This window comes from Adiantum capillus-veneris, chromosome 5, assembly GCF_014529385.1.
Source record: "Adiantum capillus-veneris isolate H3 chromosome 5, ASM1452938v2, whole genome shotgun sequence".
Taxonomy (NCBI): Eukaryota; Viridiplantae; Streptophyta; class Polypodiopsida; order Polypodiales; family Pteridaceae; genus Adiantum; species Adiantum capillus-veneris.
In genome coordinates, this window is record NC_140935.1 from 87,994,896 (window position 1) to 88,066,984 (window position 72,089).

A 72,089-nucleotide genomic window follows, 5' to 3' on the forward strand; every position below is an offset into this window, starting at 1 on the left:
ATGTGGAAGTAACATAACGAAGGGGTGCACGAGTGCTGTATTAGGACCTCAATGTGACAACCAACCTTTGGTTCATAGTGTCTAGTACGCATGCATGGGTTTATCCAAGGTCACAAGTTGAGAATCTTTGGTCCAAATAAGTTGGTGCACATGCATGAGTTTATCCAAGGTCGCAGGGTGAGAATCTTGGAAGTTGATGATTCTTCACACAATCTCATTATTTAACATTTTTTATATTGTACTTATTGTACCTATCCACATTGAAGGATTTCCCTTTAGGAGCCATCTCTGAAGCATGAGTGGTTGTAGTTTCTCACAATCTATGGTGAGAACATTAGAGAAGCTTCAATTCATTGCCCTTGATTGCAGTCAGCTCCACAGGAGAGCCATAATCATCAAAAACCTATCCCATTCCATGCCATGGACCATAACCCCCGGTGCAAGTTCTTTACATATGGTAGCATTTAACTCGTAGTGCTTCATCATCAAACGCGTTGGTTGGCTCCCTAGTTGTTGTCTTTGACAAGCTCAATCTAGTTACCCTTTCTCCCTGCACCAACTGGGAGATCAACCACCTTGCTCGTCTGTAGCCACATCTACCCGCACTCATTTTGTGGTGTGTCATTGCACGTGCACTGTGAAGCTCATTTTGTTGGAGTTATTGTATTTTATTATTTGAGGTTTGGATTCAAGGCACAAGCCCCTGTTTCCACGAGTAGAACCTACCTTGAAGATCCAAGCCACATAAAGCATGCTCCCACAGCCAACAAGCAGCAAAAGTCCAACAAGAGATCTCAAAGATTTCAAAGATATAAATCCCCAACCATTAAGCAAGGAATATGATTCATATTTATTGTGAAAAGGAGTTTCATCGATGGTAGATTAGAGCTTCGCATAAAGGAATATTTATCTCTCTCTCTCTCTCTCTCTCTCTCTCTCTCTCTCTCTCTCTCTCTCTCTCTCTCTCTCTCTCTCTCTCTCTCTCTCTCTCTCTCTCTCATATTAAAACTCCAAATTTTTTTCATCCAAGCACAATACTCGCAATGAACATCATAATATTTAGTTATGATTTCATAATTGTGCTTGTGTAAAGAGGCAGACAGTTACCTTGGAGAATCTCCAAGCGTTAAGACCCCTCTATTGGCACAATGAGTGAGAAAGGTGTAGAGAAATTTAATGGATAAGTTTAGGGGCTACTTGATGAAGAACAAATTATAAAGGGGTGGTTAAAGCTCCACTAGATGATCAAGAGGGAGTGCATACTAGGCTATAGAAAAGGACAAACAAGCATTTGGGATCATTATCGCTGCATTTCATGACAGTTATGTTCATTTCATTAATGAATTTATACGTGCACATAAAGCATGGGTTTTTCTTGTAGAAAACTTTGGGGCTAGAGCTAAAAGAAGTAAAGTAAGTCTTAAAGACAACTTTACAAAACCACAATGTATGAAAGAGAGGACATAGCTAGCATTGTGAATAGACTTAAAAGCATCATAAATCAGCTTACTTACATACAGTGTGATGTACCAAACAATGACAAAGTGGCCATGCTTTTAAGTGAACTTCCACCCTCTTATGACCACTTAGTCACCATCCTCGAAGAGAAAGAACCGGGTCCAGCATTGCAAGACTTCATCAATTCACTTCAAGCAAAAAAGAAGAATCAAAAGGGCTCATCAACATCATTAGGAGAAGCTTTTGTTGCATCATCATCATCAAATGTAAAGAGATTTTATGATTGTGGGATAATGAGGCATGTGGCAAAGGATTGCTACACCAACATATCCTGCAATAAATGTGGTAAGAAGGGCTATCCCTATTCTCCATGCTACTGAAGTGGAGGCAAAAACAGTGGATAAAGCTGCAACAATGGAAGCTACAAAGGCAAGAAGCCTATAAGAGGATTAACTCATGTGATGGAGGACGAAGAAAAAGGAAAGAACAACCTTGTCAACTATGATGAAATACTCTAAAGATTGTAGCCTATCTACTTCAAGGGGAGGACTTTTTCTTTTTTCATCCTTTGTGGATTTGTCATCCTTAGTGGAAAAAGAATCTTCAATGTATTTTCCTAGTCCAAACCTTAAGAGGAGGATTGTAAGGTATGTACTTTGTCCTAGAGTCACTAGAGTATGAGTGAATGAGAGAGGAGATGGAATTATCCCACATGTAATGGTGCAAGACCATAGAGCTACTTAAATCTCCTTTCATGAATAAACAAATACATTCCAAGTTTGCATTACATGTCTCTTCTCTTGTTGAGCTTGTGATGGGTTAGCAAACTATTAAAGAATGAAATGGACTAAAGAGCAAATATGCTTGCGGCAGCTAAGTCTCTCAAGCACCAAATGGATTAGTCATCCATCTTGGAATGATGTTGTAGGATAAAAAGGAATCCTCTACCCAACATCGACTAATGACTAAGGCTTTATCTCTTCTACCTCATAGTCAAGGACAACTATTATTTTAAGAGAGAGGTAATGTAATAAAATATAATATATAACCAACCCAAATGATTTTCACTACAAGAGGTTGTGTGCACTTGTGACGCTGTTAGCGACGGAAATACATTGGGTTTTCCAATAGTTACAAAAAGATGTATAAACGTCATCTCATGATACATATGCTATGAAAAAGGGAAACTAATGCTATCTAGCTATGGCTAGACTGACGTCGTCTAATCAGACGTCTTATCGCATCCAAGCAGCGTATAAACATATAATTTATAAAACAATACAACAAATAGAAAAGAGTAAACCCTAATAATAACCATGCCACCGCGAGAACTCAAAATGTCCATCAAGGCGTTTAAGCCCTTCCTGTCTACGTACTTGCGCTTGTACGGTGTGGGGTCACGTCCTGTCATCGACCATTGTCAAAACATACAAAGAATCCATTATGTTAGAATTTTATAACCCCTAAACCCTAAATTGTCAAACCTAAAGAGAAATGCGAAAACGCTTACAAAATCGGTCTCAAATGATGTCTACCCGTCTCTCCCAAAGTGGTGCGAGCTCCCTGCCTCTACTCGCGCTTTGACTGCCTCCTTTTGTTGCTTCCACTTGTCGGAATTCTCACCTGCTGTTTTCTTCGCATTCTTCCAATCTTCTTTGGCCAACCAATCTGGTCTGTTCGACCCATTCTTAATTGATTTTTGCACTTCGGAACGCTTCTGCTTGCAGTATTTGCACATTCGAACCTTCATCAGGTCTTCATTGAAGCGGTCATCCCGTGTTGAAATGGGAAACTCGTAATGCAGCATGCTGATGACTGTTTCTTTTAAATCACTTGGTACTTCGCTCCAGGTGTTTAGTATGTAGTGTCTAAACACCTAAGAGCAAAGACCGTGCATGTGCAAGATCACCTTCTTGCCTTCACCATCCAAGATGATACCGCCGCTGAAGTCGATGCGTGAATCTGGGTGTCCCGGCAGGGGTCTCTAGCGGCATGTCGATGGGGGTACGAACGTCAAGTGTCTCCACTGGAGTCTGGGCCTCGAAGCGAGGAGTGTCGACTGGAGTGACTCCAGGAGGAGTAGGTGTGTAGCTGCTAGGAACGACCGTCAGCCGCATAAAACCTGGTGTAGATGGCGATGACGTGGATGGTGTGGGGGCGGGCAAAGAAGGGGAGGGTAAAGAGCCTCATCGAATACGAGGTGATGTCGAGGCATCGGTGGTGGAATCCCCACAACAACTGCTGCCGCCACCACTAGAGCGTCGGTGCCTAGACGAGTGTGAAGATGGTCTTGTCGACACCGAAGCTTCGGAGTGCACTGAATGCTCCGAAAGAGAGGGAGACACTAAAGGAGTAGAAACATGTGATGGTGCTCCAGAGCGATGACGCTCCACGTACCACTGTCTCTGCTGGGGTGACAAAGAAGAAAGAAACTCATCATCATCCATACCTGCATTAAAGACACGAACATTTAATCTTAATATTGAATGAATGGAGAAGAAAACATGGACAAGTAGAGAGAGAGAGAGAGAGAGAGAGAGAGAGAGAGAGAGAGAGAGAGAGAGAGAGATAGAAAGAGAGAGAGAGAGAGAGGACTCATAAAGGGGGAGGGATTCCTGTGTAGAGACTCATTTCGTTGAATTTCTGTGAATTTGTAAAAGCACTGCGCTCCGGGTGCGATGGAAACTGAAGCTACATCACGAAGGTCTACTCATAGAAGTTGCTTGTCTCACCACTAAATATAATTGATCGGGTGAAAGAGACGCTGAGAAGCAGTAGTAGTGCTTCTTAGTCTCTTTCACACTATCAGCTAGATCTAGCGGTGGGACGAGCAACATCTATATTGAACAGACCTTCACGATTGCAGCTTCAGTTTTCATTGCACCCGGAGTGCAGCACTCTTTGTCCCTGCTTGTGAGAACATACCGAAAGCATACATACGTGGAGTGGACGCAAAGACCATTAAATACAATAACGCAATGACGCATATAGACAAAAATGGACAAAAAGCAACGTGAATACAATATATATTATAAAACAGAGCAAAATTATTCAAATACGTACAATATTTATGGCTTTAAGAGGTCTCTCTCTCATCCTCGGAAAGCTCAGCATAACTTCCTATATCTATATAGAGCTCTCCGTTTAAGCAGATGTCCTCCGTTTCATTTTGTAGATCCTCTGCATGCATTGGATCTAGCAAGTGAGTGATCATGAGTCAGGGCCAATATGATAACTCGTACCATAGAGAGAGTCTCTTCATCTATGGGGGAAAACCATCATCACACATCTCCTTCTTATCTAACCATGCTTGTGCAGACATCCTCGGTGGCTCTCTTCCCAAAAATCCATCGCGTAACACATTATTCTCTAGAAGATACACTTGATGACCTTCATAGATTTTCTTCTTCAATGAGGACACCCTATGTGCATTCAGTCTAGGTCCACATGTGACACATTCTCTATATCCGCTTGTTTGAAGCCCTGCATGTATAGACATGACAATAGATAAGCTTGAGAAAAACCAAGATTTACAGTGTTTGAGTTTAAGCGTAAATTACCTGAGCGTTCTGTTAGTTTCTATTAGTCCGGGATAGTCATGCATGGTCCACATTAGAATGCCTCTGATCAAAGCATTCTTTCAACTCGTGTGTCGGCTCATATCCACCACTTCTATCCCAATCCACGTTTGTTGTAGCTCTTCCAAGTGGACAAAGATACACATCCATATTCTTCACTTTATACCACCCCGACACAATCAAGCTTAGCCATAGGTGCCCCTTCTTCGTAGTCAACCACGGGGGAATGTTGTAGCTCTCGATGACAACGGGCCATATACTATAAGATGTTGATCTTTGACCAAATGGATTTACGCCATCCATATCCAGGTCTAGGTGCAAATTTCAAGCTTCCCTAGCAAAATCCGACCATGTTTCATCTATATGTTTTCAGGCTTCACAATCTGAAGGAATCCGTAGCACACCATCCAAAGATTTATTCTCCTCATGCCATGATGCTAGGGCGGCCATGGAATTACATTTGAAGAAATGCTTGATGCGAGGAAGTAGAGGAAAATGTCGCAAAACATTTTGTGGAATTTTTGTTCCGTGGAGATCTACTTGATATCTCTCGGAATGACATTTTGGACACTTCTCCATGTCTATGTATTCCCCTTTGAAAACAATGCAGTCGTTAGGACAAGCGTGGATCGAATTGTAATCCATCCCCAAGTTTTGCAAGATCTTTCTTGATTCCTCTCTAGAATCTGGCATCACATTATGAGCTGGCAATATGTGCTCTTTGAGCAATCTACACAACAAAAAAAATACGGTATAATTGTGTAAAAATCTATCAGATCATTATACATCTAGAGTTTTTTATTAAAGTAAACACATTGTACTAGATCACCTGAAAAGCGTTAACATGCTAGTGTCACTCCATCCTAACTTTGTCTGCATGTTGAGAAGAACCAAGAGTGCCTTCAATCTAGACACACGTGCTCCATCATACAATGGCGTATCGGCTTCACTTTTCATGTGATCATAGATAAGCCTTTCTGAATCTATGATCGTCTTGATCATTTCATTGATCTCGGGCTTAAACATTGCCTCGTTGGGAATGTGTTCTGCATGATCATCCCTCGAGCTGCCAGAGGCTACATCTTGTGGCCTCACATATGCTACTTGACCAAAGCGCCTGCGAACACGTCTATTGGGTTGCAAGATTGCTGCATGTTGGCTAGCGTCAGAGTCCGACGAGTTATAATTGGCAACAACTCGATCTATAATAGATGGATCGAACTCGCCAAATTTGTGGACGTGGTGCAAAGAAATGTGTCTTGTCTGTCGCATAACATGCTTGCATTGATTGCAAGGACATAAGATCCTTGTTGAGAGATAGGTGTCACTACTCATAATGAGGGTAAAAACATTATAACCTGGACAAAAAATTTAATCTTCTATTGGCATTCTCCGTCTTTTATCTCTCTCTCTCTCTCCCCCCCTCTCTCTCTCTCTCTCTCTCTCTCTCTCTCTCTCTTTGCTCACACTGTAAACTACCTCACATTCTCTCTCTCTCTCTCTCTCTCTCTCTCTCTCTCTCTCTCTCTCTCTCTCTCTCTCTCTCTCTTTGCTCACACTGTAAACTACCTCACATTCTCTAGTCATGTCCAATCCCCGCACACCTCGGTCTAGAGGTGTACGGAGATCAGAACCACTGGGTTATAATCTCGTCTTTATTGGTCAATGCCTATATTTGTGGGTACAAGAAATCTACACACCCACGTCTACATGATAGTGCATGTAGTGGACAAAACCCCTTTGCCTCTTCTCTAGCTGTAGCATTTCACAGCATCTTAATATCTTTTAATAGTAGATCTTTGTTCGAGGGATTACTTAACACATTACATGTTGGCCTCCAATCTGAGTGTCATGCCGTTGAAGGCTTTTCAGCTTAAGGTCGCATCCGTAGAGAGGAAAAGAGGGATCACCGTTCGTCTAACTCTAGTTTTTTACCCATAATCTCGAAGGTAGACTCTAATATAAAAACTCAATCCAAAATCTAATCTTAAATCTAACCTAATTGAACATGTGGTGATTCGCTCCATTGAAGGGTAAAAGACATACCAATGGGGCTACTAGCTGCGTAGATGTGAATGGGCCTCACTTCATAACACGATTTTAAATTTCAAATTCGTCATTTTCTCTCGCGCGTGCTCTTTCTCTCTCTCTAAATTTAATCTTCTATTGGCATCCTCCATCTTATCTCTCTCTCTCTCTCTCTCTCTCTCTCTCTCCTCTCTCTCTCTCTCTCTCTCTCTCTCTCTCTCTCTCTCTCTCTCTCTCTCTCTCTCTCTCTCTCTCTTTGCTCACACTGTAAACTACCTCACATTCTCTAGTCATGTCCAATCCCCGCACACCTCGGTCTAGAGGTGTACGGAGACCAGAACCACTGGATTATAATCTCGTCTTTATTGGTCAATGCCTATATTTGTGGGTACAAGAAATCTACACACCCACGTCTACATGATAGTGCATGTAGTGGACAAAACCCCTTTGCCTCTTCTCTAGCTGTAGCATTTCACAGCATCCTAACATCTTTTCACAGTAGATCTTTGCCTGTAGCATGCAGGTACGCCATTCTTGAAATGTAGCTGATGCCTGCTCAAAGCACTTAATTCTTACTCTAGATTTGACGGGCTGTGTAGTGTGTGTGTGTGTGTGACCCTTGGAATCATCATCTTGCATCACTAATTTTTGTGTAGGTTCAATTTGCTCTTCCATTGGCTGATCATGACGCTTATTGTATGGCAGCAGCAGTCAAACATGCAGGTGGAATTGCTGGTCCGCATGGACTGTCGAGGCTGTGAGTGCAAGAAATTTTATCATGTAGGAAAACCGAGTCTTTTTCAGTTTTTTTCATATGAGCAAGTGTTTTTCATACAATGCTTAACATCATGAGCGCACCTTCATTGACATGCACTAAAATCTAACCTAAATCTAAAAAAAGCTAGTCCATCGAACATAAATTTAGATCTAATTTAATCTTAAACTCAAAATAAACCTAAATCTAATCTAATTTAACGTAAATAAACCTATATCTAATCTAACGTAAATCTAACTCAAAATAAGCATAAATCTAATCTAACGTAAATCTAAATCTACCCTAATCTTAAACTCAACATAAACATAAATCTAAATGTAATCTAACCTAATCTAATTTAAATTTTAACATAATCTCTTTCTCTCTTTGTTTTCTCCCCCTACCTCTCTCTTTCGTCTTCTCCCCCTCTCTCTCTCTCTTTGGTTTTTTATTCTCTCTCTCTTTCTCTTTGTTCAACAAGTCTTGAGTTCAAACTCCTCGTTGGCTAGATCTTTAAGGTCTCTTGGGATAGTTTCCTACGACGTTAAAACTCTCTTCTTCTCGGGTGTGTGTGTGTGTGTGTGTGTGTGTGCCAATAAAAAGAGGAAGATGGTATAACCTTTCTATCACCCAAGTGTGGTAGATTGGATCTGCCATTTTCCTCTTGAATAACAGGTCTTGAGTCCAACTCCTCGTTGGCTAGATCTTTAGGGTCTCTTGGGATAGTTTCCTACGACATTAAAACTCTGTTCTTCTCGAGTGTGTGTGTGTGTGTGTCCCAAGAAAAAGAGAAAAATGGTATAACCTTTCTATCACCCAAGTGTGGTAGATTGGTTATGCCATTTCCCTCTTGAAGAAGGATCGAGTAAGAAGACTATTCAAAGAACTGAAGCATAGAACAAGAGGTTAAAGAATCAAAAGATGCTACTCAGGTGCGGGAGGTAAGCCAAGAAAATTGTGTTACAAATGTGAGTACATCTTTAGCCTTGGATGAAATAGGCACCAAAGCGATCAATCGACAGCATTGGGCAGTAAGAATAAGAAGGTGTAAAGTGTTGATTAGGCCTCGTCAGAGTAAGAGGAATGCAAAAGTCATGAAAGATACAAGAGAAGAGGAAAACCAGCCTGTTAGCAAGGCTTTGTAGAAGATGGAAAACATATCAAGCAAAGGGGAGGGCTTTGAAAACGGAAGCCTGTGCCCCACCATGGACCCAGGACAGTGTAGCAAGCTAAAGGAATCTTGCATCAAGGAAGTTTCACTTGAGGACTATAATGAAGAGGTAAGTATGACTGAAGGTTTGGAGTTGGATATTTCTCTAGAGGCTTGGCAGCCGAGCAAGACTTTATTGCGTAGTGTTATAGACTTGGAGATGGGTAATGCCTCTAGTCTACTGAAAGATGTTATAAACTTGGAGATGGGTAATGCCTCTAGTTTATGTGAGGGTGTTCAGAGTAAGTGTGATGATCAATATGTTGCCAACCTTTTAAGGATGTTCCAAACTCCTCCACAACACAGCATTGTGTTTGCATGGGATGCATCAGACCTATGGCTATGGCTAGCTGCTATAACATATAGAGAGAAGACCAGCATGGAGATAAGAGCAAAGGAGCCATGGATAGACAAAAGCCTAATAGAATGCAAGAATGAAGACCTCATTCGCAATTTGGTACAATTTTTTACAAATAGTGTATCCTCTCTTTGGAGAAAGGTAAGCGAATTACGCTTGTATTTAAGCCGCAAGGTAGGTGGCTTGCTATTAACATCAGTAAAGGAAGCTGACATGTTTGAGCACACCCAAAAGAAGCATGATATGCTTGCAGTTTTTTCTAGTCATGGCAGTAAGCAGGATTCTAAAGAAAACTTGAGCTCACCACACCAACAAGGCGGCCATATATGGTGGATTCTTGGTACACTCTTGGGAATCATAATTTTCAGTTCTGTCTTTGCAGGAGCGAAGATGATCATTTCCCCTCTCGCTATTGGTGGTTACAAATTTGGTACAATTTGGCATGCAAATTTTATTGTTCGGACACTGCAGACAATGATTCGATTTTTCACTTGGGATTCAGGAGGACACTGGCACAAAGTTCTGGAAGCCATGGGCTTCCCCTTTAATCAACCGACACTATTCCAAGGAACAAGCTATCACCCGGACCTATTACAAATTCATGAATATCCCAGAAATCTCACCAATGGCCAAATGGAATGGCTAGTTCACAACGCAACTCGATATCGGATCCTACAGCTAAGCGAGATAAGATTCAGAGCTAGAAGCATGAATGCCTCTAGACAAAAGGGGAGGGCTAATGATGGGGGCTTTTCACAAGCCAAGCTCCCATACCCCTCTTCTCTCTTCCCCACCCCATGAAAACCCCCTCTTAGGGAGGGAGTGATAAAAGGCATTGGAAAAAGTAAGAAAAAAATAAAATATGATTATGTAAATATATGAGAAAGGTAAAATAGGCCACCTCATGCGTGCGGGGCAACCCATCCCCACCTTGCCTCCTTTGTCGTCACAAATGCCCCGCCGTGTGTCCCTTTTCCTCTCCTCCACTCAAAAGGTCAACCCCCTCTCTCTTCCCCTTGTCCTTTCTCCTTTCTCTCTGCCCTCAAGCTACCCCACCTCTCACCAATAATGCATTCTAACTCACCAATCATGCACCCTAACTCACATGCAACTTATGCTATCTTCCAAAATAGTATACCCCACCCCCCCCTTTCTGTCTCCTATCATATCCCATGACCCAAATACCCCCCTCTCTCTCTAAAGGGTGCCATGTCTCTTGTCTTGTAGCTAAATAACCTCCCCCACACTCACACACACTCAGTTTCACTGAAAAAGGTGCCCACATACCCATCCCCACCCGGTGGTTATCTGATTTTTCTTGTGTTCACACACATCTGCACACAGATTCACCTCTGAACACACTCCCCTCTCTCCCCTCTTGTAATTACTTTATTCTCCATGTCACCTCTCACTTTTTTTCATCAACCCATCTCTCTCTCTCTTAGTCTCTCTCTCATGAGACTGCTGTTCTGGCACATATACACACAGCTAGACAAGTGGGGCCCACAGTCACATGGCCTATGTAGATAATGATTTCTTCATTTCTAAATTCTAGAATTTCTCCCCCCCCTCCTCCCCTATATAAAGAGGGGTCACCATCACACTAAACACACACACAACATCACCAAAGAGTACACTATGCACTGTGTGCGCCTAGTGCACACACACACACCCACACCATCACCATCGCCGCAATCACCGTGCTCGTCTTGAGCATGACTTCTACACCCTTGGGCTATGGAAGATGAAGGGCAGCTAAATGAAGGATGATGGCCATAGCCCTCGTGCGAGTCTTCGCCATGAACTCCCACCTATCCGCCATGTGCTCTACCACTCTCTCCCTTCTCTTTCCCCTACCCTATGCTCCCCATTTCATCGCCTTATTTTCTAAATAAAGCTTGAGGTTTTGTGATTATGTTTCTTGCAATGTTTTGCCCATGTGAGGTGTGCGGAATCGCCACCTAGTCTTGTGTTTGGAGTGAGCTTGTGTATGTGGGAAGGGTGTGCGGATTCACCATCCTTCTGTGGTGCCTAAGTACTAAGCTACTATACACTCTCTCTCTCTCTCTCTCTCTCTCTCTCTCTCTCTCTCTCTCTTGATCTCATTCCCCTTCCTCTTCATCATTACTCCCAAACATCCATCTCTCTTGGATGAAAACTTTGTTATGGTGGTGTGTTGTTTGCGTCCTAGCTGCTCAAGCTAGGTGGTGCCCCCTGTTTGCTTTACTGTGACAGGCTCGAGGCGCGCCATTCGGCCCCCCCGCTGTTTTAGAGGCCGTCGGGGGTTCGGAGTTCGCTTTGCTCCCGTCAATCTCTTGGGATAGTTTCCTACGACGTTAAAACTCTCTTCTTCTTCTTCTTCTTCTTCTTCTTCTTCTTCTCTCTTCTCTCTTCTCTCTCTCTCTCTCTCTCTCTCTCTCTCTCTCTCTCTCTCAAAAACACAATGTGTGTGTGTGTGTGTGTGTGTGAGAGAGAGAGAGAGAGAGAGAGAGAGAGGGAGAGAGAGAGAGAAAGAGGGGAAGGGAACATGAGAGAGAGGAGAGGGAAGGATCATACCTGGCTCTCCTTGCTCTCCTCGTGTGTGTGTGTGTGTGTGTGTGTGTGTGTGTGTGTGGAGAAGAAAGAGAGAGAGAGGGAGAGCGCGGGTTACCTCTTTGCTTGCTTGAGCGTCACAAACTCAGATCTGAGATCTGAGTTTTCGGGCACTCTCAATTTATTTTTTACCCCTATCGGCGTCGCTATGGGCGTCACTATGTTACAAATAAACTAGTGGCGCCATGAATTTTCACTTTTAAGCGTCGCACTGCGGCGTCGCTAATGTGAAGTACCTGGTGTAGTGTTTCTCATATTAAACTGATCATTTAATGTGGGAGAATAAACGTGAACAGACATGTGCTTTTGGATTCATCTCAACACGGTGCCAAGGTTATAGGGTTCCAAATGAGAGATGGTATGTCAAAGAGCAAGGCTAGCTAATGGAGCTTTAAGACCTTAGGGTTGGCTTCATTAAAGACATCCAAAGGTTAGTGTTAAACGTCCTTTGACCTTAGGCAAGCTACGGTTGTGCTTGAGGTGGGAAGCTGATCCAAGCTTGAGGTGCTTGTCGTGCTTGTTGGCTAAAGTCCTTGTCATGCTTGTCGTGCTTGGAGACTCAAATTCTTGAGGTGCTTGTCATTCTTGGTGACTAAGGTGCTTGAGGTGCTTTATGACTAAGGTACTAAGGTGCTCCATGACTAAGGTTCTTGAGGGGCTTGAGGAGTTCCAAAAGTCAAACAAGATCCCTACTCAAGGGGGGTTGAGCCCTCGTTATAGGAGCATGAGAGAGAACACACACACCCTCACACAAGGCAAGCTTGGTGTAAAGAAGCAACTAGGACACTTGTCAAGTTCCTATGGATGTTGCCCTCATGGTGTACCTAAATCCTATTGGATGGTCTCTCAAGGGGCCAATGATAATCTAACTAATTTAGTTAATTCTTTATGCATTTATCAAGTCCTCTCTCTCAAAGAGGAAAGGGGGACACTTGTACCAAGGCTAGCATGGTTGCTTGATATGCAATCTACATGTGATTGTCTAGGCTTGAAGGGGTCCAATGAACTTCTAGCATGAGCTACTAGGGGGGGTCGACCAAGGAAGCTAGGGGCTAGCTTGGGTGGTATACTCTCCCACTCTCTCTCTCTCTCTCTCTCTCTCTCTCTCTCTCTCTCTCTCATTGTGTGAGGTTCCAAGTGCAAGAGCTCCATCTCCTTCTCCAAGCTTGTTGAGAAGTTGAGAGCCCACATCAACACTCTTGGCTATGGAATGCAAATCCAACCAAGAGCCATGCTTTAATGCTTAAGCTTGCCATCTTCTCCATCTTCATTACTATGCTATTATGATATGCTAAGAAAGAAGAGTGATGATAAGTGAGGAACTATTTCTTTCTCATATGAATGTTTCTTCTTCCTCTTCCCTACCCTCATTCCCCGCTAGCTCTCTGCACCTTTGAAGGTGTTTGAGGCCTTGGCACTGAGACCGGGGTGGTTAATTCTTTTACAAAGTTTATGTTATACTTGTGATGCATGAATCTTTCCATCTTCATTGCATCACCTAGGTCACAAGGAACACAAAGATTGTAATGTAACAAGTCTCTCTTGATGGGAGAATCTATAATACAAAAGCGTATTGGAGGGGGGACCGGTTCCACATAAATTGGGTCGTCAACTATTGCCATGTTCTCTAATTCTTTCTCTTGCAAAATTATTGTTCATGCCAAGTTAGTTAAGTATAATGGTTATGTTGCTACCACTAAATAAGTTCACCATCTATGTTCTGAAAGTAGTTTCATGAAAATGCTCACTCTAATTCTTAATTTCGCTATCCTCAAAGTTCATGGGCCATTTCCATTACAATGTGTATGACATGCTAGAGTGCAAGAAGGATGTATTTGGTAAGGCAGCTACATTTGGCCAATTATCAAAGCTAATCGAAGAGATCACTATAATAACACTACAAGAGGATATTCATATTAGCGACGCTCACACAGCGACGCTCAAAAATTTTTTTCCCCAGCGTCGCTATGAGCGTCGCAAATTTACTTGTAAATTTGTGACGCTCATAGCGACGCCGGCTGGGCTGAAAAAAAAACAGAGAGTGCCCAAAAACTTAGATCTCAGATCTGAGTTTTTCGGCGTCCTCAAGCAAGGAGCAGGTAACGCTCTCCCTCTCTCTCTCTCTCTCTCTCTCTCTCTTTCTTCTCCACACACACACACACACACGAGGAGAGGAAGGAGAGCCAGGTATGCTCCTTCCCTCTCCTCACTCTCATGTTCCCTTCCCCTCTTTCTCTCTCCCTCTCTCTCTCTCTCACACACACACACACATAGTCTTTTTGAGAGAGAGAGAGAGAGAGAGAGAGAGAGAGACAGAGAGAGAGAGAGAGAAAGAGTACAAACATAAACAAAAACACACACACACATACATAAACAAAGAATGCACACACACATTGAGAGAGGAAAAGAGAGAGAGAGCATGCATAAACAAAAAACGCACACATTGAGAGAGGAAAAGAGAGAGAGAACATGAATAAACAAAAAACGCACACATTGAGAGAGGAAAAGAGAGAGAAAACATGCATAAACAAAAAAACGCATACACATTGAGAGAGAAAGAGAGAGAAACTAATTTAACGTCGTAGGAAACTAATTAAAATTAAAAGACCTAAAGATCTAGCCGACAAGGAGTTGAACTCAAGACCTATTATTCAAGAGGGAAATGGCATAACCAATCTATCATACTTGGTATGGGTGATAGAAAGGTTATACCATTTATCTCTTTTTATTGGCACACACATCCACACACGCGCACACACAAAAGAAGAAGAGAGTTATAACGTCATAGGAAACTATCCTAAAAGACGTTAAAGATTAGGTTAGATGTAGACTTACGTTAAATTAGATTTAGGTTTATTTAAGTTAAATTAGATTAGATTTAGGTTCATTTTTAGTTAGATTTATGTTTATTTACGCTAGATTTAGATTTACGTTATATTAGATTAGATTTAGGTTTCCATAGACTGCGATGCCTGCATGAAGCGGGTGAAGAAAGCCCTCAATGGAATATAGGGTATTGCTGCCTTCACTCATGGTGGGCTCCGTCGATCCAAAAGTACTGGTGAAATGTCTTCAGAAGATAGGGAAGAACGTGGATCTTCAGGGCGGCAAGAGTCACTACATCCCGGACAATGACCATCTAGATAACCTCTAGTCATTCAACAACAACTTCAAAGTTAGTAACAAGAGCAAGAACGGTCCAAAGGGACAATTGCTGTCGTCAGATGTGGATGGAGATGAGGTAGCGTCACCGCCGGAATTTAACTCTCACATCTTTAGTGATGAGAATGCCAACTCTTGCCGAGTTATGCGAAAAATTATGTGTTAAATCAGTTTTAAGGTTCTTATAATCCCTGTTAGTTTAGTTCTTTGTTTTTAATATAACATAATTTATGTTAGATTTAGATTTATGTTATATTAGATTAGACTTAGGTTTATTTAGGTTTACCCACACACACACACACACACACACACAAGAAGAAGAGAGTTTTAACGTCGTAGGAAACTATCCCAAAAGACGTTAAAGATTAGGTTAGATGTAGACTTACGTTAAATTAGATTTAGGTTTATTTTTAGTTAGATTTACGTTTATTTAGATTTACGCTTATTTACGTTAGATCGAGTCCACGCAAGAATTACTTACGGTTTAGGGTTTAGAGTTAGACGAACAGTGAAAAGATCTACTATGAAAAGATGTTAAGATGCTGTGAAGTGCTACGGCTAGAGAAGAGGCAAAGGGGTTTTGTCCACTACATGCAGTATCATGTAGACGTGGGTCTGTAGATTTCTTGTACCCACAAATATAGGTATTGACCAATAAAGACGAGATTATAACCCGGTGGTTCTGATCTCCGTGCACCTCTAGACCAAGGTGTGCGGGGATTGGACATGACTAGAGAATGAGGTAGAGAGAGAGAGAGAGAGAGAGAGAGAGAGAGAGAGAGGGAGATTTGCGCTTAGGCCAGGCTATGGATGGCGTAAATCCATTTGGTCAAAGATCAACATCTTACAGTGTATGGCCCGTTGTCATCGTCAACTACAACATTCCCCCGTGGTTGACTACGAAGAAGGGGCACCTATGGCTAAGCTTGATTGTGCCAGGGCGATATAAAGTGGAGAATATGGATGTGTATCTTCGTCCACTATTGGAAGAGCTACAAAAATTGTGGATTGGCATAGAGGTTCACGCATCACCGGCCAGAGGGCTTGCCTTACTCCGTCGACTTCAGCGGCGGCATCATCATGGATGATGACGGTAAGAAGGTGATCTCGCGCATGCGTGGTCTTTGCTCTCAGCTGTTTAGACACTACATACTAAACAAATGGAGTGAAGTACCAAGTGATTTAAAAGACAGAGTCATCAGCATACTTCATGATGAGTTTCCCGTTCCAACACGGGCGCTTCAATGAAGACCTGATGAAGATTCGAATACGCGAATATTACAAACACAAGCGTTCCGAAGTGCAAAAAGCAATCAAGCATGGGTGGAACAGGCCAGATTGGCTGGCCAAAGAAGATTGGAAGAATGCGAAGAAAGCAGCGCGCGAGAATCCCAACAAGTGGAAGCAACAAAAGGATGCAGCCAGAGCGCGAGTAGAGGCAAGGAGCTAGCACCACTTGGGGAGCGGTGGATGGGCATCATTTGAGGCCGATTTTGTAAGTGTTTTCGCATTGCTCTTTATGTTAGATAGTTTAGGGTTTATGAGTTTTTTAATTCTAACATAATGAAATCTTTGTATGTTTTGACAGTGGTCGATGACAGGACGTGATCCCACACCGTACGAGCGCGAGTACGCAGGCAGGAAGGGCTTAAACGCCCTGATGGACATTCTCAGTTCTCGCGGCGGCATGGTTAGTATTAGGGTTTACTCTTTTCTATTTTTTGTATTGTTTTATAAATGTCGTTATATGTTTATACTTACTGAAAGCTGTCTTATTGTCTTTTTTTGTAGAATCCGACAGATACGCCGCTTGGACGCGATGAGACGTCTAACTAGACGACGTCAGTTTAGCCGTAGCTAGATAGCATTAGTTTAGGGTTTCTCATAGCTTATGTATCATGAGACGGATTTTATATGTCTCTTTGAACCATGTATATTATTACATTTGTCACTGCAGTTCATTTTGCCAATCAATTCTTTATGCCTATGATGTTGTACAATTGTCATTATTACATTTGCCAATCAATTCATTTTGCCTATGATGTGTACAATTGTCAATTTTACGCTTGTCAATTTTGCAAACAATGTGTCTTGTGGGTGACTATTTTGGGTCTATTATCTACCCTTGCACTTTTTTAAAAAAGTGAATCAAGTACAATATAGTTGATGGGTGGCACGGCATTCAATGCCCTGTCACCAAAAAAAAATTCTCTCAGTCGTCGCTATAACCGTCACTATTTATGGCTCTGGAGCGTCGCTATAGACTTCTGTGTAAACGTCACTATAATTGTCCCTATGAGCGTCGCTATGAGCGTCTCTATATAGCGACGCCTATAGCGTCGCATATAGCGACGCTCTCGTAGCGACGGTTTTAGCGACGCCAGGGGTTATAAAAACCCAGTGTATTTCTGTCGCTAATAGTGTCACAAGAGCACACAACCTCTTGTAGTGTAAAAAATTGCATATCACGTGGGTTCATTAGAAGGAATTATTTTATTCTATATTTTCTCACATTTTTACCTCGGGGGGTGCACTATGTAATCATGTTAATATATAACGTGAGTTCGAAACGAGGGGTTTTAAAATGCAAAAAACTTAGGCAGCTTAACAGAGATACATTAACATAAGGGGTTTTTATATTCAATTTTGAAAAAAAATTCTTAAAATAAGGGGTCAGTTTATTCATTTAGACATGTTAAAAGAGGGGTTTTTTTAATACCCCGCGAATGCAGGTTATATAGGGGGGTACTGAATGGTGAGCCCTCCGAGATTTTTACATACATAAGGGTATTGACCTAAAAAAAAAATACAGATTGAATAGGAAAAGGGTGCATTTTATTGGTGAAAAAATTCACAGCTTAGGGGTTTTATAAATTGTCAATGAAAGTAGACAATATATAGGTTCTACATATAGTGACTCCCCCGAGCAAAGCTATCAATTCAAGAGCAAAGACAAAAACTTCCCATTTACAAGCTTGAAAATGAGTTGCTTAGATTAATCCATGAGAGCTAGGTTTTACTTGAAGCAAAACACACTAGGATTATCTTTATACCTAAGGAGAAGAGGTTTGAGAATATGCTAGCGGTTGAATGGTGCAATATTGAATGGAATTCGAGTTTGTCCTTTGATGGGGTACATCATGATCAAAGAACATACAAATGGCCAGGTGGTGGACATCAAAAGGAAGTTTTAGGAGCCAATCCATCCAAGATTGTGCTTTGAATCAAAGCACACGACCAATACCAAAGGCACACTTATACTCCATATTTCAATTTCATGTATGCGGTCTCAAACGTACTTAGATTAAATTCCATCGTGTATGTATTATAGCAATGAATGTACATCAAATTTGTTGAAAATGTTTTAGATGAATTTCATAAGGATTGAAGAGCTCTTGTGATGTCCAATCATGAAAGACATGGAGAGTATACCAAGGCCTGATAATCTTAAGTATCACAAGTCTAGTGCATAAAATCAAAAGTAATAACTTCTTCATTGTGCACCAGTACTATAATTTGATCATAGGAATGTCCCGTTAACATTCAAAGAGAAGCATAAGTGCCCCTTCAACACCAAAGGGGATAAAAATGGCATGGGAGGGGCATGTTTCCTACCGTATTATTATAAATGTGGAGAATAGTGCCAAGTCCATCCCATACATGCACCATACTTTTGTATGATCTTTTCTTTTCTTTTATTGGACACAAGCATCCCAACGCACGAAATGCATCTCCCTCTATCTTTAAAAATTAGAATGTGAAAATTTTCTCCTCCACACATGTGTTAATGCCAAATTTCATTTGTGTTGCGAAGTCATAAAACTTTTGGCAAAAGCTTTGAGTAGGGATGCTAGAAGCCTCAAGAATAAGATATGATATGAGATGAAAGATACAACACTTGTTTAATTTGAGCAATTTCCATAGTGAAACGATCAAGGCAAACTAGTTGATCTCTTGGAGGCAGAGGAGGTGTGTGCAAGCTACAAGATCGAGTGCAATTCAGTAGTTAATATCCTTTCGCTAATACCTTTTCTGGAGTAATGTGTTGCACCAGCACACATTATAGACATACACTTAGCGCTTGGCACTTGAAGGCCATACTCATCAAATGTTGCAAGGTCTATAGATCGGTGAGTGCACTATGATGTAGGGTGACATTGTGGACGGAGAGTTGGCCAATCGGTAGAAGGCTAAGTGTCGCAGAGTCACCAAGTACTGTAGGACCCAAAGCTTCATAAATGATGAGGTTCCAAGAGGCATGGCAAAATACCATGAGATTTAAAAGGCGTTTGAGCCTCTTTGGTCATGGGATGGAGTGAGCGTGGGACTGCTATGCAAGTAACATATTCATGTCTTTTGAATGGCTGGGCGATGTCTGAAAAGACCATGATCACACGTGGACTGGGAGGCGAAGGAGGTGGTGGAAGGCAGCGGGATCGGTACAGGAGACACGGAGGGCGCCCGGATAGTCGAAGCAGTGCTCGTTCTCTTGCGCCGTGTCCTGCAAGAGCGCCATCACATGAGGATGACCCAACCGCAACGCCCTTACCATCACCCGATGCTGCCCATTTACCACCAACGGAACGCACCCTATCGGCACCGCAGCCGTCTTCTTATTCCTCTTCAGCTGCTTCTGCGCCTGCTCTGGCTTCTGCTTCTGGCTGCCGCCCGCAGATCCTTGTGATTCTGAGCAGTGTGAATCCGTTTCTGGCAACAGTCTCCTTTGGGCGCTGCTAATGTGGTCTTCATGGGCATCATCCGCAGCTATGCCGGCAGAGTACCGAGCTGCTGCTTGCAGCAGTTTACTCAGCAGCTTGGCCAGAGAGAGAGAGAGAGAGAGAGAGAGAGAGAGGGAGCTGTCTGCGCGGGTACCTCGGTCTGAATGGCTGTTGAGAGAGGGAGACTCGGAGAGCGAAAATTGTTGTTGAGCATTCGTGTACCGTAAGTGAATTTAATGCGTGGGCGGAATGAGTGTTGGTCAATGGTGGGCTCGAGCCTTTGCGACTTTGTCAAGCCTAGGTTTAAATCTATGTAATCATTTGTTTTTTGGGTGACAAAAGCAAGTTTTTTTGCCTAGAAAGACAGAGAAAAAAAGGAGGAGATCATGAACGCTTCTTTTGTATAAGTGTCAATGGCACACGTGCATCACTGGAGCATAATATTTACTTTGTCAAGAGTCAAAAAAGAAGAACTTAGCGACGTCAAGCTGAGAAACTTTACCATGGCAAAGAATATGAACACAGTACCTACACCCAAAAAAAAACGTGTGTATTAAGAGAGAGGACTACAAGGTGGCTCCAATTTTGTGAGAGAACCTACAAAATTCAGAGAAATTCAATTAAACACCTTCAAATATGATCAAATTACGTTTTACATTTTCTCATGTGTAGTAGTGATTGACTTTAACTCACCTATTAGAAACAAGGTCTATCCTTAGAGCTATAATTCTCAATGTCTCATATTCTTGAACGAAATATAATAATTTTTTGAGTCCATTTCCAAAGAGTCGAAGTCCCTAAGGTATTGCACTAAAGCAAGCCCCTCTTAATCCACTCTTTAAAATGTTATAAAAATGTTATAACCAAAATGTTATAACCAAAATGTTATAATAAGTTTTTGAGTCCATTTTCAAGTGTGAAAGTCCAATTTGTCAAGCTAAGTGGACTACCTTGAGAGAGAGAGAGAGAGAGAGAGAGAGAGAGAGAGAGCAAGGCCCGGGAAAAGATAGGTTCGCTTTATCCGAAGCATGAAAAATGGCCGCTTCAAATTTGGGCAAGAAGGTCCTCAAGCCAATTCAAATTATGAAATTTTTAGTTATAATATAACATTTTTTGTGTGATATCCCTCTCAAATCTAGGGTTAGCCTATTCATATGCGTGTGATAAGGTTCCAAAGTCGGGCCCACAAAAAATGTTGAGAGAGAGAGAGAGAGAGAGAGAGAGAGAGAGAGAGAGCGCTCATAGATGTGTGCCCATAGGGCCATATGGCAAACTTACTTTCTTAAAGCCTATCATAGATGATGTGGCAAGCTTTAATTGGCGACATCTACCAAGGCCTACATCCTACGACTTCATCCTAGCACAAATAACATGTTTTTATATATTAAAAGGTTGTTATTCCTTGTCTCCATAGAGTTCTTAACAACAATGATGAGAAGCGCATGACTCCAAAAGGTTGGCATTGTCACATGTAAGAGAAATGGGCTTTTCAAAGTTTATTGAGACTTTTGCGTTGTGGAACAGGGCCTCACTCAAACTAACCTTCTACGTTCAACTAACCACCTTCATTCTTGCTTTGTCTCTCAATTTGTCAATCATAGGTCTCAACTAGGTCTTCATATAAACCAATTGTCAATCATTAGGTCTTTAGATTCTCTAGCAAATCAAACATTCCATAACTCAACATGAAAATGCTTAAAATAATCATGTCTTTAGATTCTTTAGCAAATCAAATATTCCACAACTCAACAGGAAAATGTTTGATTAATCAAGAGGAAATCATGGTTTGTTATAGGAATTGAAGTCGTGTTTTTTAATCTCGGTTTGGCTCTAGCAACAAAGGATTCACTTTTTAGTACAGCTATGCTTATGCTTTTAGTACAACAAAGGTTTTGGTGCCAGGACAAACCCTAGTAGGGACTGCTTCGATGTCTGCCTTGGCAGAGACGCATGAACCAAGAAGGAGCTCTCGACACTCAAGCTAGGGGTTGGGAGGGTGGGAAATGCTTTCAGGATGCTAGGATTGTGATCGGGGGGCATTGATGGGGGACCGAAGTCGCTCTCTAGAGGGGTTTGCTTATCGATATGTACCCTACTCCATGAGTGGCCTTATCAAACTCCTCATTTTCTGGCTTTGGTGCTTGGCATCTTTGTCGTCAAGGTAAAGAAGCTCGCCCTATCATTTTCGTTCGTCGGTGGTTGTCTTTTGTCTTGCATCGCTGGAGGTTGGGGGCATGTAACTTCTTGCTAGCGACAAGGGATGTGGAACCCCCTTCCTTCATGGTTGTGGGTTGTGTGGAGAAATCGGGTCTTCTCGGTTTCATGATGGCGAGTTGATGCCTTTTGCTAGGTCTCATGATATTTGCTCTCTCTCTCTCATTCTTTCCACTTCCTGATCATTGAAAGCATTGTGTGGTGGTAGCCTGCCTGTCATGGTGGTGTAAGACCTAGGAGACCGAGATGCCGGATCCACCGCCCTACCACCCTATATATATAGGCCGGCTCCTAACCCTAGCCATAACACGGATCCCCAGTCCGAGCCCCTGGCTCAGGTCCCTATCCCCCTAGGTCGAGCCTTGCTCCTTGGGATCCTTGTCCTCACATTACTCCCCCTTGGAGAAGTGTTTTCGTCCTCGAAAATAAGAGTGGCGATACACTAATGTTTTCCACCGTGGCATCCTTCATGGATCCAAGTGTTCACTTGAACGGAACACGGTTCAGAAGGAGGTTCAATGAAACTAAGAGTAACATCTTGATTTTCAAGATTGTTGTCCATTTGCAACCTTCATGTGTTATCGGCTCCTATCTTACATAGTGTGTAGACTCCATTTAGAACACATAGGAGCATGCTTAACGAGTTAGCACGACAAAGATGTACCCAAAAGAGTACCTCTTTTCCCTTCTATGAAAGTAATTGGCCGAGGTAACTTATCAGCAAAATATAATTCCTTGACTTGTTCTCAATTTCATCAGTAAACAGCCCCACCATAAGTAGTGTTCAAGGTTGAGAACCTGAATTATACATGAAGAGACTAAACATAGTCGTAAACATGTTTTAACTTATGGTAAACAAACTCCAACTAGATCAATACATGCTTTCTAATTGAATGGATGGGTGCTAGCGTACACACTTCGAATATCCTTTAGCACAAGATTACACTTTGTAATCTGGCTATCCTCTTTGGATAACTAACAGTACTGAGGTGTGTTTCTCCACAGTTTATTGATAGTCTTCCCAAATGATTGGTACACGGGGATCACGATGTCGTACAACATTGTTGGGGAATCAACAATGTCCTGAATAACCATCTTGATTAACTTGAAAGATCCACAAGCACCCAAACGGAGCCATGACCTCTATTGGTGATTGGTAGATCCAAAAGTAATCTTCAAGAGATACTTCACATAGAGTGAAAAATGCTTCATAAGAAACTACCTTGATGAATATGCATGCTAGTCCAAATCAGTCTTTGCTAAACACTAGTGCCCATAACATCTAGTGTGCATGCATTTAGCAAAAACGGATCCGAACCTGCATATCCATGATCATACTTACCAATACTTATGGAAAATGTGATGCTCCTAGCACACATGAAAGAGGAGTGTAGATAGTTCTGAAAAGAAACTAAATAATTTCTACTGCAATCATTTGCAAGCCTTGCTGAAACGTTTGAACCATAATAGAATGTTTGTCACTTCTAGGTACAAACAATGAAACCTTTTCATTAACAAATCATAGCCTTGCTATATGCATAAACAACCATCCGGTAATGTTGTTAAGTAGCACTTGTATTTTTGGCCACTGAAATTGTTCCGGATACGTCGTACTGAAAATGGTCTAGGAAACGGAATCTACCAGCACCTAGGAACTTTATCGCGACAGATAATTGAAATAGTGGGTGCCAGTGTCAGTCCCAGAGACTCATATTCTCCACATGTGGAATATGTCTCATGTAAGGATGTCTAGAAAAAGAACATCTGTCAAGTACAATGGTGTTCATGCTTGGTACCCAAAGAGTAGGAGAAATTCTCTCATCACCAAACCCTGTCATCCTTCCTCTTGTTGATTATCATAGGTCATTTGATGTGCATATTTTTATTTTTCTATAGAATAGAGTGCAATTTAGAAAACATTACTATGTAAATCTTTTTAAGAAAGAAAAACAAAAACATGTTGTCACTTTTAAATTGATTCAATGGAGGCCCAATGCCAAATGTTAGGATATCCTCTCTTTTGTGGAGATCGTGGCAAGGATGTGGAGCTATTTCTAGAAAATTTTAAAATGGCTTGCCATATAAAAAGAGTGATAGGAGATGAGGAATTCTTAGAAATGTTTGAGGTAGTTCTGAGGAAGGATTCTAGCACTTGGTTTGACTCTCTATCTCAGGAGGTTAAGTCGTTGATCATTTCAAGTGATACTTCTTTAACCCCCAAAACACTCAAAATCTATGGCAAGACATTGTTTCTCACAAACAAAAAGACTTAGATGACTACTAGATGTATAAACCAAGAGTTTCTACGTCTTTGGGCTGTATGGGTGAGAAATGTTGCTAACCTTGGTGATGGTGCAGAGTTCCAAAAGAAGGAGAGGTTCATATCCGGTCTCTTTCCCACACTCCAGATAAAAGTTGAGGCAGGTGAACCTGCTACCTTTGATGCGGCTGAAACTAGGGCTGTTGAGAAGTATAGAAAACTCAAGTGCCTAAGGGGAGAGGTTCCAAGAGAGGGTCCAAGACCCAAGGGAAAATTGCAAGCATCAACATCCAGAGAGATTCCTGAGGTAACGACTGAAGTGATTGAGAAGTTAAATGAATCTTTAAGCAACCTATCAATTCACCATGCACAACTTGTAGGTCCAAAGGGACAAGCAATTAAAGCAGTCAGAAGAATGAGAGCCACCACGACCTAGGAGAGTCTTGCAATGTTGGAATTGTGGAGAGTCTGGACATGGGATGTATAATTGTCCTTGGCCCCGTGGGGAGCCAGGGAGACCTAACTTGAATTACCCATCGATGAATGCAGGTGAAGGAACTAGTCAACAACAAAGGCTTCTACAAAGACCAAATGGGGCAAGACCACCTCCACAAGGAGTGGAAGGAGTTCCACCTTTGCCAGACCCAAATGTGCATGACGATGATGGTAACTCCTTCATGTCACTTCATCTGCTTCGATTGCATGTGGATTCTGTAGTCTTCAATTTAGTTCACTGCCTTGATCATCAATGCTTTGGACTGGCTTAATTGCCATTCTCTAGTTTGAACTTCCTCCTCCTTCTTCCCTTGCTTCATTTACCGTGCATGCCTTCTCCTGCTTTCTTCTCTTGCTTTGGTTCAAGATCCAGCTCGTCATCTCAAGCCTGCTTGCTTACTTCAAGTTTCCCATTTGCTTGTAAATCCCTTCTTCTTGCCTTTGCTTGCTCAAGCCTTGACCTCGATCTGCATTCTCCCCTCTTTTTCTTGCTTCTCAAGCACAAGAGAATGACAACATCTTCCTTCTTTCCATGCTTTCCAATCCTCAATGCCTTTCCTTGCTTGCCAGGAACGAGAGGAATCTTCGGAGAGAGACACAGAGAGAGATTTTCCCTCCTTGACCTCGACTCGAGCTTCTCACCTTGCTTGCTCGAGCCTCGACTTTTCTTGTAATCCTCTTCCGGCCTTCACTTGCTCAAGCCTCAATGAGCTTACCCTCAAGATTCTTCGACCAAGCTTCTCCCATGAATCCCCTACTCACCTTGTATTGCTCAAGCTGCAGCAAGCTTCTTGCTCAAGCTCCTCGCTGAATATCCTTCTTCCGCTTTCTTCCCAAGCTCTCCAACCTTCCTCGTTAACTCTTCCTCGTTGTAACCTCCCTCTCCTCGTGTTAGCTTGCTTCAAGGATGAAAGCGAGAGAGAGAGAGAGAGAGAGAGAGAGAGAGAGAGAGAGAGAGAGAGAGAGAGAGAGAGAGAGAGAGAGAGAGAGAGAGAGATCTTTGTCCAAGCTCCAAGAGAGAGAAAGCTCGTGATTGCCTTCCTCCTCCCTTGCTCGTTCCCCCCTTTACTTCTATTGTTGATGCCCTCCGATAATAGCTCCCCCAAGTTTTTGCCCCACCACGCAGTCACGGCGTCGTGACTGACGTGGTGTGGCAAAGAGTTTGATGAAATGGCAGGGTCAGGGTTCGAGCGTCACCAAATCGGGCAGTTCTGGCATCGAAACCAAGCGCGCTGGCGAGCTACGCATTTTGTCTTTTCTGGCCGTGCTCAACGGAGCTCTCTACAGCCCATCGCCATCTCTTTTCTTCGCCTTGCCTGAGGCCCGCTGCTCACGCCATGTCCTCCATTCTTTTTTTTTATTGTCTTCACACCCAGTATGCGTTTATTTTTCGTCAATGGGCAGCCAACCCCTCTTAGGCGGCCATTGACTTTGCCTTGGGTAGCCTTTGGCCCTTTTGGCCATTAAACCTTGGAGTAAAGGGCACCACATTTGGCATACATATCGACCAAAGCATTGCCAAGCACAAGTTATTTCTCCCGATAGTCCTTGGCTAATAATGTCTTCATGAATTTCAATGTCGTAAAGTCTTGAATAGTGCCACATGCCCGCAAGATGCAAGTATAAGTGATTGCATTTGACGTAAGGTCTTCCCATCACATTCAGTCAAAGATGGTCAGACTAGCTAGGCATTGCCAATTACAACCATCGCCGGCCAAGATTATGCGGGCATTGGCGTACATATCGGCCAAGGCATTGCGATCTCAAGCACTTATTCTGTTGTATTCAAAACCCTTGCTGCTGCTCAACACTCCCAAACGGAACACCGACCGAGCGGATCAGACTAGTACGGAACCGGCCCGCAGTGAATCTTTATCGGCCAATATCTTGGCAATTGGGACTCCGATCACTGATCTGAAAAGACCGAGGTGCTCCAGAAAGTGAGCACTTAAAGCCCTTGCATTCATTTCATTTCTATCACCTCAGCTGCAGTTGCCCAATCCGGTACGGATATGCAATCGACTTGAACTTTAAATCGCCATAACATCTTTATCGTAGCTCCAATGGACGAGCTGTAAAGATAGGCAGGTAGAGCACTTCAAGAACTGCAGTTTTAGATCATAATCTCCCATTTTTTCCCACTTCAAGCATACTCATTTTTGGCATCATTAAGGCATATGTTGGTCCTTTTAAGCCACATCTGGCATACATTAATCATTAAACTTGGCCTGTTAACATGCCCTGATCACTGACCATTAAATGTGTAGGCTTCAAAGAAGCTTAGCTTGCATTTCTCTGCTATGTTTCTCTACATGGAAGCAGAGCTGCACGACAGCGTGGTCATGGAAAAGGTGAGGAGAAAGAAGGAGTCACATCACAAAGTGACCATGGACGAGAAAAGAAGGCGAATGAGACCAAGGAAACCAAGAGGACTCGATGTCCTATCAACCTCCAAGACTTTCCTCTGGGACATGATATGGCTCCATACAACTTGTTGGAAGACATATTATGTCGACCAAGGGAAGCGGCTATCCATTTATCCTAGGAAGACCATGGCTAATGAAAATGTGAGCTTTGCAGGATTGGGAAAGTGGAAAGTTGATCTGCAAGAATAACAATCATAAGAAGGTTGTCTTTGACATGAAGGAGCAACGTCAAGAGGAGATCCACGAAGAATCATCTCAAAGTGAGACGGAGGAAGAGTGGATTGATAGCACTTCAAAAGAAAAAGGTAGAGGTAGCACTACGGAAGAGTAGTCTCCTATTAAAGTCATGGGTGTAAGGTTTAAGCCAAGCAACCAAGAAACCTCTTGCCCAGGATTGGAGGAGGTGGGTAGTCAAGAGAACCAAAATGTGGAAGATGAAGGAATGTTAGAAGGTATGTTGTCTACCACACTTACAAAGGATGAAAGACAGGAGTTCAAATGTGTGCTAAGAAAGTTTCCTAAGCTTTTTTCGAAAGACTACACCGACATGCGTGGAGTAGATGATGTTCAACACAAGATCAAGCTAAAGCCAGAGGCCACACCTAAGGCTCAAAAGCTACGAAGGCTAGGAGTCATCAAGGAGTAGGCTTTACTCAAGGAGGTAAGAAAGCTTCTAGCAGCAGCAGGTTTCATTTATTTAATGGAGAATTCAGAGTGGGTCTCTCTTGTTGTTGTCACTCCCAAGAAGAACGGCAAGTGGAGGGTGTGTGTGGATTACCGTCCACTGAATGAGGCAACAAAAAGAGATCACTTCCCCCTCCCATTTTAGAATGATATACTAAATGAGGTAGCTGGTCACAAGAAGTACACTGTGTGTGATGGCTACTCCCGTTACTTTCAAATAGGATTGCATTGGAGGATCAATTGAAAACAACCTTCATCACTCCTTGGGGTTGTTATGCTTTTAGAGTCATGCCATTTGAACTAACAAATGCTCCTGCAACTTTCCAATGCTTCATGAACATGGTGTTTCAAGCATTCTTTGGAAAGTCCATTAGAGTTTTTATTGATGATTTTTGCATTTATAGCTCAAAATCATTACATCTACAAAGCGTAGAAGAAGGATTGAAGAAGCTTTATGACATGGGAGGTCAACTCAACCTCGACAAGTGCCACATAGGTGAGGATGAAGTGATATTTCTTAGTCACAAGGTTTCCTATAAAGGCATTGAGGTGGATCCTTCAAAGGCAAAGGTTCTTATTGAGCTCCTATCAACCAAGAATCGCAAAGAGGTCATCTCATTCATTCAAAAGGTGAAGTATATGTTCACGCTTCATTCACTTAGCCTCGGAGTTACTTCACCCCTTCTAAAATTGACACAACAAGTTGAGTTTGTTTGGTTTGATGAGCTTGAAGAATATTTTTGTAACATCAAAATCATTCTGTTATAAATGCCAACACTTATGCCTCCTTGTTGTAAGTACACATTCTTTGTTAGCTCTAGTGTTGGAAAAGAAACAATTGGTGTTGTTTTGCTACAACAAGATCCCCATAGTACCAGGATGTGACCCATCTACTTTGCTAGTCGGGTCATGAATTCTTTGAAAAAAGCCTACAAGGAGGCAGAACTCATGATGCTTTCTCTCATGTTTGCGGTGAGAAATTTTAGATCCTACTTGCTACCAAAACCTTTTTTACTTCTTAATGCAAAAAATTTGTTCCCTTGGGTGTCATCTCAAATGAATCTTAGTACTAGGATCTCAAAGTGGATTATGGAGTTGCAAGAGTTTCAATACTCTTTCAAGGTAGAAGATAGTGTGCGTGCACAATTGGCAGGGATTCTCACTCATAGGGTGCATGAAAAGGAGATTAAGGTTCCTAAAGTAAATACCCTACCATTGCCACCACCAAAAAGTATTCCTAATTCTTTTACCTTGTTCTTTGATGGATATTTTTTATGAGTCACAGGGAAAGCATGGGGAGGGCTAGTGTTGCTCAACCCAAGTGGAGAGGTGGTCATGAAAGAGAAAATGTTCTAAACCAATTTTTGTGTAGGGCCCAGAAATCACCTGGCCCTAGTTACTGCACCTAGCACCTAGGGTGAGGAGACAATGGATAAAGATGGTTAGCACGAGACGACCAAAGCCAAAGATAGCTAGGGCTATCTCTGGGAGGAATCTAGATGGCATACTAACGGTGATGAATGCTCACATCAAAGGGCAACACATCTCCAATATCTACATTGATGGCGGCGCGCAAATTGCATCATGAGTGAGAAAATGATGCACCATTTAGGTTTAGAGGTGAGTTGGCCGGCACCATGCCGAGCCAAAATGGCAAATAATGTAAAAGTTCAATGTGATGGTGTTATAAATGCAGTTAGGATAAATGCATTCAACACCAAGGTAGATGTGGACATCTTTGTCATGCCACATAAAGGGGAGGGCTATCCTATCATTCTAGGGAGACCTTGGATTATGGCTATGAGAGATAAGCAGGACTGAGACACCAGCATAATCCAAATGAAGGATGCCAAAGGGAAGCCAATACTTTATGACATGAAGACAGGTCAGCAATGCGACATGGATCTAGAAACCTCTATGGATGAGTTTTCTAGTGGTGACTCTTCAACCACTTCAGAGGAGGAGTCAACAGTGAGTGAAGAAAGCTACAGTAGCATTGAGGTGATGGGGGTCATTCTCAAGGACCCTAAGAAGATGGAGCAACCTGATGCCTCCTCATCAAACCAAGGGGAGACACCAGGTATACAACCTCTGGTAGAAGCAAGTAAGCTACATTGAATGCTCTCTAGTGAGTTGTGTGAGAAGGAGAGTGAAGATTATATTTTGATGCTAAGTAATTTTACCACATTGATCATTGATGAATATGATAAAATCACTGGCATCATAGTAGTTCAGCATCACATTAAGCTTAAGGAGGGAAGTAAACCTGTAGTGCAGATGCTCAGGCACAGCTAGGAGTAATTCAACAAGACGCCCTGCTCAAAGAGGTGATGAAATTGCTAAAAGCAGGTTTCATCTATCCTGTTGTTGAAGACTCAGAGTGGGTTTCTCCAGTGGTAGTCATACCGAAGAAGAATGGTAAGTGGAGGATTTGTGTTGTTTACAAGCCTCTTAATGCAGCCACAAAGAGGAACCATTTTCCTCTTCCTTTCCAAGATGAAATTCTCAATGAGGTAGCAAGACATGAGCGCTACATGGTATGTGATGGCTACTCAGGATACTTCCAAATTAGCATCACTGAAGAATATCAAAAGAAGACAACCTTCATCACAACTTGGGGATGCTTTGCTTATAGAGATATGCCTTTTGGTCTCACCAATGCTCCAGCCACTTTTCAGTGCTATGTGACATTTGTTTTTCAGTCATTCTTTGGAAAATCAATCCGTGTTTTTATTGATTACTTTGGTTTCTATAGCTCCCACTCTCTTCATTTGGAGAAAGTTTATGAACATCTAGCTAGGTTGCAAGCTTTGGATGGCCAACTCAATGTGGAGAATTGCCACATTGGTGAAGCAAGGTTACTCTTCTTGTCCATGTGATGTCTTCCAAGGGCATTGAAGCTAACTCAAGCAAGGTTCAAGACTTGGTGTCTTTGACCTCTCCCACCACAACAAAGTAGTTGGTCTCTTTTCTTCAAAAGGTTAGATATTTGAGTAGGTTCATTCACCTTCTCTCTCAAGTGGTTCTCCCTTTACATCAAGTTACCCATCAAGAGATCTTCACTTGGAGTGAAGAAAATGAACAACAATTCAATGAGGTAAAACAAATTCTAGCCTCATTTCCCACCATTGCACCTCCAAAGTGGGACGAGCCATTGTATGTAAACCCTAGTGTGGGAAGTGACACACTTTTGGCAGTATTGATGCAAAAGGATCCTCAAACTTCTTTCATGCATCCTATCTACTTCTCTAGTCGCATGACGACTCCATCAGAAAAGGGATACATGGAAGTGGAGCACATGATGCTTGCATTAATGTTTGCTATCACCAAATTTTGCTCTTATTTATTGTCTAGACCATTCATAATCTTAACAATGGAAGAAGTATTTCCTTATGTAATGCAACACATGGATGTTTCTTCTAGGATTTCCAAATGGCTCACAAGGTTGCAAGAGTTTGACTACACAATGCAAGTGGAGAGCTCCACAAAAGCCAGTCTAGGAGGCATTCTCACCCATCGCCACTATGAAAAGAAGCTGAAAATCGAGACTAGTGACAAGGAAGTAGCACCTGTGTAGGAATTCCCTAAGATAGAGAGGGCTTACTCTATTTTCTTTGATGGATCCTATAAGAGGACAATGGACAAAGATGCAACGGGAAGTTTCTTCTTCATTGAACAAATGGAAAAGGTATTCTTCATTGGGAATCTCTTGGATTCCCACTCCAACAATGAAGCAAAATATGAAGCCTTAACTCTTGGGTTAGAGTGGTGTGTGACACAATGTATTCAACGGTTAAATGTAATTGGTGATGCCATGATTTTAATAAAACAAATTCAAGGAACTTGGGCTTGTAAAAATCATAGCTTGCTAGGCCATGTGCGGAAGGTTAAGGAAATTTTGGGGAAGTTTCAAGTTTTACAATTACATCGCGTCCCTCGAGCAGAAAATCAAGAAGCACGTGCTCTAGCTAGAAAGAATCTACAAGATGTTCCAGTGGTGGGTGCTATCAAGTTGAATCTGCATCTCTTCCAAGGTAGTGATGCTATGCCTAACATCATGAGTTTCTTGGACACATGAGAATGTCCTAAAGATCTTACTAAGGACCAAAAGCAGTGGCTTGTGCGCAAGGCAACAAAATGCCGCCTTATCAATGACGATCTCTACTGCAAGGGTAAGGATCAAATTCTTAGGCGTGTAACTCTCTCTAAAGAAATCACAAAAATAATTACAAGTTTCCATGATGGTGTTTGTGGAGGGCACTTTGCACTTGACATTACCAGTAGGAAGGTTCTACAAGCCGGGTTTGTGTGGCCTAGTTTAGAGAGAGATATGCATCATTGGTGCAAAACATTCAAACAATGTCAGAAGGCTGGTGATAGAAGGCTCACATATGAGCCACAGACTCCTATAATCTCATATGGACCACTTGAGAAATGGGGAATTGATGCCATTGGGCCTTTGCCAAGGAGCCAATCAGGTAAATTGTATATCATCATGGGTGTGGACTACATGACCAGGTGGGCTGAAGCAGTTGCTACCACCCACATTACAGCTAAGAAAGTGGCTAAGTTTGTATTTGAAAACATTTGTTTCCATTTTGTCACTCCTCTTGAAATAATTTCTGACAGGGGACAAGGTTTTACAAGAGACCTGGTAGGAGAGATGATAGAGAAGCTGGGTATCTCATGATGATTCAACTCCCTACTACCCACAATGCAACGGTTTGGTGGAAAAGGTAAATGGTATGATCCGCAAGATCATCACAAAATGTAAACAATCACAAAAGTGATTGGGACAAGCATCTTATGGCTACACTTTGGTCTTATCGCACTTCATTTCGCACATCCCTTGGGTTCATGCCATATCACTTGGTGTATGGTAAGGAGGCCATTTTACCCATTGAAGTACAATTCGCTAGTCTTAGGGTGCTAGCTGGGCAGATGGAACGCCCTAATGCTCATCTCCACAACCACATTCTTGATCTAGAGAGGCTTCAACTAGATAGAGAAGATGCTATCAACTGTTATGCAGCACAAGCATAGCAACATTGACTTACTTTCAACAAGGGACTTGGGGCAAAAGGTCTCAAGAAAGGTATGTTAGTCCTAAGGTATGATAACAGCTTTGACACTAGGAAGGATAAAAAGTTTTCACCCACATGGGAGGGGCCATTTGTCATTTAAAGCACTACAACAATGGAAATTACTTACTGATGGATGCAGATGGTAGGCTCCACAAAACATGTGTCAACGGATGGAGGCTAAAACAATACTTTTTGAGGTTTGATGAAGCACCTATGATGGAAATCCCTGAGGGAAACTCCTCCACCTCAATTGAAGAAGAATCAAGTATAGAGCTAGAGATATAAATTCCTCTAGATTCAGGGGGAGGGCTAATGAGGGTCGCTTTTTGAATTTTTGGACAACCCTCTCTCTTGATATGCACTCTATGGCAAGGCTTCAAGGCTTCGTGGAGAAGGAGGGACCTGATGCATTAAATCTATGTTTTTATTTTGTACATAGCTATGGTTTTGACACATTTGGATCTTGGAAATAAGGAGAGGTAGGAACAAAACCTATGGAAAGAAAACAAAAAAAAATCACTCAATCTGAATTCTACCCAATGGTCACTACCTGACGGTCACTACAACTGAAGAGTAAAAGTCAATAGTGAAACGGCTACGAATCTTATTCATTATTGAGTTGGAGTCAACAAAATATTATCAAATTTAAGCATACTTCACTTGTGGACACAAGGCTTGCACATGAAGTCAAGAGGGGACCACCAGGAAGACTTTTGGAAGGGAAAAGACGAACACATAATTTGGTGGGATTTTTCTCTATTTTTTCCATTCCAAATTGGAGAAAGTTTTCAACAAAAAGGTTGTAGGAATTGAGTTGATTTTTTGGCCCCTATTGTTTTTATAATTTTTGGAGCTATAGTTTGGGAGGTGTGGCCAAAATGGTGGAGCCTATCTGTCCACATGGGAAGAAGTCATGATTATCCAACTCCACACACATGATTTTGTATAGGCTTCTCTCCATTATTGCTTGATTTTCTCTTTTTTTTATCAAGATTCTCTCAAATATTATAAGGAAGCTCTTGGACTCAAGCTATGGAAGGTGGCATGGAGACAAAGCTCGCCATGATGAAGGCGATTAAGAGGAAGTTGGTCAATAAGCAGAGCACATGGAGCTCTCTCATTGCCTCTAACTATGTTTACTTTGTGATAACTCCTCTTGCTCATAATCTCGTTCCTAAGCACTCTCTTGGCCTATAAAAGCAGGACTCCTCTTCTGTAAATGGATGGAACACTACACACAAACACACACACACACACACTACCCCATATGCACACTATCCCATACCCACATACACACCCTTGTGCTACATGCTAGTAGCATGAACCCTAATCACATAACACAACACCATCACCATCACCATGCACAAAACAAGCACATATCTCCACACACTTGTAATGAAGGATTGAAGACACGATTTCAAGAACAAGAATGATGGCTAAACTCATGATATTCCTTGCCATCAATTCTCATCCCTCCATTATGCTTCCTACGGTCTTGTTCCTTCTCATCTTTTTTCCCTATGCTACCTATTGTATTCATCTTTTGCAAGCAATCAACACGCTCCATCTTGGTGCCATACCTTGTGTCGTTTGGGATACACTTCATTGTGAGTATGGTTTATGCTTGTTCTTTCTATTTTTCTTATGTTAAGGTGTCCAAATTCACCATCATACACACACACACTCTCTCTCTCTCTCATATTCCTATCATCTTGCTACTTTCATCTTAAGTTGTGAGGATTTTCCACCTCTAGTATGAGAAGTGAGCATACTTGCATGTCTCCCTTACCTCATTATCTTCCTCACTACATGCACGAGTAGTAAACCCATTCTCACTCACTCACCATTCCTCTCATCTTGTTTTTCGACCACCCCATCCCACACTTGGGCGTGGATCTTGAAATTGTTTTCCATGGCATGTTTGATAGTGTATATATATGCGTCCTAACCGCATATCTTGCTAGGTGGTGCCCCTATTGTGTACCTCCGATGATGAGGCCATTCTGCATAGTCTTGGTGTTGAGCCCATTGGGACTGTTGTTCACTTTCGCCTCTCAACATCAAGAATCAACACTCTGCAGTAAATCAAGTTTCTAGGAGCACAAATTGGCCCCAAATCAGTCATTTTTATCTTAGGTGCACCTAAGATAGAAATGATAAAGGGGAGACTTGATCTTTCATTTGGGTACATAGATATGTTTAGAGAGGTCTAATAAAGCACCTTGACAAGTTTCATCAAGTTTGACACAACATAAGTCCATCATTCGCCAAAAGCACTAAAAGCGGTAAAGCAGACACAAAGTTGATCACAACTCTCACCACGTGTCCAAAAGCTATCAAAATTTTTGCATATCACCAACTCTAATTCAATCTGACATCAATTTGCATACACTTACACCCATCTATAGCCTAGGCACACCTAAGATAAAGTTTGCCAAGATTGTGCATTTTAGTGCTCTTTTTTTCCTTATTATCTTTTCTACTTGGTTGGGACTTGCTAGATTTGGTCTCACCAATAGATGGGATGATGCTCTGCCAGGCTCACTCTTGTCTACTTCAGGAACTTCAAAGAAGAAGAATGTGAAGGAAAAATTGGCTGAGCTTTCACGATATCAGTTAGAGGAAGACTCCCTGAAAGAAACAAATGTCATGTGTCTTGTAAAAGAGAAGCTAGAAAGTTAACATGTCACTGTTTACCAAGTATCATTCAAAATTATAAAAAGATTCAAAGTAGAAGTTCAGATGTTGCCAAAGGAAGCTCCAAACCTTGTCAAAGAAGAGGTAGTTAGGCCACTTTGGGAGAAAATTGGCCTCAAAGACTACATAGAGTTGGATCCCTGTGGTGTCGACTATAAGAGGGCTTATGAGCTCTTACATAGCATCATAGACCAAGAAGGGAAACCATTTTAGACTTTAATGATTCTTCCATCGAAGTTAAAGATCAGGCTGCAGAAGCCCTAAAGCTGCAGAAAGGCGAAAAAGCCATGAGAGACCGATAGCTGCCCACAACTGGCATCTTCAACAGTAGGTCAACTTCTTTCTCTGACCTAAAGCAAAGCAAGATAGAGTGAGCACTTTGGCTCTATCACCAGAACTTTCATTTCATTGCTAAAACACCTCCCAGATACACGGTTACAAATCATTCCGAGCCATCCACTTTCACTGAGGCCTCAAAGAAAGAGGGAATGACAAAAGCCAGAGAACATCACTTTCTTGGGAGCTCCACAGGGATCACTTACCATGCTATAGGCCAGGCAGAGCATCTGCCACCTACCTCCAAGCAAAGTTTATGGCTACTCCGCAAAATTGCTAATGAAAAATAAGTGCAAGCAAGAGCTTCACCAGTAGTGACACGACTCAGGACAAGATTAGCCAATGTCACACGCCAAGAAACCGCTACTACAACAAAGGCTTTGGAAAGCGACAAAGAGGAAGAAGAAATGGGGGAGGAGGACACTCCCTCGGGGGGTGCACTATGTAATCATGTTAATGTATAACGTGAGTTCAAAAGGAGTGAGTTTAAAATACAAAAAAACTAGGCAATTTAATAGAGATACATTAAAGGAAGGGGTTTTTATATTTAATTTTGGAAAAATTTCCTAAAATAAGGGGTCATTTTATTCATTCATACATGTTAAAAGAGGGATTTTTTTAATACCCCACGAGTACACATTATATAGGGGCGTACAACGGTGAGCCCCTCGAGGACACTGATCTCAAAAGGAGGAAGAGAGGAAAAGGAAAAGCTAAAGTAGATGATGCAAACCCTACAAAGAAACCAAGACTTGAAGTAGAAGCAGAGGAAACAGCCCAAAAAGTAGCAAGAGTGGAAAGAGAGACGGCGGCTTTTGAGCTTGAGAGAGGACTTAAAGGGGACTTTGAGGAGAAATAGAAACTATCTCCTAAGAGGGTCAAAGTTAGAACCAAACACCCCATGTACAATATGAAGGATGATCCTATGGAGGGCTTAGAACATCTCCATAAACAAGAAGAACATCAACAAGAGTAGGTCAAGGCACAAGAAAAAGAGAATACACCGCCTAGAGAGGACTCACCAAGAGAACAAGAAAACATTGATGAAAGGGTTCCGCACTTCACTCCTCTGCGAGAGTAACCACAACCAGAGGAGAAAATTCCCATTGCTATCAATATAGAGACAAAATCAAACCGCCCAAAGAAACTGACAACGAGCAAGTGGATGAACCAGCCATCCCAACAGAGACTCCAAGCACACAAGCAAACCAGCTAGATAAGCCAATCACAACCGAGTCTCATGACACATCAACAAATCAACATGAAGCAAGAAACTCAAGAAAACTGGAAAGTTTGGAGGACATAGATGAATACACCCAATTTGCACGTGATGTGGTGTACAAAATGAGAGAGAAGATCTATGCTCCCCACCAACAACTCAACAATTTGTATCAACAATTGTAGCACTCAGAAGAAAGGCTTGAGATGGCCAACATTTCTAATGAAACATACAAAGAAGCCTGGAATTCAAAGACAAGTAACTGGATGAATTAACTGCAAAGTCCGCAATGAACTTGGAAGCTCTCCAAACAAGGAATCAACAGCAAGAGCATCAGTTCAAAGAGGCTACTCCGCTTTACAAGAGTAAGCTTCCACAATCGGCTACAGATTCAGTTGAATACTGCAAATAATCAATTGGCACCATCAGAAGCTCAATGTGAAGAGCTGGATACATTGCTAAGTCAGCTCAAGGAAAACCCTACAGTACCCACATTACAGGTAATAGTGAGGTGTATAAAGCAGTGGATAGAAGATTAGAGACCTTGAGATGGAGCTAAAGCTAGAGTAAATGCAGAAGAGATAACTCTCCATCAGGTTTATGCAATGGGAGAAAAAATATCTAAAAGAAATTCACCAACTTAAAGCGGAATTGAGAAAAACACAAGAGGTTGCCATGACACATGCAACCACATGAGGGGAAGAACCAATAGAGTCCACACTGGGAGATAAAGACACTGTGCAGCTTATGGAATTTAAAGCAGTACCACCAAAAGGCCAGTCTCCCAAAGCTAGATATTTCACATGATGAAGCTGGACCCTTAGCTCAACCAAAAATCTTTAACTGTTGAGGAAGAAGCGACATTAATGAAGCAAGTGGAAGAGAAGACTAAGACACTCTAGAAAGAAGCCATGTAGTGGGAAGAGCGCATATTGCACTCCATCAATGTCAACCTCCTCACACCGCCCAATATCAATGAGGCATGGCATAGACAAGCTCTCCCCTTCCCCATCATAAAGTTTAAAGTACTACAAATCAAAGAAAGACTACTCAAGGACATCCAAACCAACCCAACATTGATACATCCAAAATGGAAGGAGATCTGCATAAATTGGTACCCCAGGTATCTTACTTTGTATACAAATGCACCATTATATATCAAAAAAGATCTTGTACAGTGTTTAATATCGAGAGTCAAAAGTTGGCAGCAACATTCTATCATCCAACAAAAGAGGCCCACTTGGCTCAACTACCCCTGGTTTCCACCACCCCAAAATAACCAACCCACAGAAACATATATGATGGAAACATTATCCTGAACCATTCAACTATTTCAAGGGATTCCGGATTTAGCATGCATCATGTTGGTAAAACTTGCTACAATGCTCCTAATCTGCTTGCAGACTTTTCATCTCACAGAGCAAACAGATGCAGCATGGATTTCATTCCTCAAAGGTGCCAAGGGCTTATACTTTGATTTATCTGGCCAACCTTTGGAGGAAGTTCTCCATGGAGTGTATGCTAGGGTGATGTTTCTACCATCCTACTATATGCAAACATTTGAAGAAGCATTCTATACGGGCTTTTTCTCTTGCAGATCCAAGATCTTTGGCCACATCATCACCACCCTCCGAGAAAGATTTGTCAGCTACTCCTCAATTGAGAAAAGAGACACAATCACCATGCATTTTATGTCAACTGAAGACAAAGAACTCCACCTCAGGTACCAACAGGGTCTCGAGAGGCATGCAAAAAGGTACCAACAAGGTCTCGAGCAGCATGCAAAAAGGAGTGCAACAAGGAAGCCCGGCCACTACTTAGCACCCTAAGTAGCTGTGTCATGGACAAAACAGGCAAGGAGGAGGGGAATGTTAGGTGCTCAGCTAAGAAGACCTAGAGAAAGAGCATCAAAAGGGACACTATTCATTTTTTAAGCCAATTGATTGTATTAAACCCCTTTGTATTAATCAGAAATCTCGCAAAGTCCAAAGCCATTGTAATATTATTGATTGCCAACGAATCTAAAGTGGATGAGGGCCTCCAAGTTTGTAATCTTATGCACTTTTAAGTCTTTTATTGAGTCCAAATAGCTAGGAATCCATTCTTTCAACCTTGGCTAAGGTATAAAAGCCAACTTTTGTAATTATAAACCTAAGTTTTGGATAATGAAAGTAAGTGTTTGCTACAGAAGCTCAGCGTGAGTCAACTGTTTCTCCATTTCCTCGTGTCTTTCACATATGGTGTTGCATTTCTATTCTAGCATACCAACGTGTTTGTAGGTGAAAGCTCTTCCATTTAACGTAAGTTTCTCGCGATAAAAGTGTGATTTTAGTCGTTCTCGTATGTCTCGCGATGAAAATGTGATTTTAGTCGTTCTCATCTATGAGCTATTTTTACTTCCTATGCACAATACACCCACCAAAAAAAAAAAATTGACCTTAGGAATAGATAGAGCATGTCTAGAGGAAGCCATAGTGTGCTTCGGATGCCAAAATTGACTGACCTAAAATGGATTGTTTACCTTATGCGCGATTTTATTCGAGTGCCAAAAATGACATTTGAGTATATGAGAGTGTTATGAAGACTCTACTCATGCTAGGCATTAATTTTCGTAGCATTCGGAGTCTCATAGCTTTAATGAATTCATCGGATCAAGCTTGCCGTGAGAAAAGTAACTTTTGATGTCTGACACACATTTGAGACTGAGTTAACACTACAAGAGGTACTTCACATTAGCGACGCTCGCAGTGCAACGCTTAAAAGTGAAAATCCACGGTGTCGCTATGGACATCGCTAGTTTATTTGTAACTTAGCGACGCTGACAGGGGTAAAAAATAAACCGAGAGCGCCCGAAAACTCAGATCTTAGATCCGAGTTTTCGGCGCTCAAGCAAACAAAGGTAACCCACGCTCTCCCTCTCTCTCTCTCTCTCTCTCTCTCTCTCTCTTTCTTCTCCACACACACACACACATACACGAGGAGAGGAAGGAGAGCCATGTATACTCCTTCCCTCTCCTCTCTCTCATGTTCCCTTCCACTCTTTCTCTCTCTCTTCCTCTCTCTCTCTCTCTCTCTCACACACACACACACACACATTGTGTTTTTGAGAGAGAGAGAGAGAGAGAGAGAGAGAGAGAGAGAGAGAGAAAAGAGAGAAGAAGAAGAAGAAGAAGAAGAGAGTTTTAACGTCGTAGGAAACTATCCCAAGAGACCTTAAAGATCTAGCCGACGAGGATTTGAACTCAAGACCTGTTATTCAAGAGGGAAATGGCATAACCAATCTACCACACTTGGGTGATAGAAAGGTTATACCATTTTCCTCTTTTTATTGGCGCGCACACACACACACCCAAGAAGAAGAGAGTTTTAATGTCGTAGGAAACTATCCCAAGAGACCTTAAAGATCTAGCCGATGAGGAGTTGAACTCAAGACCTATTATTCAAGAGGTAAATGGCATAACTAATCTACCACACTTGGGTGATAGAAAGGTTATACCATTTTCCTCTTTTTATTCGCGCACACACACGCCCACACACACACACCCGAGAAGAAGAGAGTTTTAACGTCGTAGGAAACTATCCAAGAGACCTCAAAGATCTAGCTGACGAGGAGTTGAACTCAAGACCTTTTATTCAAGAGAGAAATGGCATAACCAATCTACCACACTTGGGTGATAGAAAGGTTATACCATTTTTCTCTTTTTATTGGCACACACACACACACACACCCGAGAAGAAGAGAGTTTTAACGTCGTAGGAAACTATCCCAAGAGACCTTAAAGATCTAGCTGACGAGGAGTTGAACTCAAGACTTGTTGAACAAAGAGAAAGAGAGAGAAAAAAATAAACCAAAGAGAGAGGGGGGGGGGGGAGAAGACGAAATAGAGAGGTAAAGAGAGAAAACAAAGAGAGAAAGAGATTATGTTAAAATTTAAATTAGATTATGTTAAATTACATTTAGATTTATGTTTATGTTGAGTTTAAGATTATGTTAGATTTAGATTTACGTTAGATTAGATTTAGGTTTATTTAGGTTAAATTAGATTAGATTTAGGTTTATTTTGAGTTAGATTTACGTTAGATTATATTTAGGTTTATTTACGTTAGATCGCCAGCCCCATGTCTGCACAAGCCTCCCAATAGCCTGCACAATCCCTGCCCTGCACAATCGTTGTCCTACCCTAGGTCTCCGTCCCTTGGTCTTGACAACGTGTGCCTGCGATCGTCTACATTAGGAAATTTTCCCAGATACCTTCGCATATTCTCACCATGCCCTTCTCCCTTACCTTCTCCACCCATCTCCCTCTACATAGTCTTGCTTCGACCATCCATCTCCACCTGTCTCTCTCTTGCAAACCCGTCATGAGGGACTCAACCCAACACACAAAGTTATCTAGAACCATTTGCCTCCCTCATCTCTGTTCCTCTCTACAACCTTGCTGCAAGCATTGCCTCCCATATCCCCTCTTGTCTCATGCCACTCAACAGAGAAACGCATCTACGATCCGACCAAGCAAAAAAAATTCTTTCTTTGCAGCATCCTATGCATCCAAAAAATCTGTGTGCATGCAGTTGCTCACAATTGTTGACACACGACATCCTCTCCGGGGCCCTCTCTCTCTTCCCTATGCACGTGCCGCTTCTCCCCTTTTTCTCCTCAAAGTTGGGAGACCATCTCGCCGATCCCCTTTAGTAAAGCAGCTCAAAAAAGATTTAGCACACTTATCTAATGTTTGGTTTGCTAAAGAATCTTAATTAAGAGCTATTGATTGACAATTTGTTTATACGAAGACCTACATGAAGACCTAATGATTGACAAATTGCGAGGCAAACAGTGCGTCACCCCTAAGCAAGAATGAAGAAGGTTAGTTGGGAGTGACACTCTCATCCACATGGCAAAAGTCTCATGCGGCCTATAAGATTTGACAAACCCATTTCTCTTGCATGTGATCTTCGACATTATCAACCACAACTGCCAATGCCCACCTTTTTGGCCAACTGGTTCTTTGAAATCATGCGCTTCTCATCAAAATTATTAAGAACTCTATGGAGGCGGCGCGCTGACATCTTTTAAGGGAAGAGATAACAACCTTTTAATATATAAAAACATGCTACTTTGTGATAGGATGAAGTCGTACTGTAGGGCTAAGACTACATGACAGGCGTCCCCAATAGAAATTTGCCACATCATCTATGATCTTTTTTTTTTTTTTTTTTTGGGGGGGGGGGGGGGGGGGGGGGGGGGGGCGGAAGTGGGAGGCGAGATCTCAAGGTGGGTTAAATTTGGGTAGCGAGAAAATTGAAGCAAAAAGCGGTCCACGTAACGCAAAATTTCGGCTTCTGTTGGCCGGTTTCAAACCCGCCACCTCATAGCCCAGGTTTTGGGTCGCATGGGCGAACCAACTCACCCACGCGCACATGTTGTATCTAGACCTGTTTTTATGATGTTTTATGTTAAGAAAACATGCATTGCTCGGGTTTAGGGGGTTCAATTTGTGACCGGGTTTAGTTTTGATGGGATTGTTGCGGCTACGAATGCATAAAAACTCATTTCTGGACTTGTGAATCGTGGATCCCCTTACTACCCCGGAGTAAATTTTGGTATTACTTAGTCTTCAAAAAGGAGGGGGGGGGGGATTTTCTAAGCATGGCACATGAACTCAAATTAGCCTAAGGGGGGGCATGATCTTCCTCATCTTTTTCTCCCATAAGAAAGGATATGGACACCCCCTCCCTCTCTCTCTCTCTCTCTCTCTCTCTCTCTCTCTCTCTCTCACACACACACACACACACACGCGCGCGCACAATCAAGGCAGGCCACTTAGCTTGACATATTGGACTTTGACACTTGGAAATGGGCTTTGATAATTATTTTGTAAATGAGTGGATTGAGGGGTATTCTATCGCTATACCATAGGGACTTTGACACTTGGAAGTGGACTCAAAATAATTATTACAATCCTTTCAAGACTGGATTGGAAGGGGTTTTCTTTATTTCTTGATGTCGGGGCCCTAGATGGATATAGGCCAATGGTCCCATCTCCCCCTATATGTGTGTGAATTATACCATCATTACCATGTAATTGTCTATATTCAAAATAGACCTTATATCTAATAGGACAATTCCTTTTTTTTTGCCATGCTGACTCGAGAGATTAAAATTAGTAAAACTTAGAGGACATTACAAACTGCTCACAACCATGGTGCAGCAGTATCAAACCATGCACAAAAAGAAGTACAACACGTCCAAGGGGAGCCACCAAGGGCAATAGAGCAACCAGGGACAAAAGTTCCATAATCCAAACCACCAGCTAATAAGGGAGCCACCCCAATCTGACATGTAGACCCCCACACTGAAGTAAGGAGTACTAAGGACCCAAGTAAAGAGCCGAGCACCTGGAGGAGGAAGAGCCTCAGCCAACGAACTTGCAGACCTAGACCCTAGCCGAGCAAACTGATAAGTGGCACCATACGGACAAAGCCTCTCTAACTTGCATAACATGCCGATAGGTGCAAAACAAAAAGGCCACCATTTCCTCCCAAAGGTGAGGTGGGAGGGATTACCTTTCTTGCTTTCAAAAATTGGACGGGCACATAAAAAATAGGAAGCCGACAAGGGAGGAGCGGCACATGCCCCTCCTTGAAACATACCTCCTCCCCTCCGACAACATTTGGCTCCTGAGCGCCAACATGTCACCAAGTTTCCTGCCGTAGGCCACCTCCAAGAGCCTCCTGCTCCAAGCTTCTCGGAAGAAAAACTGAGGGAGCAAGTTAAAAGCCCCCCCCTCCCCCACCCCAACAAAAATAGAATAAAATAAATCACAACCCTACTAGATGAGCAGTCAATCCAAAGTAGTACTCGAAATTCTTTTTTTGTTTTTAAAAAACTTGAAACCTCACGTGAGCTAAATTTTGAAGGGGAATTGACTATATTTGAAGATGTTTAACCCTCCACCCACAAGAGAATCTGAGGAGATTTTGTCTAATGTAGTGAAATGGAGCGACTTAATAAAAATTAATCTGTACGCATGTCTCATTGAGGGGAATCAACCAAGATACTTTAGTTGGAAGAATAAAAGAGAAAAAGGAAGAGTAAACCTAAGTATTTTAGTTTCAATAGGAAAGTGAGGGAGGGTCCCCACAGGGAGGACCATATGTCGAGTTGGAGGCGAAAGAGTTGTGTTTATTTTTGTAGTGAGGACCACAACACGGAACAAGCCCAATCGAGTGAGATGACTGACGTAGAGGATTGATGGCTGCTCTCTGTGCGAAAATACTGATCTACCTCTCTCTCTCTCTCTCTCTCTCTCTCTCTCTCTTCATTGTTGGCACGGTTGGATAGTGTTAGAAAAAAAAACCGAGGTCCAGTGTATTTCAACTGACTAAAACTGTAAAATCCTTGTATGATTTTAAGAGACGAGTGTTAGTGTGATTACTGGCAAAAGCTTCAAATTTTGACTTGAAAGTCGGAACAATTTCAAGTTTGTCCTTATTTTTGCCAGTTAGGAAAAATGACTTTTTCTAGCCTTGTCAGTGAGCCTACGACCAAGACTAAGACTAAGTACTAAGTGGTAGTGGAAGCTAGCAAGGAGCTAAGTTAGCTTTGTCTAGGACTAGCCTTTTGGTACCACCTTATCATGCTTTCACCCAAAGGCGGTTCTTCCAATTGGAGGCCACCTTTCAGTCTAGAGGTAGGACAAGAGGGGAATAATGTGGATATACAACCTACAAATTGTTGTTGGGGTGTTTTTTTTTTTGGGGTGGGTTGGCGCTCGATCCGGGGGGGTGGGGGGGGGGGTGTTTAAGTTTCGAAATTGCTATTTTTGCATTGCGTGACTTGTAACGTTTATCTCTTCAGCAAGTAAAACCTTACAGGCAAAGAAAAAAGTTGAACAAGTTATTTTGTCACAAGGGTAATTTCATTACATAGTGTAACACAGATTTTTATACGTATAGATTTATGTGGCTTGACAAAGTCCGAAGCGGGTCAAAGGAGCCCACCAACAGTCATCCAGCGCCAGGCGGGCGGGCGAGCACCTTATAAATTGACTCGCAGTTCACAAATGCTCAACAGCCATTTCCGTGGCGCTTCTCCCTCTCTTCGTCCCTCACACAGACAGGGACTCAGAGCCGACAGACGCACCCTCACAGAAAGCTCTCTCTCTCTCTCTCAATCAATCAATCAATGGCCAAGTTACTGAACAAGTTTCTGCAGACAGCAGCACGGTACTCTGCAAGAATAGTGGATAATAATACACAAGAAGGCCCCTTGAACTGCAGCCCGGTGGAAAGCCTGTATTTAATGGACACTACTGCGGCATATAACTGCAGCGCCCTGCAGAGGCTTCTGCCAGCTAGAACAGATTTACACAACACGACATCCATTCAAGGAGCGGTGAACGGCCGCCAGAAGCAGGCACAGACGCAGAAGCAGATGAAGAGTAGGAAAAAGGCGGCGGCGGTGCCGAGAGGGTGCGTGCCGCTGGTGGTGAATGGGCAGCATCGTGTGCTGATGAAAGTGTCGCAGCTGGGCCATCCGCTGGTAGTGGCTCTGCTGCAGAGCACGGCGCAAGAAAACGGACACTGCTTCGACTACCAGGGCGCCCTCCGCGTCTCCTGCACCGATCCTGCCGCCTTCCATCACCTCCTTCGACTCACCGTCCACGTGTGACAAGGTCTTTTCGTACACCGTTCAAAAGACATCAACTTGTTACTTGCAGAGCAGTCCCACGCTCACTCCTTCGCATGATCAAAGAGGCTCAAACGCATCAAATTCTTTATGAAATCTGAAAGTCTCTTGCCATGCCTACAACACTTGGTGACATTGCAACACGTGATTGAAGTTGTACCAATTGGCCAACTATCTCTCCATAGTGTCACCTAAGGCACTTAGTCATATATGGGCCTTACAACATTTGATGGAGTTATGGCCGTCAAGTGCCCTATGGCCAAGGGCCAAGTGTACATGTATAGCGTGCATTACTCTCTAAAATCCTAGGAAAAGGATATGAAATGTCAAATTGCACTCAAGCTTGTAGATTGTGTAAACCTCTTCTCCCCCTAAGAGATCAATCATCCTCTCTCTCTCTCTCTCTCTCTCCCACCCCCCACCCCCCCCCCCCCCAACACACAAAAACAACCCCACATTGAACTCTTATTAGCCACTTCACATAGATGCAATTACATAAGAGAAGATCCTCCTTGTTGAACTACAGGAAAGTTTGGGCAAGAAGAAATTATAGATGCTTAGAGTGTCCTTCCATGGATTTCTAGAGAATTCTAGGCTAACAACATTGATAGGCCAAACAAAAATAAATTTGATAATTTCAACAAAAGAAAAGTAAAGTTCATATCCCTCTTTGCAAAAATAAGGAAGGACATTGGTCGAGTATAATTAGGAGAATATTGATCTTATCTATGAGCATTATTCTATGATCTTCTCTAATCTCCCCAAAGGTTAAAGACAGTTGCTAAATTAAAGAAGAGCTAAAATAGCCCAAATAAGAAAGAAGAACGTGGCTTTGTAAATACCAAGGCTTCATGACCAACCTCTATATGAAGGAAAGACTAGACATACAATAAACAACCTTGAAGAAAGGAAAATATCTAGGCCTTGATGTACTTCTTGATGAATTCCACATAATGTGTCACGACTCTTTGATTACGTCTCTATCTTCTTATGAGCATTGCAAAGGGGGTTCCATGCGGCAAGGACAAAGCCCCTTTACATTTCTCCTTGCAAATGTTGGCTATATTGTGTGTCCATGCCGGAAGGTTTGAGTATCTCTACGTTGGAACATGTGAGAAAATTGGCCCTGTTGAGGGGAACTTGTACATGCCAAGGCATGGTGGCCAAGGCTATTACAGTGAAGAGGGGGTAATGAATGCTCCCTAGATCCTCTCTCTCTCTCTCTCTCTCTCTCTCTCTCTCTCTCTCTCTCTCTTTCTGTAATTACCGATTGTTAACTAGTACCCCCGGGATGTCCACTAGGAAATTTGTAAGATAGCACGTGTAAACAAAATAAGGGATTTATAATTAGCTACACTTACAAAAAATGCACTTACATAAAGCGTTTTTTTAATGAGAAAATGAAAATTTTCATACATAAGGGCTAGTTTTTTTTACAAAAATGCATACATAAAGGGTACATATAATATTTAAAGATATATAGGTAAGGGATTATTTAAATACCTCTTGTTCACACGTGCTATATGGAATTTTTACATAGTGGACTCCCCGGGCCAGTACCATTGAGCTACTATCCATCACTGTTGCACCTCTGTAGATATTGATCGTTGTTGTCTCACCTAGCTATGTTTATCAGTCCTTGCCATTAAGATGTTGTCCATTGCTATTGTTGTACCCATCTTGTGCCTCTTTCAACCCATCTCTATAGCTATTGGCGATCTTCCTCTACCATCAAGTTGTTGAACCACACCAAGTTATGCTTTTATCAATAATCCTCTGCAGATACTATCCATTAATGCTTATGGAATGAGTTGGTCACTTGATAGCTATTCCAAGTTATAACTACATAACAGGTGTCAGATCATATCAGATAGGACATACAAAATCAAACTTCAGGTGAGCATAAGGATAGGATCAAATAGGAAAAACAAAATCAAACTTTAGATCAGATCAGATAGGACAAATAAAATCAAACTTCACAAGAGCATAAGGAAATGAGATAGACAACTCAAGTGAAGAATATAATGCAATAGAGTAAGTCTTACCTCCAGACTTTGGGTTTGGGGCGGTGTCTTAACCCATTATAATGCATCCTCATAATAGATAGTCACTGCAAGAGGTACTTCACATTAGCGATTCTCGTAGTGCGACGCTCAAAAGTGAAAATCCACGGCGTCGCTATGGGCGTCACTATTTTCTTTGTTGCATAGAGACCCCATAGTGATACCGACAGGGTAAAAAATAAATCGAGAGCGCCAAAAACTCAGATCTCAGATCTTATTTCGGTGTTCAAGCAAAAGAGGTAAACCCGCGCTCTCCCTCTCTCTCTCTTTCACCCCCGCCCCCCCCCCCCCCCCCCACACACACACACACACACGAGGAGAGGAAGGAGAGCCAAGTATTCTCCTTCGCTCTCCTCTCTGTGGAAAGAGGTGAGAGAAGATTATGGGCTACTTGTGAGAAAGTGGGCAGACTAGGGTCCAATAATAAAATCATACCTCACCGGTGGTAGCTACAAAAATTATGAAAATGTTTGAGGTGATTATTCAGCTGTTGATCCACATTTTGTCTTCTAACCACTACTTCAAATTTGGAGTGGAGATGGATATAAAAAATCCCACCAAAATGCCTATTTTTCTTCACAAAAAAGTCTTCAGTGGCTCCCCTTTTGTTGAATTTGCATATGACTCCAAAGGTGAGCCCCTCCTTGCATTAGACCATGACCTAATTAATTCTTAAGGGTTTAAAAATATGCATGGTTGTGGATTATGCATAAATGTAATATATGGTTATGATGAAAAAAAGAGGGTAGTATATATAAACAATTCATGGAATCTAGAATAGTGTGGGCTATATATATATATATATATATATATATATATATATATATATATATAATATAATTAATATATGAAAATATTGGGAATCAAATGAGGGCCCTCCTCATTTGTTTTCGTTGATGTATATTTATTTACAAGAGGTAAGAAGAAATACCTGTAGAAAATAAAAATTTAGTGAAAGGCGATGATTGATGGTGGAAGGTATTTTCTGAGGTTTTTCTTTGGAGTGGATTCACACCAAAAATAAAAGAAGCGTGCATGAAATTATTTTTATAGAATACATAGGTAAGAAAGATTATGGTAATGGTGAGTAAATATACATAGCATACTTAGGAAAATAATGCACACCTAAGTAGAAATATTTTAATAAATACCAAAATAATTATAAAAATTCCCTATTTTTAGGTCCTATATACAATGAAATATTTACACACCAATGGGCCATAATATACTTTGGCTTTTGTTTTGTTTTGTATTGTTTGGTTCAACTAGCCCAGTGACTAGTTAGTTGAGGGCTTTAAGAAGATATGGCAAAAGTCCCGTAACTCACACACGCCTATGTACAATGAAAATGTAAGAATAGCCACAATGTTTAGGTAATTTTGGTAGGGTGAGGTAGCTCACTATGGCAATTACAAAGAGCCAAAAAATGGCTATTAGCACGAGCCATGTTCAATCGTCTATTGGATAAATGTTTTAGACCTTACCGCAAATTCAATGGAGTGTTCTTTGATGATATCATCATTTGCTCCAAGTCTTTGGAGGAACATAAGCAACATCTCAAAGTGATTTTTCAAGAATTAAGGGAGAATAATCTTTTTCTCAACCAAAAGAAAAGAAAAATTTTCCTTCAAGAGATTCAATACTTAGGTTATATTATCTCTCAAGATGGTATCCGTATGGATCCATCAAAGCTAGAGGTAATAAAAGCATGGCCTAATACAAGGAATCTACATGAGCTAAGAAGCTTTATTAGTATGTATGCATACTATAGATGCTTCATAGAAAAATTCTCTCAAATATCAAGACCACTACATGACATAACTAAGAAGAACGTTAAGTATGTATGGACTACTAAGGAGCGAAATTCTTTTGATAAGCTCAAGGAGAAACTTACCTCCCAACCATTCCTCATGCTTTCGGATCTCTCAAAGCCATTTGAGGTCCAATGTGATGCTTGTGTTGATTGTCTTGGAATAGTTTTGCTTCAAGAAGGGCATGCCATAGCATATGAGAGCCGAAGGCTCAATACGGATGAACGAGTCTTGAGCATTTATGAGAAAGAGCTTTTAGCTATTCTATATGCCCTAGGCACATGGAAGCACTATTTATTGGGGACTCCATTTATCCTACGAATAGACTACCAAAGTCTCAAGTATTTCATGACTCAAACCAAGCTTTACGACAAACAAATGAGGTGGGCAAATTTACTTTTGCAATTTAATTTTCATATTGCTCACCTTGTTGGTAAGCACAATCAAGTGGTTGATGCACTTCCATGACGACCAAAAGTTAATGCGGTGTCTATAGCTACTCACAATGATCTATCCTCTATGATAGATGAGTATGCTATTGACCCTGACTTTAGAGACATAATGTTAGCCCTTGCTTTGGGGAAGAAAGAGGAATCATGCACCCTGCAAGATGGTTATCTTCTCCACGGCAATAGGCTATGTGTTACCCATTCCCTTTGTAAGAAAGTTATATATGAATCCCATGCTCCTCCCTATGTGGGACATAGAGGTATTCAACCTACTCTTCAAGGAATAGAGACATATTTCTATTGGCCTACCATGAAAGTAGACATACAAGAGTATGTTTCAAAATGCGTAGTATGCCAAAAGACCAAATATGATAGAGGGAAGCAACCTGGATTACTCCAACCATTGCCTACCCAAATTCACCATGGGAGAGTATATCCATGGATTTTTTCTTTGGATTGCCCAAGTCTATCCATGGGAATACGGGAATATGGACAATAGCCGACAGGTTTAGCAAGCAAGCAAACTTTATTCCTGTCAAAAAGACTATTAAGGCACACCAAATGGCAACTCTCTTCATATTACAAATTTTCAAACACCATGGATTACTAACATCCATTGCGTCAGATAGAGATTAATTCTAGAATGACCATTAATTTTTGGAACAGGTCTCTTTGAAAATCTAGGAACAAGATTGAATTTCTCTTAAGCCTATCACCCACAAATGGATGGCCAAAGCGAGAGAGCCAATCTTACGATACTCAATCTACTCAAGACTTATGTTACCAAAGTAGATCAACTTTCACAATGGGAAAATTACTTACCTTTTGTAGAGTATGCCTACAATAATACTGTACATACTTCTATGGGAAAAGCACCTTTTGAGATCATTGAGGGAAGACCTAAATCTCCCTTGCTACTCAAAGTACATGGGAAGATCTTTGTCGCGGATGAGTATAGCCATGACCTACAAGAATATTTTCAAAGATTAAGGAGGCTATATCCATATCTCAACAAAGGCAAAAAGCTGCTGCTGACAAGCACATAAGGGCCTTAACATTCAAATAAAATGATTGGGTCTTGATTAAGTTTCCTAAGGCTCGATTAAGGCAAACCACGGGCAAAAATCCTACGGGCCGTCAAAAGTATTATGCTAAGCTAGCAAAAGGATACTATGGTTCTTTCCAAATCTTGAACCCCATCAATGAGATGGATTACCAACTCATGTTGCCCAACTATTGGCTCATACACAATGCCTTTCATGTGAACCTACTTAAAGCCCTACAAAGGAGAGGCACCAAGTGAGCCAATTATCAAAGACCCTCCAAAAGTTGAAGACCAATAAGAGGTGCTACAACCCAAAGCTATCCTTCGGCATGAAGACAAGGTACTAAGACATGGTAAGATTATCCGACGTAATCTTATTAAGTTCAAAAATTATCCTTTTGAAGATGCTAGATGGATGCAAGGAATACAGCTTAAGGATAGTACGAACCTTGTCAATGCTTACAATGCTACATTAGCGTAGGCAAATGTACAAATTTATTTTAAATGACCCATGTTTTTGTCTTATAAGACTAGTTCTCTTTTAATTGTGCACAAATTTAAATAGTATTCATGCTTAGAATCATGTTTGTGATGACAACGTCTCTCAAACACCAAGTAGAATTTGTCACTCTACTTGGGAGAATGAATTGCTTGCGGCAGCTATGTCTCCCAAGCACCAAATGGATTAGTCTTCCATCTTGGAAAGATGTCGTAGGGTTAAAAGGGATACTCTACCCTCTAAGTAAGATTGACTAATGACCAAGGCTTTATCTCCTCTACCTCATAGTCGAGGAAGACTATGATTTCAAGAGAGAGGTAATGTCATAAAATCTAATATCTAAAAAACCCAAATGATTTTCTCATATTAAACTGATCATTTAATGTGGGAGAATAAACGGGAACAAGGGTTAAGATATAGACATGTACTTATAGATCTATCTCAACACGGGGACAATGGTAAAGGGGACCAAATGAGAGATGGTCTATCAAAGAGCAAGGCTAACCAATGGAGCATAAGACCTTATGGTTGGCTTCATTGAAGACCTCCAATAGTAGTATAAAAGTCCTTTGACCTTAGGTAAGCTAGGGCTGAGTTTGAGGTGGGAACCCGGCCCAAGATTAAGGTGCTCGTCGTGCTTGATGCATTAGGTGAAATTTGGACTCACAAAGGGGCCCTTTAAGGAGTTTGACTTTACCTCTCTCTACCAAAAAGGGCACGTGGATAAATTTTTGCAAACAAACTTTAAAGTTGGCGGAGGTTTGAAAGTTAGAATGTCCTCTTCCAGCTCTATCTACTGATATATAGCACGCCATGAAATTCCTCATATTTTAGAAGATTCTTTTTTTGATTCACCTCTGATGTGACAACTCTGTATGAGGAATCTCATGGCGTGCTATATATCAGTAGATAGAGCTCCAAGAGGACATTCTAACTGTCAAACCTCCACCAACTTTGGAGTTTGTTTGGAAAAATTTATCCATGCGCCCGTTTTGGTAGAGAGAGGTAAAGTAAAAATCCTTAAAGGGCCCCTTTGTGAGTCCAAATTTCACCTAATGGACTAAGGTGCTTGAGGTGCTTGATGACTAAGGTGCTTAGATGCTTGAGGTGCTTGTCATGCTTGAGATGCTAGGGTTGTACTTGAGGTGAGAACCCAGCCCAAGCTTGAAGTGCTTAAGGGCCAAGCTTGTGGTGGGAATTGGGCCTAAGCTTGAGGGGCTTGTCAAGATTCAATCCCTACAAGGAGGGGGTGAGACCTACAAGAGGGGGGATGAGAGAGAACACCCGCACACTCACACAAGGCATAAAGAAAGCAAAAGGGACACTTGTCAAGTTCCTCCTCATGTTGCCCTCATGGTGTTCCAGAAGCCTATTGCTTGGCCACCCAAGGGGTCCAATGATAAATTAGGAGATTTATTTAATTGTATTTGAATTTAGCAAGTCCTCTCTCTCAAAGGGGAAAGGGGTACACTTGTCCCAAGGCTACCCTTGTTGCTTGTAATGCCTCCTGCTTGTGATTGGCTAGGCCTGGAGGGTTCCAATGATCTTCAAGCATGAGCTACAAGTGGGGGGGGTCGTCCAAAGCAAGATAGGGGGTTGCTTGAAGGGTATACTCTCCCACACACACTCTCATTGTGTGAAGTGCAAAGTGCAAGAGCTCCCTCTCCTTCTCCAAGCAAGTAGAGGTTGAGAGCCTACACCAACACTCTTGGCTATGGAGAGCATATCTAACCAAGAGCCATGCTTCAATGCTTAAGCTTGCCATCTTCTCCATCTTCACTAATATGCTATTATGTATGCTAGCAAGAAGAGTGATGATAAGTGAGGAAATAATTCTTTCTCCTATGAAATGTTTCTTCTTTGTCTACCCTACCCTCATTCCCTGCTATCTCTCTCCACCTTTGAAGGTGTTTGAGGTCTTTGGACTGAGGCTTGGGATAGTTAAAGCGTTCCATAAAGTTTATGTTATGCTTGTGATGCATAAATCTTTCCATATTCATCGCGTCACCTAGGTCACAAGGAACACAAATATTGTATTGTAACAAGTCTCTCTTAAAGGGAGAAATCATAATATAAATGCCTATTGGAGGGGGGACCAGCTCCACATAAATCGAGTCCTCAACTATTGTCATGTTCTCTAACATCTCTCTCTTGAAAAAGTATTTTTCATGCCAAGTTAACTAATTGCTATGATTATGTTGCTATCTTCAATTATGTTCACCCGTTATGCTCACAAAGTAATTTCTCAAAAGTACTCTCATTAATTTCCGCTACTCTCAAGTTATTAGGCCAATTCCAATACACCTATTGAAAATGTTTTGGGTTTCTGTGAGCAAGTTGCTTTTGTAGAAATTATGGGTGAGCTTGATGCTGAAAAGGAGTCTAGTTTGTATCTTGAGAATGAAGTTGTGGAAGTATGTTATGTCAACATGTATCTAGTCATAAAAGCCTTTAAAGAAAACCAATGTTTTAAGCAAACACTTGGCTCGGAGGTCCATGTTGAACCTAAACAAGACTGTAGAAAAGAAGGTGAAACCAGTAGCTTCACCCTTACCACCCAACAATAGGTGCAAAAGATTGAGCAGGCTTCTTTGCAACCAATTTTGAGGAATCGTAATATGATTAGGCACACCTTCACAAAGGAGTCTTTTCAAGAGTTGCAAATTGGTTGTGAGGAGTTTCTAGCATAGAAAGAGACAAAGTGCTTCAAATAAAAGCTTTCAAAGCATGGTAAGGCTTTTGTATTTGAGCCACATGAGATAATGCACAATGCACTAAAACCAAAAACTAAGGTCATCTTAACCTATATGGTAACAACAGGAGAACACTCGACTCATTAGTCTAACTAAGATCTCAGCGTGCCTCATTGAAACTCGTACCTAAAGATAAATGTAATGAAATGTAAAACTCGGGAACTGGGTAAAGAAGAAACTCAAGGTAATCTCCTCTACTAGTGTAAGTTCCAATCCCCAACAATGGCACCAATGTTGGTGGTCTACCACAATCGAACGGAGTATCCCCTAGCTATAAATCAAACCAACATAGATATGTCAATCCGAGGACGTATCTGACCTGACTAGTGCATGGAAACGTCGAATAAATGTCCTAACCACAATGCACTAAGGAGAAAGGTGTCACTCACAAGCCAGGAAGCAGCTAGTGGGATAATTCCCAAGTCTCCTGTGTGGTCTATCTATCACTCTAATTGTCATTATAGTGCCAAAGGAACTCCAAATGACATGAAACTTGAGATTAGGGGTCTCTAGACTATGGGAAATAGGTTCCTAACAACCAGACGTATAAAAGTCACCGTCGGGTAGGTGAGCAACCGCGACTATTTCCATCTCTTACCTTCACGAAAAATGACGAACAAGAATCATTTGGCTTGTCCTAGGGCCTAATTACCTCTTTCAATGCTTAGTTTCACTTAAAACATCATTAACAACTCACAATGAGTAAATAAAAAAATGAGGAGACCTAGAGCTAAAGCTACACATTGTGTCGCCGCACACACATAGTCAAGCACAACACACAAGACATGTACAAGATGCTAAGAGTGAGAGGAGAAAACAGGAGAAGTTTCATTAGCAATGTGCTTCCGTACAATGAGTAGTGAACGTGCAAGTGTAGGCATACGCTTCACTACGTAAGCTCAATAGTTATATGATCCCTCATAATTACAAGATTTTGGCTTATATACACAGGGTTAAAACTGGATATTAGCTTAAAATACATAATTATTACAAAAAAGTGGTGGACTAGGCTATCTAGCCTCTCATTAAGTACAAAGATTTCCTAATAAGATCAAATTTTACCCAAGTGTATGAATTACAATGCCGATCTCATGCAAAAATAAATAATCACCTCTGCTTCAACACATTACTTTGGGAAGCTTGTGAATAGAGTATTTTTCATGCTTTTAAGTACAAGTTTGTTCCTTCAGATGCTTATGATGAGAGAATTCGATTGCAAAATGTGCAATCAAGTCCTATTTTGAAAATTTGCACTGGTGATAGCCACCTTTTCTTATTGGTGTAACAAAAACAGCCCCCAATATTTGGATGCAACCTAGCTCAAAATGTGTACTCTTATGATCCACATTTGAACGTGCAACCTTGACAAGAAAGGTGTGACACGTGATCAATTTAATGCCAATGATCCAGTAACATCATGCTTGTTCTATTGCTTGATCATTGTTCTATAGAGTCTTACATATGCCATGGCCATTCTAGGTAAAGTATGCATGCTCGTTACTATCTAGCCCTAGGGAAAGATTCTTCAAAATGTCTTTCTTCATTGAATGAGTGAGCTCTTAGTGAGACTATAAAGAGAATCCCTTTTTTTCTTTTTGCATTACTATCTCAATATGAGCAAGTTGATTTATAGATTAGAACTTCCAAAAGGACTTACATCACCTCCATGGTCGGACTGAGCCATGGATGCCATGAACATTACTAGCTAAAAGGGAGCCACCCTACTACTGGGAAATATAAGATAACTTTACATGGAGTCACCCTTACAAACATATACCATAACCATACCTAAAAGACAAACATGATCTGCAAGGGGATGCCACCTGTCAAGACAGATTCTAAGGAGCAAGGCTCGACCTATGGGGTCAAGAACCTGAGCCAAGGGCTCATGATGGACTAGTGTGGATTGGGGATCTGTATTATGGCTAGGGCTAGGAGACGGCCTATATATATAGGGTGGTAGGGCGGTGGATCTTGCATCTTAGTCTCTTAGGTCTTACATTGGTATTAGAGCTCATAGGAGGGGAAGCTATGGAGGGGGGAAGGAGAAGGGTGTGAGTCTTTGCATGGATGCATTCTCTCTCTCTCTCTCTCTCTCTCTCTCTCTCTCTCTCTCTCTCTCTCTCTCTCTCTCTCTCTCTCTTTCTCTCTCTCTCTCTCTCTCTCTCTCTATAGAAACTTTGACATATGTTCCCTTAATTGTTGTCCCTTCAGTAAGGAAGGCAAGGTTGTGGACTCGAAAAAGCTAGAGAAGGTCGTGGGAAGCATGGCTTCCACAGACCAAAGGAAGAGATCTCAGAGGTCGATGTCCATGGGAACAACCGCTTATGAAGTAGGAGGTCCATGGGTGACCTGCACAGAACCACCACAGGTTCAAGTCCGTAGCATCACGTTGCTAAGAGCTTTGTTGTTTGACTCTGGCATGGCTCCCATGGTGCGATAGAACGCCGTCCCCGTCATCACCTCCTTTGGCACTGCATACACAGTTAACTATGCTCTTGTTCTTTGTAGGATTCACATTTGGAGGCCCAAAGTGAGCCTTCAACTGGCCAAGGGCTAGTTCTCATGCACAAAGCTGCAGTCAGGGATAGTCGACATCGATAAAGAAGACAAGGACAGGTTCTCTTGCATGAAAGTGTAGCCGTGGATAGTTGGCATGAATAAGGAAACCAAGGATAGATCTTGTCAAGGAGAAGCCTTGCACACACAAATCATGAAAGACATGCCAAATGGGGAGAATTTTTTTTGAAATCAAGCAAAGAGCCTGGGTATGAATTAATATAGGCAAAGGTAAGGCCAAAATCAACAAAGATACCGAGGATTGAGGGAAGGAAACATTACAAGCACCCACTTTGTCATGCGGCAAAGTATTGCAAAGCTATTTTCAAACGCATGCAAGGCATGCGAGCAAAAGTCAATGAAATTTGACATTGAGATTTTCTCGGTTTTCTTCTTCCTTCAATTAGTATGACAGTAAGACTGGGCGGCAGAAACACTTACTGAGCATTCCCGAAAGCATGATAGTTTTGTTTTTGAACACACGGTATGCAACAACCACTCACAGTTAAGCAAGGCTTGAGTGAGAAATGATTTTGTTTACAAGCAAGGCTTCTTCGACTATATGGCACGTCCTGTTGCTCGCGTTGATGAAGGAGGCACGGGTACTCGGCAAGGACGACCCTTAACTGCAATTCCGAGATGCTGTCAAGCAAGTTTCTTGGGCTTGAATTTTAGGCCAGTTGTTTGTCATTAGAGAAATCCAACAATGACAAGCTGATCCACCCATTGTCGGCAAAGAGTAATCCGATGATTTTTTCAAGACATCACTCGAGCAAGGCTCCATCTACGTAATCAAGTCACATATATTCCACGTTTTTTTTTTGTTTTTCAACACATTGTACAACTCAACAATGTTGATTATTTGTGAATTCTCAACAAGGTTGACTTTCTCTTGTTATGCCATTGTAAATTGGCAAGAGTATGTGTTCGTTATGAGCACCATAACAATGCATATATGAGCACCATAACAGTGCATGAGTACTTATGTGGAGCAAGGCTTCTCTTTCAACATTTGGCATAGCGATTTCCAAAGTTTGGAATATGCTAATAGCATACAAACTTGGGGAAACTTGCCAAGATGTCTGCAGATTTTTAAAATCACACAAGGGTGTATATGATATATACGCTAACTCACTCAAGCAATACATATGGCTATGAGCCGGATTTGAGCAAACTACCAAAAACCTGGCCAAAAGTGCGCCACAAGGTTAGTAAATTTCTAGTTATGTTTGATTTTTTCTATGTTTTACTTTTCATTTCGGAAAAGATCTCTCTGTTGTACAAAGCAAAGTAGTTGGGCAAACTCCATAAGAAGCCGATGTACAAAGCAAAGTGATTTGTGTGACTTCATGTGAAGCATGGCTTCTCTTATGTACCACAATCTTCTCGATTAATTTTAGATCAATGACACTGGAACATATCTTTGGCACTACATGGATATAAGCTCACAATTTATACAATGACGCACTGTGATGTATCCATGCCAGTGTAATCATGTTAAGGCACGTATACCAGGGGCTCACATGATTGAAACTATCATTGAAGCCAAGGGCTTGTTATTCTATTTTTTGATATGTATGCATGGTGTACTAGTACGATGGACGTACGGCACTCCATCATTGTATACGCTTCTGTATAGCACTAGCTACTCTGTCAAGGACGAGCTTAATTATTGATGTTTTAAAACATTTTGTGTCTATGTTTATTTCCAGGAAAAGTGCCAATGCATATGCACCATGTTACAGTCACGATCACATACAAGGTAAGTGAGTCAAGATGTGACAAGAGCGTGGTACAAGTACACTGTTATACGCTTATAGGATAAGCTACCACACAATCATTGTTTGCATAGAGGCATATGCAGGGGGAATAAAACACATTAGCATAAGGGATTTTCTTAGCCAGACATTCTCTCTTTCTCTCTCTCTCTCTCCAACTTCTCTGTGAAAAAGGTGTAACTCGGCATGATTTTATTGAATATTTCTATGTCAATACGGTAACAAGAAGGGCTAAGATCCAACAGGAAGGGCTAAGAGCTACCTATTGCCACCTATTTTGGAATGGATAAGAGCCATCTGTTTGTAATCCATGAATGATTGCTTTCAAGATCGAACAATTCTATCTAGTTGAGTACCCATCGATTCTAATGGACAAGCAAGAGTCTTTTCATTAGAAATTTTTTGGTCATTATTTTAGCACTAAACACTTTAAATGTGAAGATCAAGTTAAGTTTTTGAACATCTTAAACTTGTAAGTGCTTATCTCTACCAAGGTGTATAGATGAAGCCAACATTTCAGACAATATGGTAGTTCACAAAAACCCAAGATTATGGATTTTTGGGTGTGGAAAAGATCCAATTGTGAATACGATTCCAACTTCAATGGATATCTTATCTTATCTATAGCACTAAGAGTGTCTATATGAGTACAATTTTGGGGTAAGACCCAACTCATGATTACTATATCACTTATTAAGTGTTGATGGTCAATTCTTGGAACCTTCACACTTGTGCTTTCAAGGAAAGAAGTCCACAAGCTGACAAGGGGTAGTGGACAATTTTAACTTCCAAAGTAATAAGGGAAAACCCAAGGGAGGTCACGGAAACAAGCCAAGGGCCGATTGCTAGTTGAGTAGTTTCCCTACAAAAGTCTAACCAAGGGGTTTGACAATGTCGATTTTTAACCAAGGGGTTTGGATTGCAAAGGCAACACCCAAGGTTACATGTGCAATAATACTTGCATTTCACTAATTTTCAATTAGTGTTCCTAAGCCATTGCACGCGAGAAATTTGCGTAGGTGCAATTCACTATGGATAAGTAAACACTATGTTCAACCTCCAGGTATGCACATGATTTGGTTTTGTTTTTTTTACTATGTTTTTGTTTATATTTCCAAATAGGATGCATAAACTTCTATGTTTTCATCCATTTTTTCTCTTAAGAGATGTGACAAGGTCATGTAAGAGCCAAGAAAATCGGGCTGTCGTGTCCAAACTAAGTTTCTGCATTACACAGTTATAGACCCACTTGTAGGGTTTGATTTGGCACATGTTGTCACATGGGATACAACATGGTCTAGGAACTCAGGAGTTCGGTTTAGCCAATATGGAGTAGGAATAATGAGGTTCCCTCTCACTCACGTCGCGGAGTGTTTGCAGCTATCTCCACACAAGTACATCTTGTACTTGATAGGTGTTCTTTTTCTAAACGTCTTTACATGAGACACATTCCACATGTGGAGAATATGAGTCTCTAGGATTGACACTGGCACCCACTATTTTAACTATCTGTCGGGACAAAGTTCCTAGGTGCTGATCAAATCTGTTTTTCTAGACCACTTTCAGCACGACGTATCCGAAACAATTCCAGTGGCCAAAAATACAATTGCTGCTGAACAACATTAAAGGATGGTTGTTTATGCATATAGCAAGGCTATGAGTTGTTAATGAAAAGGTTTCATTGTTTGTACCTAGAAGTGATAAACATTCCATTATGGTTCAAACATTTCAGCAAGGCTTGCAAAATGATTGCAGTAGAAATTATTTAGTTTCTTTTCAGAACTATTTACACTCCTCTTTCATGTGTGCTAGGAGCATCACATTTTCCATAAGTTTTGGTAAGTATAATCATGGATATGCAGGTTTGGATCCGTTTTTGCTAAATGCATGCACAGTAGGTGTTATAGGCACTAGTGTTTAGCAAAGACTGATTTGGACCAACATGCATATTCATCAAAGTAGTTTCTTATGAAACATTTTTCACTCTATGTGAAGTATCTCTATGAGATTACTTTTGGATCTACCAATCACCAATAGAGGTCATGGCTCGGTTTGGGTGCTTGTGGATCTTTCAAGTTAACCAAGATGGTTATTCAGGACATTGTTGATTCCCCAGCAATGTTGTACGACATTGTGATCCCCGTTTACCAATCATTTGGGAAGAGTGTTAGTAAACTGTGGAGAAATACACCTCAGTATTGTCAGTTATCCAAAGAGGATAGCCAGATTACAAAGTGTAATCTTGTGCTAAAGGATATTTGAAGTGTGTATGTTAGCACCCATCCATTCAATTAGAAAGCATATATGGAGTTTGCTTACCATAAGTTAAAGCATGTTTACGACTATGTTTAGTCTCTTCATGTATAATTCAGGTTCTCAACCTTGAACACTACTTATGGTGGGGCTGTTTACTGATGAAATTGAGAACAAGTCAAGGACTTATATTTTGCTGATAAGTTACGTCGGCCAATTACTTTCATATATAGAAAGTGAAAACTAGAGGTACTCTTTTGGGTACATCTTTGTCATGCTAACTCGTTAAGCATGCTCCTATGTGTTCTAAATGGAGTCTACACACTATGTAAGATAGGAGCCAATAACACATGACGGTTGCAAATGGACAACAATCTGGAAAATCAAGATGTTACTCTTAGTTTCATTGAACCTCCTTCTGAACCGTGTTCCGTTCAAGTGAACACTTGGATCCATGAAGGATGCCACGGTGGAAAACATTAGTGTATCGCCACTCTTATTTTCGAGGACGAAAACGCTTCTCCAAGGGGGAGTAATGTGAGGACAAGGATCCCAAGGAGCAAGGCTTGACCTAGGGGGCTAGGGACCTGAGCCAGGGGCTCGGACTAGACCAATGTGGACTGGGGATCCGTGTTATGGCTAGGGTTAGGAGCCGGCCTATATATATAGGGTGGTAGGGCGGTGGATCCGGCATCTCGGTCTCCTAGGTCTTACACCACCATGACACGCAGGCTACCACCACACAATGCTTTCAATGATCAGGAAGTGGAAAGAATAAGAGAGAGAGCAAATATCATGAGACCTAGCAAAAGGCATCAACTCGCCATCATGAAACCAAGAAGACCCAATTCCTCCACACAACCCACAACCATGAAGGACGGGGGTTCCACATCCCTTGCCGCCACCAGGAAGTTCCATGCCCCCAACCTCCAGCGATGCAAGACAAAAGACAACCACCGACGAACGAAAATGATAGGGCGAGCTTCTTCACCTTGACGACAAAGATGCCAAGTACCAAAGCCAAAAATGAGGAGTTTGATAAGGCTACCCATGGAGTAGGGTACATATCGATAAGCAAACCCCTCTAGAGAGCGACTTCGGTCCCCCATCAATGCCCACCGATCACAATCCTAGCATCTTGAAAGCATTTCCCACCCTCCCAACCCCTAGCTCGAGTGCCGAGAGCTCCTTCCTGGTTCATGCGTCTCTGCAAAGGCAGACATCGGAGCAGTCCCTACTACGGTTTTCCCTGGCACCAAAACCTTTGTTGTACTAAAAGCATAAGCATAGCTGTACTAAGAAGTGAATCCTTTGTTGCTAGAGCCAAATCGAGATTAAAAAACACGACTTCAATTCCTATAACAAATCATGATTTCCTCTTGATTAATCAAGTCATGCGCTTCTCATCATTGTTGTTAAGAACTCTATGGAGACAACGGCACACTCTTTTGAAAGGAAGGAATAACAACCTTTTAATATATAAAAACATGTTATTTGTGCTAGGATGAAGTCGTAGGATGTAGGCCTTGGAGTTTTTCGTAGGTGTCGCCAATTAAAGCTTGCCATATGGCCAATCACTACTACACATGAGAAAATGTAAAACGTAATTTGATCATATTTGAAGGTGTTTAATTGAATTTCTCTGAATTTTGTAGGTTCTCTCACAAATTGGAGCCACCTTGTAGTCCTCTCTCTTAGTGCACAAGTTTTTTTTTGGGTGTAGGTACTGTGTTCATATTCTTTGCCATGGTAAAGTTTCTCAGCTTGACGTCGCTAAGTTCTTCTTTTTTGACTTTTGACAAAGTAAATATTATGCTCCAGTGATGCACGTGTGCCATTGCCGCTTATGATCAAAAGAAGCGTTCATGATCTCCTCTTTTTTTTCTCTGTCTTTCTAGGCACAAAAAACTTGCTTTTGTCACCCAAAAAACAAATGATTACATAGATTTAAACCTAGGCTTGACAAAGTCGCAGAGGCTCGAGCCCACCATTGACCAACACTCATTCCGCCCACGCATTAAATTCACTTATGGTACACAAATGCTCAACAGCAATTTTCGCTCTCGGAGTCTCCCTCTCTCAATAGCCGTTCAGACCGAGGTACCCGCGCAGACAGCTCTCTCTCTCGCTCGCTCGCTCGCTATGGCCAAGCTGCTGAGTAAACTGCTGCAAGCAGCAGCTCGGTACTCTGCCGGCATAGCTGCGGATGATGCCCATGAAGACCACATTAGCAGCGCCCAAAGGAGACTGCTGCCAGAAACGGATTCACACTGCTCAGAATCACAAGGATCTGCGGGCGGCAGCCAGAAGCAGAAGCCGGAGCAGGCGCAGAAGCAGTTGAAGAAGAATAAGAAGACGGCTGCGGTGCCGATGGGGTGCGTTCCGTTGGTGGTAAATGGGCAGCATCGGGTGATGGTAAGGGCGTCGCGGCTGGGTCATCCTCATGTGATGGCGCTCTTGCAGGACACGGCGCAAGAGAACGAGCACTGCTTTGACTATCCGGGCGCCCTCCGTGTCTCCTGTACCGATCCCGCTGCCTTCCACCACCTCCTTCGCCTCACAGTCCACGTGTGATCATGGTCTTTTCAGACATCGCGCAACCATTCAAAAGACATGAATATGTTACTTGCATAGCAGTCCCACGCTCACACTCCATCCCATGACCAAAGAGGCTCAAACGCCCTTTAAATCTCATGGTCTTTTGCCATGCCTCTTGGAACCTCGTCATTTCTGAAGCTTTGGGTCCTACAGTACTTGGTGACTCTGCGACACTTAGCCTTCTACCGATTGGCCAACTCTCCGTCCACAATGTCACCCTACATCATAGTGCACTCACCGATCTATAGACCTTGCAACATTTGATGAGTATGGCCTTCAAGTGCCAAGCGCTAAGTGTATGTCTATAATGTGTGCTGGTGCATCACATTACTCTAGAAAAGGTATTAGCGAAAGGATATTAACTGTCGAATTGCACTCGATCTTGTAGCTTGCACACACCTCCTCTCCCTCCAAGAGATCAACTAGTTTGCCTTGATCGTTTCACTATGGAAATTGCGCAAATTAAACAAGTGTTGTATCTTTCAGCTCATATCATATCTTATTCTTGAGGCTTCTAGCATCCCTACTCAAAGTTTTTGCCAAAAGTTTTATGACTTCGCAACACAAATGAAATTTGGCATTAACACATGTGTGGAGGAGAAAATTTTCACATTCTAATTTTTAAAGATAGAGGGAGATGCATTTCGTGCATTGGGATGCTTGTGTCCAATAAAAGAAAAGAAAGATCATACAAAAGTATGGTGCATGTATGGGATGGACTTGGCACTATTCTCCACATTTATAATAATACGGTAGGAAGCATGCCCCTCCCATGCCATTTTTATCCCCTTTAATGGTGTTGAAGGGGCACTTATGCTTCTCTTTGAATGTTAAAGGGACATTCCTATGATCAAATTATTGTAACATTTAATGGCCTAAAAACTTGTGTGTAGCGGAAATTAACATGAACATAGTGGGCATGTCATTAGAATAGATTCCTAATGAGAACTACAAGAGTGCTTGGGTGGAGAGAGCAACAAAAAGCATGACACCTAGTTAGATAGCATGAACAATACTTTCAAAAGAGAGAGAAATTAAGCTATTGACAACAATACTTTCAAAAAGCATAACACCTAGTTAGATAGCATGAACAATACTTTCAAAAGAGAGAGAAATTAAGCTATTGACAACAGTTGAGGACTGGATTTGCATGGAGCCTGTCCCCCCTCCAAAAGGCTTTGTATTATGGTTCCTCCCATCAAGAGAGACATTGTACAATACGATTCTTTGTGTTCCTTCAAGACTAGCTAGTGCAATGAAGATGAAAGCTTCATGCACTAAGCAAAACACTTAGCAAACACAAAATCAATTATCCCAGGTCTCAAACCCTAGATCTCACACACCTTCAAAGATGGTGAGAGCTAGCAGGGTATGAGAGTAGATTGAGAGGAAGAAGGAGTATCTTACAAGAAAGATGTACATCTCCTCACATAATCACTCATATTAGCATAGCTTAGCTTAGTAATTAGCATGGAGCATGCATTGAAGCTTGGCTCTTGGTTGGGTTTGCATCACAAATCCAAGAGTTGTTGGTGTAGGCCTCCCTTCTCACAAGCTTGGAGTAGGTGATAAGCTTTCCATTAAAGCTTGAGAAGGAGAGAGAGTCTTCTTTACTTCACACATGAGATTGTGTGAGTGTGTGTGTGATAATATATGCCTTGCAAAAATCAGCCCCCTCTCTCTCTTGGGCTACCCCTCTTGCTAATTGCTCTTGTTATCCTCTCATTGGACCTCCCTAGGGCTAGCCAATGACAATTAAGTAGCATAAGTGATAGCCTCCTGACATGTGTCCCCCTTTCCCCTTTTGTGAGAGCTTTAGGTAATTTAATAATTCAACTAGACTCTCATTGAACCCCTTTGCCTCCTGGCCAATAGGAATCAGGCAAGCCATTGGGCTGTTGAATGCTCATTGGACCCCTTGGGAGACTGTCCAATAGTCTTTTAGAGGACTTAATTCTCATTGGTTCTTTTATTAAGTGTTTTTAAATTAATTAAACTAGATTTACTCTAGCTTAATTCTCATTGGTCCACCTCCAAGGCCATCCAATAGGAATTGGGTACACCTTGTGGGCATCTGGCCTAGGGAGCTGACATGTGTCCCTCATTCCCTTTGTGTAAAGGGAGCTTGTGTGTGTGTGTGTGTGTGTGTGTGGCTTTCTCTCTCATCCCCTACAAGCTAGGCTTGCCCCCTCCTATGTAGGGATTCGAAAAGACTTTTTTGGACACACACAAAGCATCCAATTCCCCTATGGTTGACCTTTGGACACAACCTTTGAATTTTGGAACCTTAGCATTTTGGAATTCTTAATGGGCTGAACCTTAGGGTCTTTTTAGCCCATTGTTGCACATGGCTCTTTTGCAGATGGCCCCCCCTTTGGATCCCTACTGTGGCCGGTCTGCTAGCTTAACCATTATTCTAGCTTTTTCTCCCCTGGCACTTCCCCATATTAAATGATCAGTTTAACATGAGAGAATCATTTAGGAGAATTAGATATTGATTATTATGACATTACCTCTCTCTTGAAATCATAGTCGTCCTCGACTATGGTATAGAGAAGATAAAGCATATTCATTAGTCCTTTTCTTAGCGGGTAGAGGATCCCTATGTTACCCTACGACATCATTCCACAATGGATGACTAGTCCATTTGGTGCTTGAGAGCCTGAGGCTGCCGCAAGCATGTCTGCACATTAGTCCTATCAATCTTCCATAGTAGAGTGACAAGCTCTACTTGGTGTTTGGGAGATGTCGTTTCCGCAAACTTGATTTAAGCATGCATACTACTTCATTTTTGTGCACAATAAAGAAAAAGAGAGTCTTATAAGACAAAAACTTTGTTCATTTTTTACATTTTGTACATTTGCTTACTCTTGGGAAGCATTGTAAGCATTGACAAGGTTTAGGTTATCCTTTAATTGTATGCCTTGCATCCATCTAGCATCTTCAAAAGGATAATTATTAAACTTAATAAGATATCGTCGGATAGTCTTACTGCCTCTTAGTACCTTGTCTTCATGTCGGAGAATGGACTCGGGCTGCAGCACCTCCTCTTGGTCCTCGATCTCCGGTGGGTCTTCCCTCAATTACCTTGAAAGGTGCTTTTCCCGTGGAAGTATGTAGAGTGTTATTGTAAGCATACTCCACTAAGGGTAAGTACTTCTCCCATTGGGATCTTTGATCTACTTCCGTTACATAGGCTTTTAGTAGATCGAGAACTTTTAGGTTAGCTATTTCAGTTTGGCCATCGGTTTGTGGATGATAGGCCGAGGAAAAGTTTAGCATTCTCCCTAAATTCTCAAAGAGACCCTTCCAGAAATTACTGGTCATTCTAGGATCTCTATCCGACACTATGGACATTGGCAAGCCATGGTACTTGAAATTTTGTGAAATGAAGAGGGTTTCCATTTGATGGGCTTTGATAGTCTTTTTGACAGGTATAAAATGAGCTTGTTTACTGAACCTGTCTACTATCGTCCATATTCCCGTATTCCCATGGATAGACTTAGGCAATCCAAAGATAAAATCCATGGAAGCTCTCCCATGGTGAATTAGGGATTGGCAAGGGTTGAAGCAATCCAAGTTGCTTCCCTCTATCAAATTTTGTCTTTTGGCATACCACACATTTAGAAACATACTCTTGTATGTTCACTTTCATGGTAGGCCAATAGAAATATGTTTCAATTCCATTTAAAGTAGACTGAATCCCTCTATGCCCCGCATAAGGCGGAGCATGAGATTCATACATTACCTTCTCACGTAGTGAGTTAGTAACACATAGTCTATTGCTATAGAGAAGATAACCATCTTGTAAAGTAATTGGTTCTTCTTTCTTCCCTAATGCAAGGGCTGAAATCACATCTCTAAAATCGGGATCAATAGCATACTCATCTATCATTGAAGATAGATCATTGTGAGTTGCTATGAAAACCGCATTCACTCTCGGCCGTCTTGAGAGTGCAACAACTTATACTTGATTATGCTTGCCAGCAATGTGAGCAATATGAAAATGAAATTGTGAAAGGAAATTTGCCCACCTCATTTGTTTGTTGGAGAGCTTGGTCTACGTCATGAAGTACTTAAGACTTTGGTGATCCGTTCGCAGAATGAAAGGAGTCCCCAATAAATAGTGCTTCCATGAGTCTAAGGCATGTAGAACTGCAAGGAGTTCCTTTTCATATATGCCTAGAGCTTGCTCAACAGGGTCGAGTCTTCGACTCTCATAGCCTATGGCGTGCCCTTCTTGGAGAAAAATAGCTCCAAGGCAATCACCACAAGCATCACATTGGACCTCAAATGGTTTTGAGAGATCCGGTAGTGTAAGCACAGGTTGAGAGATAAGCTTTTCTTAAGCTTTTCGAATGCATTGTTCTCCTTAGTAGACCATGTATACCTAACGCTTTTCTTTGTTAGGTATACATGGTCCCGCAATTTGTGATAAATTTTCTATGAAGCGTCTATAGTATGCACACATACCTATAAAGCTTCTTAGTTCATGAAGATTCCTTGGTTTAGGCCATCCTTTTATTACCTCTAACTTTGATGGATCCATTTGGATGCCATCTTGAGGGATAATGTGACTTAAATACTGAATCTCTTGCAAGAAAAATTCACTTTTCTTTCGATTAACATAAAGTTTATTTTCTCTTAAAACTTGAAATATTACCTGGAGGTGTTGCTTGTGTTCGTCTAATGAATAAGAGTAGATGATAATATTATCAATGAACACTCCAATGAAGGTTTGATGAGGCCTGAACAACTTCTCCATCAAGCGGTTGAATGTGGCTGGTGCATTGGTCAAGCCAAAAGGCATGACAATGTATTCGTAAAGACCAAATGTGATGCGAAATGCGATCTTTACAATGTCTTGATCAAATATCCTTATTTGATGATAGCCACTTTTTAGGTCAATCCTACTAAATTAGGGCGATCCTTGTAGCTTATCAAATAGGTCTTCTACCCGTGGAACGGGAAACCTATTCTTGATAGTGATCCTATTCAGTGCTCTATGGTCGACACACATACGATATGTGCCGTCTTTCTTTTGCACTAATAGCACAGGTGAGAAAAATGGAGATGAGCTAGGCCTAACCATGCCATTCTCAACTAACTTCATGCACTTGCCGCATAATCTCCTCTTGTTGAGCTTGAGAAACTCTATAAGGAGGTTTGTTAGGCAGTGAACTTCCTGGAAGGAGTTCAATTGCATGGTCATCATTACCTTGTTTAGGAGGTAGCTCACAAGGGATAACTCTAATTCCTTTTGGTTGCTTTTATTTTCTTTTGCTAAAGCATTAGGTTCATTTTGAGAATCTTTAACAAAAATCATGTACACAGAAATAGAGCTCTTTATTGACTTGTTGAAAGCTAGTGTATGTACAATGGGGATAGTGTTACCCATTTCCTTAGCGTCTATATACATGTCTTTTTCCCTGAACTTAAAGGAGATTCTCCTTTCAGGAAATTTAACATTGACAGCCAGGCGGGTAAACCATGGTGCCCCTAGGATTACATCCTCGTGCTTGAGAGGAGAGATAAAGAAGTCCTCTTTGTCCACATAGCTTTGGACATGAAGCCTCAATTTCCCGATTAAGGGAGTGACTGAAGCTTCTTGCCCCTTGAAAGCAGTGTCTGCGGGTAGGACATCTCCCATCTCGTAGGCTTGTATGCCTAGCGTGGTGGCCAGCTCTATAGATATAAAATTGTGAGTAGAACCAGGGTCAAAGAGAATAAAAGCATCATGTTCTCTTACCTTTCCCCAAGCATGGCATAGAGGAGATCCTTTGTGATGAGTTTGGTGATTCTCCTCCTCTTGGATTTCAACCAAGGTAGCTCTAGGAGGATCTTGGCGGTTTTTCTTTTGGGGACAAGCGCGGTACGCATGCCCTTGTTCGCCGCACTTGAAACATCGGTTATCCTTACGATAATGCTCAAGCTCTTCAGGAGAGAGTTTGTTTTTACCTTTGTAAACTCTCTTCTCTTTAGCTTTGTTGGAGTTTCCCTTAGGATACTTTTGGACATTGTCCTTCCCCTTAGGCTCGTTGGAACCCTTGTTTTCCGTGGGCTTATTATTTCTTTTAGCCCCCGTTTGGAAATTGATTCGAGAGGCCACCATAGTATGGTGTATTACCACCGATATGGTACGTGGCCTTTGGGAGTTGACATACTCCGCCATTTCTTCGGTTGCTTTTGCTCTCCAAAATCCAACTTTTTGAAGACAGTGGCTTTGAGTTGTAGGTCCCAAAACTTGTCTACATCTTTGTGGATAGATTCATAGGGAGACAGTTTTAAGCTTCGCCATTCGGTGAGTACTTTGTCTTTGGCATTGGTGGCCAAAAAACTGCTTCATAATGAAAGCTCTTAAAGCTTTCCATGTTCGTGGAGCTTCACCGTTGGCTCGTAGGGTAGACCACCATTGTCTGGCAGACGTTTGAAATTGCATAGCTACATGGCGTAGCTTAGAGGACTCCGTGAAGCCCTCATCTCCAAACTCCGCATCAAATTGCTGGATAAAGGCCAAGACTTTGTCCATAGCACCAAAGGTGCCATCATAGGTAAGGAAAGAGATGATCTTCCCTCCCTCTTTGAACTTCTTCAGCTTGGACAACCTCTTCCATGCGGCATAGGATTTCCTATGGCCTCTTCTTTTTTATGGTTCAAAGGCTGCACCATCACTTTCTTCAGAAGGTGAAGAATTTGAAGAAGGTGGAGAAGAGGGTGACCTCTTTCTCTCCTTTTTATTGTCTTGATCTTCGTCGTCTTCACCATCACTTTCATAAGAGGAAGAGGATGAAGAAGAGGGTGTCCTCTTTCTCGCCTTTTTATTCTCTTGCTTTTTATCATCCCTCTTTGAATTATGGAGTGGAGAAGGTTGCGATGGTCTTCTCCGCTTTGGTGGTGATGGAGAGCGTTTAGCCCGCTGTCTTCGTGGAGCCATCTCCACTGAGGTGGCAGGAGACTCACTTATTTCTCGTTCCTTCGGTGGAGGCTCTTGAGTTCTCCTTTGGGAAGGAGATGCATCATCAAGAATTAAATTCTTGAGCCCTTCATATGGATTCTCTTCTTCTTCCCAAATCAAAGAGAGACCTCTTTTGGAAGTCTCACAAGGAGGCTTCGTAGGTGTTCTCTCGTCATGGTGGTGAGCTTGGAGAATCCCATGAGCACGGAGCTGCCGTTGCACTTCTCTTTGAAGAGATGGATTGCCCATGGCTTGTTGAAGCCTAGAAACAAGATAGTTAACAAGAATCGGAGCATCATTAGTAGCTTGCTCATTAGCAAAATCAAAGTTATCAACATTAATTTCACTCTCTTTACTATTGCCAACCATTCTAACAACTTTAAGGTGTAAACTTTTTAGGTGTACTTTGGCACTTCAAGCCCTAGTTGCCATTCCTCTTTACCCCTTTAGAAGAAGCACTCAAGCTACTATACCCGTGGCTCGAATACCATTAATTGCAACGAATAGAAGAGAGGGTCGTTCAACACCAAAATAGCACCGGCTCCTGTCAAGCTTCTAATAGCTCAATAGTGGTTAAGCCGTAGGCAAGCCCCGTAGGACTCCACTATTAAGACTATACCTCTCGACAGTGATGCCCCATTAACTGCACGAAGGCAGGCGGACTGCAAGGCTGAAAAATACCTATTCTACTTACTCACACGCAATTAATAATACCAACCATTTATAGCTAGCTTGAGGACCTCCCTTCTTGAGCAAGAAAAGAGAAACCTTGTGCTCTGATACCAATGTAACATTTAATGGCCTAAAAGCTTGTGTGTAGCGGAAATTAACGTGAACATAGTGGGCATTTCATTAGAATAGATTCCTAATGAGAATTACAAGAGTGCTTGGGTGGAGAGAGCAACAAAAAGCATAACACCTAGTTAGATTTCATAAACAATACTTTCAAAAGAGAGAGAAATTAAGCTATTGACAACAGTTGAGGAGCGGATCTGCATGGAGCCGGTCCCCCCTGCAAAAGGCTTTGTATTATGGTTCCTCCCATCAAGAGAGACATTGTACAATACAATTCTTGTGTTCCTTCAAGACTAGCTAGTGCAATGAAGATAAAAGCTTCATGCACTAAGCAAAACACTTAGCAAACACAACATCAATTATCCCCAGTCTCAGATCCAAGACCTCACGCACCTTCAAAGATGGTGAGAGCTAGCAGGGTATGAGAGTAGATTGAGAGGAAGAAGGAGTATCTTACAAGAAAGGACATGCATTGTATCCCGAAGTTGTGAGCCCTGCATATATTAAAGCATGATTTAGGCCAAGGCAAAGTGCTTGCGAATAGCGAGAATTTTGTAAATCAAGAACCA

General features: G+C 41.7%; 3 protein-coding genes across 3 annotated transcripts; 2 read left to right on the forward strand and 1 right to left on the reverse strand.

The window, feature by feature from the left end:
- Nucleotides 1-18,929: 18,929 nt before the first annotated feature.
- LOC147457690 (uncharacterized) lies at nucleotides 18,930-20,085 on the reverse strand (the record flags this gene model as incomplete). Its single annotated transcript, XM_086513354.1, has 1 exon — nucleotides 18,930-20,085. A coding segment is annotated over one exon (555 nt), but the record flags the coding sequence as incomplete, so codon positions are not given.
- A 17,477-nt stretch (nucleotides 20,086-37,562) lies between these two features.
- LOC147457691 (uncharacterized) lies at nucleotides 37,563-46,214 on the forward strand. The gene is made up of 6 exons (XM_086513355.1): nucleotides 37,563-37,638; nucleotides 37,703-37,773; nucleotides 38,677-38,789; nucleotides 38,871-38,996; nucleotides 39,245-39,317; nucleotides 45,348-46,214. The coding sequence occupies exons 1-6, from the start codon at nucleotides 37,563-37,565 to the stop codon at nucleotides 45,942-45,944; spliced, it is 1,056 nt and encodes a 351-aa protein (XP_086369481.1). The 3' UTR covers nucleotides 45,945-46,214.
- A 17,080-nt stretch (nucleotides 46,215-63,294) lies between these two features.
- Nucleotides 63,295-64,019, forward strand: LOC147457692 (uncharacterized). The gene has a single exon (XM_086513639.1). The coding sequence runs from the start codon at nucleotides 63,315-63,317 to the stop codon at nucleotides 63,744-63,746; it is 432 nt and encodes a 143-aa protein (XP_086369765.1). The 5' UTR covers nucleotides 63,295-63,314; the 3' UTR covers nucleotides 63,747-64,019.
- Nucleotides 64,020-72,089: the final 8,070 nt, after the last annotated feature.

Excerpts from the sequence above, each read along its gene's own strand:
- LOC147457691 (XM_086513355.1), top strand. The coding sequence starts at position 37,563 with ATGAACTTGGAAGCTCTCCAAACAAGGAATCAACAGCAAGAGCATCAG. Across the intron at positions 38,997-39,244 it reads GACAAAGAACTCCACCTCAG|AAATCTCGCAAAGTCCAAAG; the intron begins GTACCAACAGGG and ends TGTATTAATCAG. Across the intron at positions 39,318-45,347 it reads AAGTGGATGAGGGCCTCCAA|CCATTTCCGTGGCGCTTCTC; the intron begins GTTTGTAATCTT and ends AATGCTCAACAG.
- LOC147457692 (XM_086513639.1), top strand. The coding sequence starts at position 63,315 with ATGGCCAAGCTGCTGAGTAAACTGCTGCAAGCAGCAGCTCGGTACTCT.